Source organism: Mytilus edulis, chromosome 3 (genome assembly GCF_963676685.1).
Source record: "Mytilus edulis chromosome 3, xbMytEdul2.2, whole genome shotgun sequence".
NCBI lineage: Eukaryota > Metazoa > Mollusca > Bivalvia > Mytilida > Mytilidae > Mytilus > Mytilus edulis.
The window spans coordinates 9223744-9288800 of NC_092346.1; the positions used below are offsets into that span (position 1 = coordinate 9223744).

At 31.9% G+C, this 65057-nt stretch overlaps 3 protein-coding genes across 3 annotated transcripts; 2 read left to right on the forward strand and 1 right to left on the reverse strand.

Moving 5' to 3' along the window:
• Positions 1-29987: 29987 nt before the first annotated feature.
• LOC139515738 (AN1-type zinc finger protein 3 homolog) lies at positions 29988-41063 on the forward strand. The gene is made up of 6 exons (XM_071305409.1): positions 29988-30147; positions 32195-32235; positions 36290-36343; positions 38510-38732; positions 39322-39458; positions 39994-41063. Exons 1-6 carry the CDS (start codon positions 30095-30097, stop codon positions 40143-40145), a joined length of 660 nt encoding a protein of 219 aa, XP_071161510.1. The 5' UTR covers positions 29988-30094; the 3' UTR covers positions 40146-41063.
• Positions 41064-48018: 6955 nt separating this feature from the next.
• LOC139515739 (peptidyl-prolyl cis-trans isomerase FKBP2-like) lies at positions 48019-56150 on the reverse strand. The gene is made up of 5 exons (XM_071305411.1): positions 55997-56150; positions 52070-52238; positions 50609-50721; positions 49725-49807; positions 48019-48672 (listed from the first exon to the last, which is right to left on the reverse strand). The coding sequence occupies exons 2-5, from the start codon at positions 52235-52237 to the stop codon at positions 48611-48613; spliced, it is 426 nt and encodes a 141-aa protein (XP_071161512.1). The 5' UTR covers position 52238; positions 55997-56150; the 3' UTR covers positions 48019-48610.
• Positions 56151-56161: 11 nt separating this feature from the next.
• Positions 56162-59650, forward strand: LOC139515740 (small nuclear ribonucleoprotein Sm D2). Its single transcript, XM_071305412.1, has 3 exons — positions 56162-56300; positions 58568-58747; positions 59088-59650. Exons 1-3 carry the CDS (start codon positions 56296-56298, stop codon positions 59260-59262), a joined length of 360 nt encoding a protein of 119 aa, XP_071161513.1. The 5' UTR covers positions 56162-56295; the 3' UTR covers positions 59263-59650.
• The last annotated feature ends 5407 nt before the right edge of the window (positions 59651-65057 follow it).

Genomic DNA, 65057 nt, shown 5'->3' on the forward strand with positions numbered 1-65057 from the left:
TGGGTAAATTATTTTTTTGCCACCTATTTCGCCAAAATAATATATTTTCCCCACTTTGATTTTTTTTTTTGGCCAAATAACATACATATAGTTTTCGTTTAAACTTTTACTTCTTTCGACCCCCAACCCCAAATTAATAATATAAGTATGGCCCATTGTTGTCTATGATTATTCTCTTAATCCTATCTTTTAGTCTACATTGTAATGAATAAACACTTAACATTTGCCTTAAAAATAAAACTTTGCTTTTTTAACTTAGAGGGAGCAAAATTCATTATATTTGGAACAACTTTTCTTAAAGAGGGGTCCACTTACTTTTAATAATAAAGAAGATATAAGTCCAGAAATATAACAAAATTCTTGGACATGCTTTGACCATATAATACCAGATAAATGTATAATGAAAAAAATCTTCAAATAAAATAAATATGTGCCCTTTTGTACTAAGAAGTGGTTTTTACGAAACAAACTAATTTGTTACAATTTGAAATTGATCCATATTAAAGGGATGGTCATTTACATTGAAGGGTTTCCTCTTGTTTTAGTGGTGGTTCCCAACTGGTTGAATGAATTTTTTCATAACGACCGTTTTCTTTTCCGATCCATCGAAAATGAAAAAGTTGACACGTAAAACTATGCTTGAAAGCACGTGCGTCGCCAAAACCACCTTAAATTACCCTCTCAAATCCATTATTTAATTCAAAGTCAAAGGATCAAGTTTTTAAGTTGGAGATTTTTCTTGCTTTTCAATTTTTTCGTCATAATAACTCAAGTCAAATATTTATTGTCATATAAACTCTGAACAATAAGTTTGTGACAAATAATATAAACATACACAAAATACATTTAAAAAACAAAACCATGAAAACAAAAAAAGCAAAAAAGCAAAACAATCTATCTATATGATATATAAATATATTTTATAAATAAATCAAGAGTCCCCTGTCCTCAGTTCTAATGCCTGTTTAAAATAGGACCCTAAGCTTTCTACTTTTTTTGAGGTTGATGGACAAAGAAGATATTTAATTTTTTCATTTTCTTGCCAGGACATAAAATCTGGCATATGTTTAATTACATTTCTTACAAAGTTATCTCTTAGTTTAGCATTTTTTTTGCAGTATAAAATAAAATGGGCTTCATCCTCCATTATATTACAGGATGTGCATAGTCTTTTTTCTCTAGGTATTTTTAAATGTCTTCCTTTTTCTATCATTAAGTTATGATCGCTAATTCTCATTTTTGTTATGTTACTTCTCTTTTCAAAAGATTTACAGTTTAAGTAGTTTTCCATTTCTAAATTTTGCTTTAAACTTTTATATAAATACAATTTACTTTAATAACAATTTTCCTGTCCGGACCATCGTTAATGAGAGGAGAGGAGACCACAGGTCTCAGAAATTTGTTAATATATTACCTTTATTATTAGGGCATATAGGCCGGAATAAGACAAGTGCCTGTGGAGGGGATGTCAAAAGTTTGCTTCAAACAAGTTCGTCGCAAGGAGATTGATAAATCCTTGATATAACATATGACGGAAGCCATTTAACCATATCATTTTGTCTAACAACACATTCAACACCTTTATTAATTAGTCATGTATTGCCTACAACTATAAAATACAATCAGATGATTCTTGATTTTCTGTCTTAACGAGTTCAAGATAAATTCTGAGTATTGTCTGATCAGGTAAAATCCGAAAACCCGAAACAAAATAAACAATTAAATCGTTATATAAATAGATTTTTTTTTAGCAAAATTCTTTCGCAAATGATGAATTTTAATCGCCACAATTATTTTTTTTTAATGAGTAAATGGCGACCACCAACTGAAACCTGGTGCCGACTATTATTGAGATTTTATTAAAATCGAGGTTATACGAGGAGATGGACCGACCGCGGTAAGATAAAAGCTTGGGTATTTGCTATCAGGACCCTTACAGTCAGGTATAGCACATTCGTCTACAACAGCTGGCATCTTTAACTAACTAGTCAAATCAGACTTTAACATGAAGGCGTTGTTTAAACTTGAATCGATAGGCAAAGATTCATCTTTAAATCAAAAAAATAGAAATTTTATTTGAAAGACTATCAGGATTCATCAGTAACCCCATTTCCATTGTTAAGTAACTCTACAGATGTAACCATTCCGTTAATGACGTATATATTTAAAGTAGTATTATTTGGAGCAATTTGCTCATCATTTCTCATGAGCGCTACCCTGATAAAACATTTACAGCAAACAGACAGTTATACCGCAAGAATGCTTGAACAGGATTTATATGTGGATAACATTTTGACTAGCATTGACAGAGAGATGGACGCTTTAAACTTGGAATTCGACAGCGTAAAGGTACGACAACAAGCAGTATCTCAGAATGTTTTAGACACTGACATAGACACGAAGGTATCGGGAATGAGATGGAGTAGCCACACATATTATCTTTTCTATACACACAAGGCAAAAAATATGACACAATTTGTATCTAATCGAGAAATATTAAAACATTCGTCAGAATTTTACGATCTGCTTGGATTACTGAGTCCAGTGACAATTACGGCTAAAATTTTGTTGCAATGAATATGGAAACTTAGATTAAAATGGGACAGTTTTAATAATAAGAGACAAGTGCGACAACAAGCCGGATATTGTCAAACCGAGAACCAGCTAGAAGAGCCAGGGAAAATATAACAAAATGGACTAGATAATGCGTAACCAATGAACTGTTATGATTTATTATGGAATTTTACGAATATGCTTGATTTCAATTGACTAAGTGCAAAAACTGATTATTTGACTATGTGGTGCCCGGAAAATATAGCCACTGTTAATTATCTGTGTACGAAATAGACTCATTGTTATTTAACTAGAAGATAACTAATCAGGAATCAAGTGTCTGTGCTTAAGTTTAAGTTTAAGTTTAGAATTTGAGAGACAGTTATTTTAATTCATTTTTCTTTATTGTTATTTAATTTTAATATGTACTTTTCGCGTTCAGGAGAATGTTGAGAAAACAGCCTGAGTTAAGACGTTGCGTTTTACCGTTTTGTATCTAGAGTTGACATCAGTGTGAGAGGTAGCCGTAGAAGCTCTAATTTATAATATATGAAGTAAACGTTAAACTGTATGGTTGTGTTGTTTCTGAATAACTATAGTGGAACTATCCCCGATGGTCATGTAAGTTTGTAATATGTTTTCAACTTCGCTTTATCTTATGTTATTTGGTAATTGAATTTCGATTTTAATTAGATGAAGAACAAGATGATACACATTTTATTCTGTGTCATTCATTTATATTTTTATTTAACAGTGTTAAGTCTAGAATAATTTGCTAAATGGAATTTTGTATACTTGTTTTCTTACTTTTTGTACTTGTCTATATAGATTTTGTGCATAACTTAGCTGTATTTATGAGTTTACATGCGTTATCAAATATTGACATATCAGTCAATTATATTGCACTTTTCGTACACTATTACAGATATGCCTGCTTCATTTTCATAATCAAAAATAGTCAGTTCCAAAGTTCAGAGTTTACAGAGAAAATAGTGACAAACACAGGTAAAACCAAAAATATAGTCAGTGACTGAAGATGGGAGGTTGCCTCCAAGGTAAATTTGATTATCAAATTTATAATATTTTTAGAGACTTTATAATCTTTTTCAATGTGTCACAATCTAAATCCGCTGGGAAGCAAATCATTTGTTTAAATTCTACAAACCTTTTTATGAATGAAAGTTGATTCAGTTGTTCATCTTTATTCATTCGTACATTATCTCCTTAGACATTTTCGGTTTTGACTATAAATAACAGTGGAATATCTTACAATTATAATTGAAACATTGAGGTAGTAGTAGCTCGCCGACTTATCAAAAGACAATTTAAACGAATACGTTTTATCTATGACACTTTTTTTTAAATGAGATGTAAAACAATACCAGAAAGACAACCATGACCTTGGACAAAATGCCGCTAAACAATATAACGCTCACATAAAAATGAAAATATTTTTGTGTAAGGTATACATGGAGTACGAAATATTTTATACAAAATACATAGTACGAGAACAGAAGTTAAAATGTATCCTCATACCAAACACTTATCAAAGGTGGTATATATCAAATTTAGTGAGACGATATTTAACACTAAATAAGTGAAATTACATAACAGAAATGCATTACAAACTGTTTCAACACGAAAGTACGATTTGAGAGTACTCGCAAAAACTGAAAGCTAGTTTAAAGCCAAAAAAATATAATTTATAAAAAAACATGCATCGGAGACGAAAATCAACTAAACATCCCAGGGATTTAGTGTTTTAAGTTCATGGACAGTCAAGGAAGACATGAATTATACAATGCCAAAATAAAAGTATCGACATAGATAGAGTATTCTCAATATAGAATTTAAACGTCGATGTGTATTAATTCATCCCAAATTTTTTTTAAAGAATACTAATTTAGCGATGTTTTAATTTGCTGATGACAAAATTGATAATTATGTCAATGTGAATTATATTCAAAAATCTAATTTTAACATTGGTAGATAACTTTTACAATTAATTTTGTTGAAAGGTTCGATGAGTTTACACGAATCACATATAGAAAAGAGGATGTGGTATGATTGTGATTAACAACTATACCTCGCCGAACGGTTTTCAGCAATGACCAAAGCCCATACCGCATAGTCAACTATAAAAGGACCCGAAATGACAATGTAAAACAATTCAAACGAGAAAACTAACGGCCTAATTTATGTTCAAATAATGAACGAAAAACAAATATGTTACACATAAAAAAAAACGACAACCACTGAATTACAGGGTCCTGACTTGTGACAGGCACATACACACAGAATGTAGCGGGGTTAAAAATGTTTACGGGATTCTAACCGTCCTCGTACCTGGGACTGTGGTGTAACAGTACAACATAAGAACAAACTATAAAAATCAGTTGAAAAACCTTAACTTATCAGATGTATAAAAATACAAATACTACAAATGCAAGTGGTCGTGGTCGGGTACGTGAACATCCCAACAACAAAAAGACAATAAGTACAGATCTGAGAGTATTCGCAGTTACTGATAGCTAGTTCAAAGCCACTAACAACTAATAAAACAAATCATGCATCTAAGACTAAATTATCAATCGGTACACATCCGACATTCAATAGATTTAGCGTAAAGACGTCTGAAACAGTCAAAGAAAAACATGACCTTGTGCAATGCCAAGAAACATGTATTGACAGATGTAGATCCATGATATCGTGATTTCCCCAAGACATAGTCCGCGCTTTTAGTATAAAAGAGAAGCAAAGGTGAGAGACATTCAAACTAACTCAAAGATACAAATATGACGACGCAATCGCTAAAAACGAAAAAGACACACAGACAAATCATAGTACACAAGACTCTACATAGTAAACTATAGACTAAAGGGTAAGCAACAAGACCCCCACAAAAACAATGTTACCGTAAAATTTAGATTGTGAAATACCGTTTTAAATTAGTTTTTCGGTACAGCCTTATTTACTAATCAAATATTTGTATCTATGAAAGAGTTTAACAATATTTAATAAAAGTTTTAAGTGATTTGTGGTAAAGAAATCGCTTATAATTGATCGATGATGCATTGATAACGTTCGTTAAAATCTATTACATCCCAAAAGAGGGACGAAAGATACCAGAGGGCCAGTCAAACTCATAGATAGAAAATAAACTGACAACGCCATGGCTAAAAATAAAAAAGGACAAACAGACAATTATAGTACAGAAGACACAACATAGAAAACTTAAGACTTAGCAACACGAATCCCACCAGATCTCAGATGCTCCGAAAAGGTAAGCAGATCCTGCTCTACATGTGACACCCGTCGTGTAGCTTATGTTATTACAAATCCGTTGAAGTGACTTATTCCATAGGTCAAATTTGTGAAAAAGGGAAAGGGATCATTGTAGTAACAACATAAGGAACATATCCGATATCATCTGTGAAACGGTTATTCCATAACGGTCAACCAACTCAACTCGTGATGGCGTCCGTAAAATTCACGAACGGATGATTTCATCTTCACCATTTGGAACTCTTGGTTTAATAGCTTCCTTGTGATCAGCAATCCTCGATCAAGGAAATCATGATAAAAAATACACAATCGGGCATAACGAACGAGTTTAGATATATATATAAACGCCGTGTTATGAAGCATACGGAACCTCGTCGTCTAAAAAAAGAAAATTACCAACATTATTATGGACGAATTTGAATTGAATCCAGATTTTGTTTTCACGAGAAATATTTGGCTTTAAATGAAATTGATATTGACAATGTCAGTGCATTAGCTGGGGACATTTGCTTCTCTACAGTGATCTTGTTCATATACAAAACGAAAATATTCTGAAATAGATTGTGTTCCGGATTGAAAAAAAACGTATTTAGCATATCCTTGACCACCTTTATAACATTTGTTATTTGAATAGTTATTAACATATTTGTATTGAATTATATTTCTGAGGACCTTTTGAATTAGAAAAAAACATATATATATATTCACAAATAAATTCACAAATGTTCAGTTTGTAGAAACTTTTGTCGGGAGAAGTTTTTCTTTGTTTGTTTTGCTTTATTTGCATTGGTTTTTGTTTTCATATTATTTTTTTGGGGGGTGTATTTCTCATTCTTGGGTTGAATACATTACAATTACCAAAAGCTAAGAACATCCCATCTACCTACGGCACTGTTGATGCATTTGTATTTATGCAAGTTGTACTTATTTGAGTAACAAACTAAAATTATGAGAACAATATTTCATTTCTAGCATTCTTTAGGCAACATCCTAGGGAGAATGAATTGATTACACGGCATGAACATATCCAACTCAGTTCCTTGTAGTACTGCAACTGACATCGAAAAAGACGCTTTTTCATTTTTAGCCATGGCGTTGTCAGTTTGTTTAAGATTTATGAGTTTGACTATCCCTTTGGTATCTTTCGTCCCTCTTTTAATGGTCCGGAATAACACACGGCTGCAAATTGTTTTAAATGATAGAATAATATCTATATTTTAATTTCCGTCGGGTTGTAAAACGTTTCTATGGTCACATTTTTGTATTTTATCCCTTTAATGGGGGTAACCCTCAATTTACGGTTTTGGGTAGTTACCTTAAAATCCAAAAATATATTTTTTGGTTAAATTTCCCGCTAGTTTCGTAAATATTTTCTATGCACATATCATCAAGGATCATCGGAATGATGAAGACATAAGTATAATACCATTTCCAAGTAAAACTTTCAAACTTAAAGTTGGCTGTTTTTTAGATTTAACGCGTTTTTCTTTGAAAACGAGAAAACATATGATTCAAAAATAGTATTTGACATTTGAGAGGACAAAACATATTATTTCGATACTGCATGCAAAGTTTGTTGGGTTGGGCAAATTCCAAACAATTTGTCAAAACTCAAAAATAAAAACATCATTTGTACCTTTTTTAATTACGGAAATTTCCAATCCGTCAATCAGCTCCACCATTTATTTTTTCCTACACCATCAATTTGATAGTTTCGATGTGATTATGTAGATTTTGTAGGAGAAGTTAATTTATTTTTGAGTGATTTGAATATATATAGTAGTTCTTTCGTGTATTTTCTGTTAATAAGTTATATTTTTGTTATTAAACCGTTGTGGTAACGTCAGTCTATTCATTTACCGTGGATTCTTTTTCTAGAATCAACGCTTCTTAAATCCGTCGCTGAAATGGACTCACCAGATTATATTCCATTGTTTCCTTTGTGTGCCCAATATCATTAAGTTTGAATTGACTAATTAACTGATTTCTGTTCACTAATGGAATTATTTTAAGAACTTAGCTTTAATTTTTGTAATTTCTATATGCCTTCACTGGGAATTGAACCCGTTCATTAATTATGTTACGTGTTACTGACATCAACATATCGACGAAACCTCTGGGCTACCAATCGGTTATGATTGATAAGTCTATTTTATATATATAAATGAATATATGATAAACATCGGTACAACGGACACACAAGGCTTGTACCTTTATATATACATATATGAGGTTGAGGATGAAGTTCATTTTTTATTTAAATGTGACACTCATTTATTAAAAAGAGAGGAAATGATGCAAAATATATTAAAATCATGTCCAAACTTTCAAAATTTAAATATTGATAACAAATTAATTTGGATAATGAATAATGAGGATCCTAATGTATTATTTGCATTTTACAAATATATAGAAGATACTAAGAATTAAAGTACAACTTAATCTGCAATAACTAATTCATTATAACTTTTTAATATGAATTTGGATACCCTGTTAAGCCTGCACAGATCATAAGAAGAATTTCAAATTCTTTGGGACCGTCCCTTGATGATCTTTGCTGGCTGGACACAGAATCTATAATCTTAAAAATATGTTTTTAAAATATATTTTCAATAATTAAGGAGCTTGACTCATCTGCATTAAGTACAAGTAGGGACTCCCCTTTAAGCACCGACTCTTGGTGCTTTCTGCAGATAAGTCATATTAAATATCCTTTATTAAATAAACTTTGTTATTTGCAGTATACCTCATAGTCAAATGTGGGAGTGCTTAATTGCTTTGTTTTTTATTTGTATTTTTTTTTTTTTTTTTTTTTTTTATATATATTGACATTTCTCCGCACAAACTACTAATGCCTCATGTTTGTCTTCTCAAAGTAAAGATACACTTACCGGGTGCACTTGAGTCATTTTCAACATAGTATTCATTGAATAATAATACATTGCTACTATTTTGTTGAGTGTATTTTCTGTGTTATATTATTTTATTTTATCATTTTTATAACACTTGTTACATATCTTTTACTGTGTGTGTATTGCATATGTTATTGTTTATAATAATATTGTCTGTATCATATGCCCTCCTGGGGCCCTAATTTGGTAATAAAAATATTCTATTCTATTCTATACACAATAGGCAAACATATAGTATGAGTTGGTAGCCACGAGGTTTTATGGTTAAGATAAATGAATTAAAGCTAAGGACTTGTCTGTCTAGGTTCGAATCCCTGAATTCTCTTTGTTGTTCCTATAGTCTAGATTTCCAATTTTTGTTCTTGTTTTGTATATTATTGTGGATATTTTGTGTAATAAGAGCGAGTTTGGTCGTTTATTATCGGATTATTGTTGGCCATTCCACATGTTTGAAACAAAACAAAAATGGATTGCATAGTATTGGTCCATTTTTGTTTTATAAATTAATATAATAGGATTTCATCTGATTTACTACATAATTTTACACAAATTTTAATTCGCAAATTCCTATGCTAGAAAATCGTGATGTGTCTAGAATTACGCTTATTGCTAGCAATTTCGGATTCCCATTAAGATCAATTTTAATAGAAATAAGTTCGAATATTTCTTATTTTGTAAAAAAAACAAGATTACATTCAGATGCCTGATGATATGAAGATCTTTAAGGGCAGACGTGTAGTGTTAAAATATTTTTTTTATGTTTTTTTAAAATCATTTAATTGTGATATGTAATTTATTGTAATGAATCATTTGACACAATAACATGGTTATTTAAACTCACTTACAATACCTTCTAATTAAGAATAGGCGTTAATTTTTAAAAGACATTAACACAATAGTTTAAGTGATAGATACAATGGATAAGCGTTGATTCATGAAAAACAAACCATTCGCCCTCCGGGCTCATGATTTCCTTTTCAAGAATCAACGCTTATCCATTGTATCTATATTCCATAAAATTTTGACTTTATATAAAAGTTAACCAAATCCTTCGGATAAGAGGTTTTTCCGGATTATGACTTTAGTTGACATTGTGTGAAAATACATTGTATGTCAATGTTTAACCTCAGAGCAATTAATATGCATGCAAGTGGTCGGGGGAAAAGTACTATTGAAGATTCGCAGAGATTTGGTGTGTGACAAGGTCAAGCTAAAACCAACTTCTCTTAATATTCTGCTTTCCTTGGGCGAATCATCAGTGATGTTATGAGACTTGCACCAGAAGGCAACATTGGTGCGTCTTTAAATTAGATTGATTGATTGTTGGTTGCTTAACGTCCAGTGACTAATATTTCATGCATGTTCAGGACGAGAACAAGTTAAGAATAAAAACAATTGGTAGTTTTTGTCATAATAGAGGCCATTCGGGATGATGATCGGGAAAATATAGACTGCCACTGGAAAATGATGGTATATTGGATTGGGACAGAAATTTTCCATTGCAACATGCCACCTACGGATTCCTCAAAGAGTTGATGCAAGGGTTTTTAACGTGCAAAGAACGTGACACTCCCTTTACACGAGGCATCGGACTTAACGTCCCCATTCTGACCGGACGTGACTGCGAACTTGATACATCCCGCACAGCCAAACGGACGCCCCACTTCGTTTTACTGCCGGTCGGGAGAAGACCAAGTGATCATGTTTCGTTTCCCCAGTCACCCTTGGGGTACTTTAAATTAGAAACAACAGAAATCAATATATGTGATCAAACTGATCGACATGTATCCTCACAACCTGACACTTTTATACGATCTCGCAACAGGGTTTTTGTGTAAAAGACAAACCTTTAAAAAAAACCAGAAAACTACTCAATTCAGACACAGTGAGGCCAAGGGATATGAAATATAGAGTTTAGCTCTGAACTCAATTTAGGGGATGCCATATCTGCTGCAGGAAAATTAAAGTCTATGTTAAGACTTTCAGAATTACACCAAGGTGTGTCTGAAAATATCAAGGATACATTAAAAGAAGAACAATTACGTCACCCTGCCACCAGTGCTCTTATAAGCTATGTCCTCGTTTTGATATTTTTTTGGAAATGATGCCCGCATAGCTTGTAAATAGATATAGGAAGATGTGGTATGAGTGCCAATGATACAACACACCATCCATGTCACAATTTATAAAAGTAAACCATTATAGGTCACGGTCCGGTCTTCAACACGGAGCCTAGGCTCAAAAGTTCATTTGTTAGTTAATTGATGAAAAATAACACAAAGGCGCTTCTGAACCGTATATTGTCCTTAAAAATAACAAAAATTCGTAAATGTATTGCTATTACAAGATCAATCGTTTCTGTAGCTAGCAACATTCGCCCCATTACATTTGGGATTGGCAGTACAGATACATCATGCATATGCATATGGGAATGTGGGTCACGAACATTGATCGAAACTGTGTACTAACAATTCTTATGGGTTTCCTATGCAAAGGTAAGACTATATCTGACGAGTTTGACCGAATCATGACGGTATTTACGCTCCAGATAGCATTTGTACTCAAAAACTGTGTTTGCTTTGAACAAACTCTGTCCTGCGCCGAACGTGTGTCTTGTAATGCTAATACGCGTACTGAATCCGCATATGATGACTAAGAGATTAATTCATGTCCCTATTTTATCAATACTTGAGCTATTGTGTGTCGCTTTTAAAAGTTATATAAGGATCATGACTGATTTTGAATTACAACATTCGAAAATTGGCATTGCATTGTACAGTTTTTCATCCTTCCCTTAAAAAATTAATGAGTTAACTTTTTTACCAGGATTATCCACTAAAAAAATGATCATGCACCAAACTGGCTGTTTTACACTCAATTTTTTTTTAAACTCGCATTCGCCTCGGGTGACTATAGTATATTTTGTGTTATAACTCCTCTGTCCAGACTTTGCAAATACACAATATGTATTTATCTATAACTAAATACTAATTTTCACAAAATACACAACCTTTAAGATGCAAAATTAAAAACACTGTTTCAGCGCTTGAATTTTGCTTTTTTCAAAGATAGAAAAAATATTGAAATAATTTGATAAACTGGTGTTTTATACTTTAGAAAATAATTCTGTAATATACTATAGTGAAATACTATACACAATATGAAAGTTTATGGATGTGAAAAGGTCAAGGCCACTTCTTCTTTTGCTATGTCTTAAATGGAAAAAAATCAGAAGGTTCAAATCAACGCCATTTTGTAATGGCAGCTTTTCATATAAGTAGTCAAATTTGTCGTTTTAACATCGTTTATAGCATATGCTTATGATTGAATCGTTTTTGTAGCATTCTATTGAATGAATATCAGAATATTTCTCCTTTTTGTCCTTTTGTTTGAAATGTTGATATTTTTAGGTCTGACCTTTGACCTCAATTTCACAAAATTGTGACCACTAAGGATTTTTACGACCCAATTTTTCTTATTGTACACGTTTTCCTCTTTCCATCGATATATAATTTAGGTGTGTGTTCTTCCGGACCATTAAAGTTTTAAAAAATGAACTCTGGTTGCAGTACTATTGTCAGAAAACCAAAAAACTGTCACAGAAAAGAAAACTCTTAACGAAAAGCAGCTGTGTGAACCCATCAACAGAAGGGAGATGTAAGCGCAAATATTTTATCCACATGACATCTACCAAAGTAGTTTTCTCGTTCATTCTAATATATGCAATAACATTGAAAAAAGTCAAATCACAAAATTACTGAACTCCGAAAAAAAATCAAAATGGAAAGTCCCTGGTCAAATGGCTAAAATCGAAAGCTCAAACACATCAATCGAATGAAAAACAACTGTCATATTCCAGCTTATAAAACCGCAAATTAGGTTTGTTTTTGTTTAACAAAATGAATATCTTAAACGATATATGTGTACAGTTAAAAGGCAGATAGTCGCATTTTAAACGATGATATTATCAAGTTATTATATTGATTCAATAAACAACAACAGATATGTTTCAGTTTTGGTTTGATATAATCTATAATGACTGTGTGTTCAAATAAGAATGGCTATAAATATACATGTTTGTTGTGGTGTGATCTTTTCAGAATACATGTATGTGCCAAATTAGGCGGCAATCCTTACTATATAGATATGTGATTGTGCGGACAGACAAAATAAATTTAACGGCCTAAACCTTAAATGTGACATAAAAAAAATTGTGTGAATGAGTCACTAATTGTCCTGACGTAAAGTCCTCTTAAGTTTTCGAACATCTTAAGATATTCTACTCAAGGTATATATTACCTTATATGCATTCGGCTTACATTGAATAATTGCAACTTAAAAAATTCGTACAAAGCACAAACAAATCAACTGCCATAAAAGATAGAAAGCATCGATATAGAAGTACACGCATTTCTGAAAGCGAGTACAAAGTCAATTATAACAAAGGAATGTATCATGATTTCTCAAAGTGCAGTTACAATCGGTGCATATCCAACAGATTCAGAGTAGGGATTTCATAAACAGTCTCAGAAACACCTTGTCAAGCCAGAAAAAAAATGTGATAATTTCCATATATGAAGCTGCTGAAGAAATGGACAATAAGGGTCAGTTTAGAACACAACTTGACGACAAATAACATTAAAGTTATATTCTCGGATTCTAAATTTTATATTTTTTTATGTACCAACATTCCAGTATCGGCTCTGTATGTAGAACAAAATTTCCATTTGAAATCATCCCTTCGAAAATAATTCAAATCCAATCAAGAGTTATACTATTAGTTGACCTTAATAGAAAATTTGTTTAACAGATGCGGTTGGATATGTTTCAGTTGTCGTTACCACAATCCCGTCCTCTGTCTCAAAAATTACCTACCAAATTAGTCTTATCAATCGGTTGGTATTTAAATAATCACCACGATGGGTTCCATATATTTAGAACAGGGTTTGCTTACGTTCCAGAGCAAATAAGTTCGATCCTGGTGTGGTTGATATTGCTGATTCTTTGGTTGTCAATGTTGTGTGTTTGTGAATGATGTTTGCCTTCATGTTGTTTTTCGATTTTGTTTTGTTTTTGCCATTCCTCTTTCAGTTTGTTTTTCATTATGACATCATACAACTTAATGTGAAATGTATAAAGATACATAAAGAGTTTTATCATGCACAGTTTTGTACACGCTGGTACTAACAGCTTAAAATCAAACCTGATGAAAACATACACTAAGCAAATTAAAACAAATTCAGAAAAATTGAAGATCCTTTGCACTCAATTTCAAGTATTTTAGGTGAAAATTACGTTGCAAAAATTATTTTGTTTTCAAGTGTCAGACGACAGCTTGTTCTATACTGACACCATAAATGAATATGTTTCTTAATTGAAATATATCGCAACAATTAAAGTTGATAATTGTCGTTTTTTCGCCTAATCAAAACTGCGCCGGGTGTCAAATGGTAGCTCATTCAGCAAATGCTTCATATATATTTAGTTACCCTTTTGTTAGCCTAAAATAAGGGATATTTTTGCTCTTCAAGGTACTTATACATTTGTCACAATCCAGATGCTCCTATTTACAATTAACAGAAATTTAAACCTCATCTGAGAATAATCAGAGATCAAATTACCCTAGTGTTTTACTTTGTATTGTTTATTCGTTATATCAACAAATAATTTATATTAGAGATTTCAAGGAGAGAAAAGTACTATTTCAAGACTTAGGATCCTTTTAACACGAATATTTCGTAACTAACAAGTTTGCCATTATTTATTTTGGTGTCTAACTAAATGCAAAAAGTTAAAAGTAAACATTTCGAACGTGATCTTAGCCTTTAATCTTGACCTTAATCAAAATATCATAGATCCCCACCACTTAAGGTTTACAAGTTCCATTCATCTATCAAATATCAAGAACAGAAGGGAAATAACTGTTATATTGAGTATCTGTGTTGTTTCAGTCAAATTTAACTAAGAATTCTAAGGATATATAGAGCAATTTGGGAAAACATTATTGACTTTCTTTAAAAGTTGAAACGAAGCAGTGATCAAAAGAATAACAGATCAAGAGTTCAAGAAGATTTCTCTTTCAAAGAAAAAGCGTTTGGCAAACCGAATGAAAATATAAAGTTAAAGAATTCAATATTGTTTTCAAAATATCTTATCAACATGTTGCAGATACAAAACTGCACAAAATAGTGGGGGAAGAAAACAAATGACCCTTAATTATAAGTTATTTCTAATGAAAAGAAGAAAGACTTGACAATAATTCCATAAATTGTCACATTATACAATTTTTTGTAAAAATAAAAAATTGGGGTAATGTAATAAATTTGGTAAATATACAATAGTGGTATTTTTTGTTTTCCATTCAGATTTTTAAAGCTAGTATATCAAATGAGCCCCTCAGGCTAATTTTTCTAATCAGCATTTTGTTCTTCATTCAATAAGATGAAATGCGCACCTGGCGCAAATACAAAATTTCAATTCTGTATCTATGATGAGTTTATTCTTAACATTTAATAAATGAAGTAGTTAGTTTAACTTTTGTATGCGTACAAAACGCTGTGAACGTTGTTCGTCTGTATGAATGACGTCACATGTGTTTAATTAATAATTGACCCAGAATGACATGAAAATGTGACGTTGCTGCTTAGAGGGACGCAATTGATTATTATTTTCTAAAATTGCGCCTGGTCTTCATCTTTAAAAGTCTCCAATACTTCTTCAACAACTCATAAAAAAAGAATGCTTGTTTGACTTATGATTAGTTTTTAAAAAATAAGGAAGGAAAAACAAATTTCTGGTAAGAAAGAGCTGTTTAAACAATATATTTCCGTGAGGATTCGGGTGAGATTTTCAAATTGGTCTATGGTATAACCAGTTCTGACAGATGCGTAAGGTCTCGGGAGATTTAAACAAGTGATTGTTTTACAACATTGTTCCCGACATATTTATAAAGTGGCTAAATTTGTTACCAGCTGTATGTGACCACATAGGGTTTTAATGTTTACAATTTTTTTCTCTATACATGATTTTCAAATCCTGTTTCACTTTAGTAACGTGTCGAGTAAATAGATATAGGAAGATGTGGTGTGAGTGCCAATGAGACAACTCTCCATACAAATAACAATTTAAAAAGTAAAACATTATAGGTTAAAGTACGGCCTTCAACACGGAGCCTTAGCTCACACCGAACAACAAGCTATAAAGGGCCCCAAAATTACTAGTGTAAAACCATTCAAACATGTTTCAAATCTTCCTGTTTATCTCCATGAGCCAAATTTTTAAAATAATTTCAAGGGATTCATTTGCCTTCAAAACTTGACTGTGTTCTTTCAGATTGAAGACAATAACAATCAAAACCAAGGAGTAAACAAAGACTCACAAAGCCAAAGGACATTAACATCAACAGTTACGAAACAACACGAATTCCACTAAAAACTGGGAGTTAAAGTCAGTACAACATGTACAAGGTTGTGCAGTAAAATGAGAGAATCATTTATTTTGTGTAGTTATGTTATCTTTTGATTTTGTATTATTTCATACAAATTTTTCTCTCTTTCAGAAAGTTCAATAATGATGTATTGATAAATCATCTAAACATTACCGTTGAAGAAAACAAAACAAGGCAATGGAAAGAACAAAAAAACTGCGACATAGAAATAAGATGTGGAGAATTTAAAACTAAGGCACATAGTGATGTTTTGTCAACGATTTCTGATCACTTTAAGGCTTATCTAAATTTTCATAAGAAAACACGGAAAATTGCTCTAAACGGAAAATTTACTTCCTCCGATACGTTATGCCATATCGTAAACTTTGCATATACTGGAGATCTTGAAATAAGAAGTGACGATTTACAAGATGTTTTAGCAACAGCTTCTTATCTGCAAGTCAAACTTATTTTAGATGTTTGTGAAAAGTTCTCGATAAATAGCGTCGATCACGTAAGTGCCGTTTGCATTCTTCCTTTTGCAATTCGTTTCGACCTGAGAAGTTTGACTGATACTATAGTCCTATGGATATCGGAAGATTTTGATACGTTAGTAGAGAAAAATGAGTTCAGAACTCTGTCCCATGACGATTTTAAGTTCTTGTTGATGAATAGAAATCTTTCTGTGTTTCGTAAAGGTATTCCAGTTGACAATATTGAAATTAACATTCTTGATGCTGTTGCTAAATCTTTAACAGCCAATCAAATTGAAGCAAAATCAACTGTCAAAGATTTCCTTAGTGCGATTCGGTTTTTAGAAATACCAACTGCAAATCTTAGGAATTTATATGATATGTATCCTGCTTTTCAGACCCTTGATAGATCAACATTTACAACTTTAAGGAACAATAACCTCAAGGAAAGGACATTTTCAAATTCTATGAAAATTTTAGAACATTCCATAATTCATGCGAACAATCCTCATAGTTTATATGACTTCAATTTTGTAAAATGTTTCGAAGAAGTACCAGCTGTAAATGATAGACCTATTAGGGTTGAGGTATGGGTTATACGTTGGGAAGGAATTATTGTAATCGGAGGAATTCGAGTGGAATATTATAAGTTATGTGGTTCGCTACTGACCCCATACGGATCCTTAGAGGGTTAGTAAAATCCATAGGGGGTGAGGCCGGAGGCCGAGTCCCCTATGAATTTTATTCACCCTCTATGGATCCGTAGGGGGTCAGTAGTTAACTGTATAACGAATTTATCGGACGCTGGACTTTTTCTGCGGCGTTTTGTTGAAAAATAAACAATGAAACACAACAACATTAATAGATGACGTCGCCATTAACGCGTCATGAACCTCATATGAAACTTACTAACACCATACGGTCTCATAGGGGGTCACCACGTGACGGCATTTAACAAATCACAACGTGATAATTCATCTGTGGTCCGATAAAAGAGTAGAACAAGTGTACTTCATGGCATCCGAACAAAAGCTAGACATTCCATATTATCGGAGCATGAGTTTGAACTGGATGATGATGAAGTTATCACAAGTATAAATCTCCAAAAAGGTGTGCTAATAGACAGTTTATCATTTAATACGAATTATGGTCGTACATATGGTCCTTATGGTGGTAATGGTGGATATCCGTCATCTTCGTCGCCTACAAAAAGACGTGGATATTTTCATTCGTTTAGAGGAATCATTCTAAAAGGACGATACGATCACTTTATTGCTAACATTGAATTTGTATGGGCTGTGTTTGCAACAAACAATACGGTCAATGAAGAATATACACCCTCTATTAAAATTAACCATTTTAAAGGAAGTCGCAGAGACAGGTATCTGCGTAGAACGATGCCTAACATCAACTAGTGTTTGACTGCCCAATGCTGCTGTAAATTCATATTCATATGCAAACGTTCATTAAAAACTTATAAACAAGCACCATCCGTCGGTGTTCTCAACCATTCGTTTGACAGATATTAAAAACAAATAAGGTTTTGGATATGTTGATTAATTCAAAGGATAAATTAATTCTAAGGCCTTATCTTGTCATTAAAAATAAAATCAATGATATGATTACTTATACTAGTCCTGTCGACGTAAACGTCTCGGTCCTTTTGGATTTAAAGCCAGTCTTTGAGTTTTAGTTTTAACTTTGAATTGTCTTCATATTAACATAGGTATGTATATTGGGTTTTTGTTTCATAAAAAACGTTTTCATAATATTTATTGAGCTCTCTGCTGATAAATATAACTATATATTATAAAATAATTACATATTTCATGTTGCTTACACGTGATAAAGTTGTAATTGAAATTTGCCATCGCATAATTGTTTATTGCAATAAATTGTGTTATCTTATCTTATTTTATCTTTTTAATCGTTGACATTTAAACATCTGTTAACTACTTTCGTTTATATTAATCCCAACTTTCAGAAAACATAAATACTTGCAAATCATTGATGTCTCAAATTATTTTTACAGTATAAGAGGGTTATTTAAGATAATTTTGATAAACAAAATCGTATTAAGTAGCAGTACACGTAGCAGCAAACGCTTACCTTGACAACACACCTGGTCTCCCTTCTTATTTGGTTCATGCAATTGCGTTAGTGTCTGTTTCTTAAATTTGTTTGTCTCTTTTTACTCGATTTATGAAATTTGAACAGCGTGAAACTTCTAGCATCTTAAAAGAAGGTAGAAAGATACCAGAGGGACAGTCAAACTCAAAGATAAAAAATAAACTGGCAACGTCATGGCTAAAAAAAAAGACAATCAAACAAATAATAGTACACGAGACACAAACTAGAAAATCTGAAGACTTATTTATCATTTATTTAAGGTTTCTATGGAAAAATATGCTAATGCATCAAAGAAAGTCGATGTTTTACTTCACGATTTATCAACTAAGGACATTTAAAAACAGAATATAGAATTATTTGCAATATCTCCTTTGGTTCCGTTATAAGAGTAGTTTTACTCATATGTCATTCAAGTATATGCTTTAACATAAAAATAGGCTTTTGCCTGTGTACAAAATAACCAGTTCATTTTAACTATTAAATCATAAATAATTAAAATCGAAACTATGGTTTCAAGTTATAATATACTTTATCAAAACAACCGATAACTTAAAGATTTAAATTTAGTCTAAGAAATTATACCATGATGCTGTGTTCAAATCATATTGATACTAAAAACATAGATATGTTATGATATTTTTACATAATACAAAAGTTAGATTGATTTGCAATTTAGCGGTAAATTGAACATGGAAATATGATTATGCAGACAGACTACACGAAATCATTATCAATGTACAATATGCAAATGTTTCATTTTTGTTTTATACTTTTCTTTTGTCCCAGTAGTCAGCATTTCTATGTTGAAATGAATTATCATTGCTATGATCATAATCATACATTAACTGTTCACAAAACTTTGAATTGCTCAAAAAATTAAGACTGTTCTACTCTAAAAACAAACTACCTTAGTTGTAATTGGCAAACCTTTACAAATTTTTGGTCCTGAATTCTTTTCAACGTCGTATTGTATTTGGTCATTTAATTTTCTTTATTCGCGCATCACTGCTGAGTTTTTAGTAGACTGATGCTTTTGGTGTACGGAAAACATTATAAGCCTTGTATTATGGTTTTTTGGTGTGAATTTTCCTTGTGATAAAAACTAAATCAGGGGACAAAATGACTGTCATACAAGTAGTGATATGACTTTGTGAATTCATGTTTTCAATATTACTGTGGATTCATTACTATTCGTTGGATACCAGTTTTCAGATGTTTCGTTGGTACTACGAATTCAAATGTTCAACGAATTAAAAAAAAATTTATTGACTTTGTATGCAGAGATTGGCAAAACCAAGAAATCAAATTTCCACGAAAACGTAAGTTCTCCTCAATTATCAAAAATTGATTCCCACGAAAATAAATGAATCCACAGTATAACGTTACAATAAATCACAAACATGCTACAATGGCATGTGACCTTTGACTATTTTGGAATGTTTTGGTGAATTCTGCTTATAGAATGTTTTGAGGCTTCCATGCTCACTATGCAAATACATGTACAAAGATATGTTATGGTTGCCAATGAAATTATAATTTACGCATACAATTATAAAAACATGAACTAACGTCAACCACTGAATAAAAAGCGCCTGATTTTGACAGACACATACAGAATATGGTGCGGTTACAATTATTACACATGTCAACATACCGATTTCACATTTTACGTTTAGCAAGCAAAAAACAATCAATCAAACATTCAATGCATACATGGTTGTATTGCGTATCAGAAATTAATTAATTGTTTTTCTTTTTTTCTTGCAGAAAGCCAGGTAATAAAAATCCTGTTTTCAGAACACGTCTCTAAATTGCCATTCAAGAAAACAAAATCAGTGAATGGAGAGCACAAAAGAACTGTGATATAGAAATAACGTGCGATGAATTTAAAACCTATGCCAATAGTGAAGTTTTGTTTCTGATTATTTTAAAGCAAACACAAAATTCAACAACCACGAGCGGAATATTTGTCTGAATGAAGAATTCGTCTCCCCCGATGCGTTAAACGATGTCATAAACTTTGCGTATACTGAAATACTCGAAATAAGTTTTGACAGATTACAAGATGTTATTGCAACAGCGTCATATCTCATATCCCAAAGCCAAACATATTTTGTACAAGTGTGAACGCCGTTTGATAAACAACATCGATGACTCTAGTGCTATTTCTCTACTTGCCTTCGCGATTCGTTTTTTACCACATCAATTTGATCGATACTACAATCCTGTGTTTATCGGAAAATTTTGAATCATTTGTTGAGCAAAATGCGTTCTGTCGTCTTTCTAATGAGGACTTCAAGTTCCTAGTAAAAAACAGTAATCTGTCCGTTTTTCATAAAGGGATTCCGGTTGATAATTCTGAACTTCATATCCTCGAAGTTGTTGGTAAAACATTAACAGCCAATCAAGTCGATAATATAGCATATGTGAAAGATGTTCTTAGTGTTATTCAGTTATCAGAAATACCATAATTGTTATGAATAAAATGAGTTATTCATATAATACTTACTCTGCTTTTCAAACCTTGGATAAAGCCACTTTTTTGGATTTGCAGAATATTGTTCATCCAAAAAGACAATTTTCACAGATTCTGAAAGGTTTAGAATTTTCAAAGGCTTGTGTACAAAATTCTCATTCCAAACTTCCGGATCAACTTCAGTTGGTGAGAGATTTCAAGGAAATATCAGATATAAATGATCGACCTAGAAAAGTTGGGTTATGGCTTACACGATGGGAAGGGTTTACTGTAATTGGACGAATACAAATAGAGTATAAGAGTAAAAAGATCGTACTTCATGGCATCCGACCAAAAGCTAAACACTCTATTTTATCGGAGCATAAATTTGAACTTGATGAGGATGAAGTCATAACAAACATCAATCTAAGAGCAGGTATGCTTTTAGATAGCATATCTTTTGATACGAATTATGGTTGTACGTATGGCCCATATGGAAGTAATGGTGGATATCCCTCATCTTCATCTCCCTCGCAAAAAAGAGGTTACTTCCATTCTTTCAGAGGAATTGTAGCGAAAGGAAGATACGATCACTATATTGCTAACATTGAATGTGCATGGATTGTGTTTAAACCACACAGTACAGACTATGGCAGACCTTTGACAGAAAGCTCCAAATCTAAATACTTGAGTCCATGTCAGAAGTGAGTCTGTGATTAAAAGAAGATCATTGAAGGACACTTATTTAGATTATTGTACATATCGTTCAGCTTACAAATTTTAGATTTGGTTTTGTTTTTGTTGTTAAACGGGAAAATATTCTGGATACTTTGTGATTCTTAAAATTGATTAATAGAACTAAATAGGTTTGGTGGTAAATATGTATTGTAAATATATGCCTATAATAGTGAAAAGAGTATGCCTCTATATATTCGACCAAAAGCAGGACATTTCACTGTTAGTACCGAAACACGAATTTGAGCAAGATGCATAAACAACCACGACGGCAGTCATGTCCGTGGTTGAAATCATTTGCAAAATCAATGCACATTCATAGTCGATGTCACTTTTAACAACAAAATATTTTTTCATTGGCAATCATACTGCATCTATTTATGTCATAATGTTTGGCTATTTAAGTAGCATATAGATATGTTTCTGCCAAAACAGTATTACCAGGTTGGATGTTATCCTATTGGTACAAATAGTGCTCCCTTTCAACGATATTCATTTTATATATTTATTTAATTGGTGAATAGACGTCTAAATGCAATTAAATTTTAAAAAATAATAAAGACTTATTACTATGAGGTTGATATTTTTTCTTGAAAAAAACAATACCTTTTCATTGGTTTTCGAATGATAACACAAAAATGTATCCCAAATGACTTATTCAAAGTAAACATATTCAAACAATTTACATCACAGAGCTATTCTATTCTGTATTCGAATATTTCAGTTTCACGCTAAAATCTTTACACAAAAAATATCCACTGAAAAGCAATTATTTTTTCCCTATTGTTAATTTTCGTTTTTTTCGGAGATGGTCATTTGAATCCGTTTATAATAATATTTACGTTACCAATTGTCTGCACCAGATGCACATTTCGACACTATTTGCTCCAGGCCAAAATATTTAAAAATCGAAAACTTATTAAAGACGTTAGAAGGGCAAATGGGTATAACCTAAACTGGACAAGGAATCAGAGTTTTGCATGATCGAGATATAATAATATATAAAGTAGAATGTGTATTTTGCTTAAACTTGTTCGCTGTGTCCAAGACTATCGTGATATTTAAGATTGGAATGATCAATTGACATTGAAATGAGGGAAAGTGTTTTGAAAAAGGTCTTCTAACCTTTGCTTTATTCTTTCTTAGATACAAAATCTTAGTTTGGAAGTTAAGCTTATTATGAAGAAACCCTCTTCAATATGGATTAAAACAAGGATATTATTTACAGACCCCTAAAGTTTAAATTCGATTCATGGTTTCCAATAGTTGTATTCTTAAAGGTGATCCTATGATTTTGATCAAGAGTGAGACAGTGTTATAACAAATATTGCATGGTTAAAGTAATGGCATATATAAGCTAAGATGTTAGGGGTCGTCTTAACCATTTTGCAAAATTATAGGCAGCGCACACATTGAATTCATTTCCAGAGAAGACCACCCTAACCCCTTGTACCCCTTCTTGCTTCGTACATTTGCAAATGCATTTAGCATTGAATATATAGTGTTAGTCCCATGCATGAAGGATGACACAGATAGACTCTGAACATATGTGTTATTTACTGTTCCTCTGTGAATAACAAAAGAAGTACTTCGTGAACTTGTATATAAATATAATATGTGTCATTTATAATTGAATTATATAGAAATTAATGTCGTGGTCAATAACATCAAAAACATATGTTAATATCAAAACAAACTCATCATAGATACCAGGATTAAATTTCGTATTTACGCCAGACGCGCGTTTTGTCTACAAAAGACTCATCAGTGACGCTCGAATCAAAAAAGTTAAAATGCCAAATAAAGTACGAATTTGAAGAGCATTGAGGACCAACATATCTCAAAGATTTGCCAAGTCCAGCTAAGGTAATCTATTCCTGAGGTAGAAAAGCCTTAGTATTTCAAAAATTCAAAAATTTTGTAAACAGTAAATCTATAAATTAATAATAATGGATCTTCTTTGATAAAACATTATATTCACCGCCAAAAAAGATATGAGAGGTTAATATCAAAGAGAGGCGGAAGATACCAAATGGACATTAAAACTTATAAATCGAAAATAAACTGATAAATTAATGCCATGGCTGAAATCTAAAAAGACAAGCAGACAGTACACAAAATATTACATAGAAAACTTGACTTGGCAACACGAAACCCACCCAAACCTGGGGGTGATCTCGTATGCTCCAGAAGGGTAAGCAATTTCTGCTCTACATGTGGCACCTGTTTTAGAATATGTATTTACTAATTCAACTTTATATTAACCTTAACAACTGCAAAGTCGAAAATGTACTAAAGATAGTATAAACTAGAGGCTCTCAAGAGCCTGTGTCGCTCACCTTTGTCTATGTGCATATTAAACAATGGACACAGATAAATTCATGACAAAATTGTGTTTTGGTGATTGTGATGTGTTTGTAGATCTTACTTTACTGAACATTCTTGTTGCTACAATTATCTCTACCAATAATGAATTTGGCCCAGTAATTACAGTGGAAAATATTTTATAAGTTTACAAAAATTGTAAAAAAATTATGAAAATTGTAAAAAATTGACTATAAAGGGCAATAACTCCTTTAGGGATCATTTCACAATTTTGGTCATACAGACTTATTTGTAGATCTTACCTTGCTGAACATTATTGCTGTTTACAGTTTATCGTTATCTATAATAATATTCAAGATAATACTAGTAACCAAAAACTGCAAAATTTCCTTAAAATTACCAATTTGGGGGCAGCACCCCAACAACAGGTTGTCCGATTTGTTTGAAAATTTCAGATCTTGACCTGATAAACACTTTAAACCCATGTCAGATTTGCTCTAATTGCTGTTGTTTCAGATATAAGCCATAATCTACATTTCACCCATATGTACTATTTTTAGCCATGGCAGCCATCTTGTTTGGTTGGCTGCGTCATCGGACACATTTTCAAAAAAAATATACCCTACTGATGATTGTGTTCAAGTTTGGTTAAATTTGGCCCAGTAGTTTCAGAGGAGAAGATTTTTTTTAAAGATTACTAAAATTTTAGAAAAATGGTTAAAAATTGATTATAAGAGCAATAACTCCTTAAGGGGTCAACTGAACAATTTAGTTATGTTGACTTATTTGTAGATTTTACTTTGCAAAACATTATTGCTGTTTACAGGTTATCTCTATCTATAATAATATTCAAGATACTAATTCAGGGGCAGCAACCCAACAACAGGTTGTCCGATTTGTCTGAAAATTTCAGGGCAGATAGATCTTAACATAATAAATAATTTCACCCTGTCAGATTTGCTCTAAATGCTTTGGTTTCAGAGATATAAGCCAAAATCTACATTTTACCCCTATGTTCTATTTTTAGCCATGGCGGCCATCTTGGTTAGTTGGCCGGGTCATCGGACACATTTTTTAAACTTGATACCCCAATGATGATTGTGGCCAAGTTTGTTAAAATTTGGCCCAGTAGTTTCAGAGGAGAAGTTTACGGACGACGGACGTAGGACGACGGATGACGACGGACAACGGACGCCAAGTGATGAGAAAAGCTCTTTTGACCTTTCAGGTCAGGTGAGCTAAAAAAAAAAAGGACGAGTTAGATATATTGCCATGATCTCATACCAGAGAATTAGAGATTGTTATAAAAGTAATGTAACATGAAGTAGAAGACGAGCTCCACTTCATGATTAACTGTAAATTTTAAAGCAATATTCGATAGGAACTTCTTCGAGAGCTACAAACTTTACATCACAATGACCTATCGGACCTTTCATCAATTAATAAACTAAAAGAACTTCTAAATAGTAATAAGAGTAAAACAATGGCAAAATTTATAATTAACTGTTCAATTTTGAAAAATCAATCTACATAGTGTGTATATAAATTATCAAACCTATTTTATAACATCTGTTCAAGCTGTAAATGCGTTAAATTTTTCTTTCATGTTAGAAACAAACTTAATTTTGATTTAAAAAAAAATCGTTTTCATGATTAAGAATAGACTTTTATCATCAAGCTGTAAATGCGTTAAATTTTTCTTTGATGTTAGAAACAAACTTAATTTTGATTTAAAAAAAATCGTTTTCATGATTAAGAATAGACTTTTATCATCAGAAAGTGCACCATAAGCCTATTTGGCTGGCTGATTATTTTGTATTTTAAAACATGTACTTCTTCTTCTTCTTCTTCTTCTTCTTCTTCTTCTTCTTCTTCTTCTTCTTCTTCTTCTTCTTCTTCTTCTTCTTCTTCTTCTTCTTCTTCTTCTTCTTCTTCTTCTTCTTCTTCTTCTTCTTCTTCTTCTTCTTCTTCTTCTTCTTCTTCTTCTTCTTCTTCTTCTTCTTCTTCTTCTTCTTCTTCTTCTTCTTCTTCTTCTTCTTCTTCTTCTTCTTCTTCTTTCTTCTTCTTCTTCTTCTTCTTCTTCTTCTTCTTCTTCTTCTAAATCAGTCTAAAACAAGATCAACCCATCAAAAACATAACATAGGATAACTTCAATGAAACAAAGACGTTTTTTTTCCATTCTTATTCTTTTGCCAAAAAATCAACACTTAGAATAAACTCAATATGTAGCAAATTTCTATCACTAGACTCATAGTCGGTAAATAACATCTCAGTGAACACGACATGAAATCCTTCTTTACACTAACCTTAACTAGTTTTTTTTTTGTTTTGTTTTTATCTTCATGTGAAAAGAAAATTGAAATTGAAAAGTTGTTAAAAACATTTCAAGTCGATAAATAATAAAAGAAAACAATTGTAATTATTATATCTTTAACTTTAATGCAAGTTCATAAAGGCATGTTTACAAAAGTAATCTTCAAAATGTTTTTATGAATTTTCGTTTATATAAATTAAGAAAGTGACAAAAAATCATATCAATATGTAGCAAATTTCTATCACTAGACTCATAGTCGGTAAATAGCATCTCAGTGAACACGACAAAAGTATTTGCCACTAACAAGGAACATCATATTTTATAGTCAGATTAAAACTTTGTTGTCCATCATATTACATCGGTCACCGATTTCCCCAAATAAGTAGCTGGTTGTTGTTGTTTTCGTCATGTTAATATGTCTTCCCAGTTTATTACATAACTTAACATGACCTACAGTCGGATATATACTTGTTAAAAGCTGGGTATATTAGTATATATTATGTCAGTTGACGGCAACTCTAACCGTGTCCTTTCGTTTTCGTTACAGACGATTGCAATGAGTGTGTAGGTAACGGTAATATCTTTAGTTAGCTTGCTTGCTAGCTGAATTGTAAAGTCATTATTAAGTAAGGTATACTACCCTCCTTTCGAAGTAGCCAATTCCTATAGACAAATAGGTTGGACTATCTGTCGGACTTGTCTACTCTTAAAGGAAATAAAAGAATAAAATATCAACAATCAATTCTAATGTGTAAAATTGTAAATGAACTAATACCTGATTACTTAGCAATGCTAAATGTTGATAATGTTCAACACCACAACTTACGATCTGTCTCTAATAATGATATATTTGTTCCAAGACCAAATACATTTTTTTTATAAAAAATCTTTTCATTATTCTGCAACCAAGGTATGGAATAATTTACCACTCACATTTAAAAATTGGAACTATTCCAGAAATATTGTTATAATCATTTTCTTGTAAATTCTATGCAAGTAAATAATTTGTGTTCTTTCTTTTATTGTGTAAGAATATGAAAACTTAATCAAGCTTTATCAATTATCGCCATTTGAATGTTTGTTTGAATGAATTTAAACAAAGAATTTATTATCACTGGGTCGATACCTCTGCTGGTGGACTACCAAGGGTATAAGTAAGTAAGTAAGTAAATTTTATTTATAGTCGGGCATGATATGTACAATTCAACAAGGTAAATATGAGCTCTGTAGAGCTCTTAACTTGGGCCGACTTGATATTTAAAACAAATAAAAAATTACAAATTATCAGCACATTTGACAGACTACACATACAAATAAAACACATGCATAATATAATAGCAAAGCAAACATGCATAAATCAAAGCAAGCAAGCTAAAAGAAATGAAAAGCAAATTTTGCTTTAATTAACTGGCACAATGACACTGATAAGCTAAGCAAATAAATAAAACAAAAGCAAACAATAAAGAGGGGGAGGACAGGGGGGTACCCTTCTCCCTTCCAGGGCCGTAACTACATTAGGCAAATGAGGCAAATGCCTCATCTTTGAAATTTCAAAAAAAAAAAAAAACTGAAACAAAAAGATTGTCAAATTGTTTTGACGGAAAGTGTCTTGTAAGAAGCCAGTTCTCTTCACTCTCTTAGCCCCTTCATGATTTTCGTTATCCATGTTTCTATTTTACTTTAAGTTATCAGAGTTGATGGTCTATTGTTTGTACTTCTATGTCCCGGGTTTGTCTTTTGTTCATTTATTGTCCTATTTAATGACTATAGTCTGAGTTTTGATTTTCATTTGTAAACGTGTCAATGGTTTTGCAATGTTGCATGCCAACCATTGTTCAGACAATGTACGAGAAAATATCTTAAGAATATATGATGCTACAAGACACAGAAATGAATCGTCGTTTCTGCATGGAGAATTGAACTTGATTTCAAAGAGAACAAAACTGGCTTTTTTCGTAGATAAAACTAGAAAGCTGACATGGTTTAAATTGAAATATGGTCACCAATTCCACGGTATCAAAAAAAATGAAATAAACCCAACAACAATGTATTGACATATGACTTTTTAGATTGAAGGGTTACCCTTGCATTCAGTCATGTTTAGACTCTTTTTTAACAGAAAAAAAGGAATATTGAATACACGTGCACGGAACCTAATCGCACACAAAGTCAATGTATAGAAATATACGAATTATCAGTTGTTAAAGTATAATTCCTGTTCTTCATCTTGATAGTTACTGGATGGTCTCCAACAATAAAAGAATCATTAATATCGTAAAACAAGGTCAAGATGATCCCTAGTGTCGACTTGAACAGTACTAGTACTTAAAGTATAATACTGCACTGTCACTATATTTAAATCTAGTCATAAAAAAATCACCAAAGTCTAAGTACAATACAAGACAAGAACAGACAGACAGATTCGGTATTAAGGATTATGAGAATTACGACTTTTGCTTTATCCATCATATACATATAGATCTTTTTTTAATGTTATCCCTAAAACCTAAAAGTCTTAAAATACAATGAATTTTTGTTATGGCTATGAGAATATTGTTGAAAAAATAGCTCAGAATGCACGATTTTGCATTATTTTTCTCAGAGCGTCTGGTGTCTTCAGCGCCCCCCGACCCCTCGCCAAAAATTTTTCGCCTCGCTACGCCGGGCGAATAATTTGCCTCACTTTTAAAAGAGGCTATAGTTACGGCCCTGCCTTCTCCCACCCATCTTCTCCTTTCTCCTACCCCGTTCTTCTTTCTCCCATTAGAATAAAACATCTCCTTTTGAGATATTTTTTCTTGAAATATTAGATCATTTTTTAAAAGGAGAGATATTTTATTTTTTCTCCTTTCTCCATCTTTTTCTCCTTTCTCCCAGCCTTCCTCTCCTTTCTCCTTACCCCTTTCTCCCTGTCTCCCTTAATTACCCCTGTCCTCCCCCTCAATAAACAGAACACAAGGCCCAGAAGATTCCAGCTCTGAGAACAGCAGCAGACGTCATCAGCTCAGTATTGAGTACTTCGTTACTGACATGATTTATAACAAACTTCCTAAAATGTTCGTTTATAAAATTTTTTGAAATTATAAAGAAACTAAGGTTTGTACAACTCCTTCAGGCAAAGTTGACCACAGATGAATTTAACTATTTCTTTTAGGTATTTTTGTCATATAGCTCTTCAACTGTTTCGGTACTTATACATTCTTCTGATTTCAAATATTTGGCTTTGAGCGTTCCTGGTGAAGGAAAATCCAGAAAAGCGCTTCGGACGCATGAAAATATTAAACGTGTTGTTTTCAATTTTTTATAAGGGTTTTGTTCAAAGAAAGATAACTCTATTTGATAAGTTTACTTGTATGTTGCCTTTTGACCCCGGAAGCACTCAAGACGCCCTCTATTGGCAGGTCGAATTATTCGCTGGCGATTGTCAATCAGTCAGTCGCCAGGAACCATCTATTTTGCCCTGGAAACTACAGTTTCATTGCAAAAATGGAGGATTCAAAGAGTAGTGACCAGCTTTTATGTCCGTGTGGGTTTTACGGGTAAGAATAAGGAAGATCGGTGGGAAATAAACCGATTTTTCTTTCATTAATTGTTCAGACCAGTTCATTTGTTGACAAGTGTTGACGCATCATCGCATGTCAACATCTGTAAATCTTTAGCAGATAACAGCATGAGTATTCCCATTTGTTCAAACATAAATGATTCTCACTGTAATGTTAATGGGTAACAATTCTATGGGCCCTTTTAGAGACAATTGAAACTTTAAAGTGATTTTAAATTGCAATTATCTTATGTTTAGATTATAGAAGATTGAGATTAGCTATTTATGAGCATAATATTTATATATGCTTTGTAGCGACATGAAGTGACAAGCAAAATGGTTCAGCTTGATAAATAATGCTGGTTTCAGCATATTAAGGTCAATGAAAAAGAACTTATTGGTTATGGTCGCTTGGACATGTTGGAGGTTGCTAAAATTTGCATTGTTATACTAGTTGTCATGCAATGAAAGTCCCTTCATACATTTAATCTGACTTCAAAAGGGAAGAAATATTCCATAATATTACAGTCTGCCCTGTTGGCCACTAGTCCCATGCCCCAGACTAGTAAAATTTTATCTGGACAAATGAGTGTTTCAAGCCATTTGCAAAACTTTGTTATTAAGACACATAAGAAAAGGTACTTGTTTCTTGAGAGTGACATCAAAACATTTTGATTTGGGCAAAATAAGTTTGTTATTTGGTTAGAACGTGATGAAAATTGCCTTAAGTTAATGTTTCATCCATTTATTAGAATCGTCATATTCCTTATGAAATTGTTGTCAAACATTATTATGAGTCATATAATATCTATTTTCATGAATTTTCTTTGTCTGCCTGACATTAAAATATTTGTGCGAGATTCATGGGATGCAGATCAGCTATGTCCAAAATCAGTATTCTTACTATGATAACTAAAGATACAAGACTGGCATATAGCTGAGGCCAAAAAAAAAATTATGTCTGTTTACGGTTAACCGACCTACCCTAATTTGAGCGCCGACCTTAAGCCACTTTATTTCCATCGTAAAATGAATTATTATTAGAACTTGTGTCAAAAACGATGTAAGGGTTGCCAATAAATTTAATCAATAGACCACTTTCGAGTTCATCAATCACCAGAAAAAACTCATCAATTATACACGCCTTTGTGACGTCATTATCTAGATAAAGGGGCTCGCCTGTATCCCTGCACTATAAACTAGAAATAAAGGTTGTTCAGTAGGTACTTAATCACAATTCCCATAATGACAGCGGTGTAGATTGTCAATTATGAGAATTTAATTTGCCGAATAATTTGTACAATATAGCTTTATAGTTTTTTTTAACCACTCGCTCAACATTGAAACGGAAGTCACAACACACCTAAACACACAAGTGACGTTCACTTAAACCGAAGTTTTTGACGGAAATGCATCGAACTCGAAAGTTGTCTATTGCCTCATTTGCCTGATACATCCCAATGTTCATAATCGCGAATATGACAGCTGTTTTAAGGAAACTTGCAACTCGTGTAATGAAATAAAAACTTGACCGCCATTTTCTTCCAACCAATAACCAAGGGAAAAAGTCCAATCATTAAAAATATGGGTACATGGACAACTCAGTCCACGCCAAGACTGACTTCACAACTCCAAATCATGGTGCAAAAAATAAAATGGAAAAAAAATATAGACCTACCTACCCTATTTATTTTGATGATGTAACCTTAAACAGACATATATTTTTTTTTGGCCTGACAGAACATTTATGAACAAGCACTTCTCTTTCCAGTGGCGGATCCAGAACTTTTCATAATGGGGGCCTGCTGTCTGACCTAAGGTGGGCCGCTCCAGTCATGCTTCAGTGATTCCCTATTTAATCAACCAAATTTTTTATCCATTTTTGAATCTGCCTATATATAGATGCTTTATAATCTCGCCCCTTCTCCTTATCAGTTTCTAAAATTGAAGTCATTTCTCCCTATGATTCTGAGGTAAAGTGTGAATCCTGCATTCTGTTTAAATCATTATTGTAACATATTTAATGTTTTTATTTTCTTTTTTAGATCAGCAAAGACCATGGGACTCTGTTCAAAATGCTACAAAGGTAAGTTGTGCGTCTGCATATAATCCTGATACCTTTGATAACTATTTACATGCAGATTTAATACTTCTACACATTCATATGAAAAATGTATGCATGCTGTTAGTTTACATTTGTCATGATGTGGATTACTAACCTACTATTATGCCAGATAAAAATTTATATGTGTGGTTCCAGTTACCCTACCTACCTACCCGACCTGACTTTTTAGTCTTAACAATAGCCTACCCTTAATTTTTTTGTCATATTTCATTAAGGGCTGTTAAAGTCAGAATGTCAGTCCCATACAGTCAGGAGTCTACTTCGTCAAAATTATCTCCCCATTACGCCAGTTCATTTTCACAATCGTAGAAATGGAAGCCATTGTAGGGATGACGCGCTACCAATATTGCTCTTGGAAACCGATAAATTTATCCACATTGCACCATTACGATCCTTATATGTCAATTGTATTTTAAAAGACAAATGTATCAACTAGCTAATGAGCATCAGTTAATAATCTTGTCTGCATTGATTCACCTTAAAACTATTGTCTGATCGGTTGTCAGGTGGAATTTTCGAAAATTCATAAACATTTAAAAAAATTCTAATTAAATATTCTGTGGAAGGGCAGACTAGATTTTTTTAGTGTATGAATACTATAAACCCTAGTAATCACACACAAAAAATTAGAATTTTTCGAAGATATGCATTTTCATCATCCAACTTGAAAGACTGTCGTCAAGTACTTTCAGTAAAAAAATAGCTATTGGAACACACCACCTCTTTTTTTGTGACTCATTAGATAGGTATTTCACTTGACCCATATATTTCATCTTTTAGTACTGTGATTTTTTTGTGTTATAAAGTCAACTTGTAGCTTTAATATATAAAAATGATAGAATTTGAAGCGAGACGATGTATGAAATATTCTTACTTTGTACGATATCAAGACAAAATACTCAACTCAAACACGCCCTAACATAAAAAGGTGCTCTCGATTTTCTCTTTTCGATACAATTGTTACCCATTTTTTGGAATTTTTTCTTCAGTCACATAATGGAAGGGCAGACACGAAAATTACTGAACTAATAGTTTGATATGTTTTCCGTCCGTGATAATTTTTTCATAAAAATCGGAGGTTATGCATTTTCTTCATCCAACTTGAAAGATACCCATGTCGTCGACTTGATATCTAATTGTTCTGCTTAACTATGTACTAGATAAATTGAAAACTTATGCAAATGGTGTTTTAAAATAAAACACCTCGTAATTGAGGAGAAAATTGCAGTTTTGTTTGTCTCTATTAACTTTAAAAAATTTTGTCACTATATATAGTAAACAATACAGTAAATATTTATCGCCTTCTCTAACAAAGAGCTTCGATTCTTTTGTTCTATTTCAACCTGGTTTCCGACTGCATAGACTCAATGTAAAAACAAAATATAAAAAATCCCTAAAGACATGACCTAAAAATGTACCTACCCTAACTATTTTTTAGATGTAACTGGAACCAAACACTATTTTATTTGGCCTTATGAATATTGTTTTCAGAATTTGTACATTATTAAATTATTGAATCAGTAAACTCCCTTTTAAAATTAAAGTACCAGTAGATGTTTTGGATAATGATTAATTATGGAACGTAAAAACAATTTTAGTTTGTTTTTATTAAAAAGCACATACATGTGCATCATGTATAAAGTTCACAATTGTTCACAAGTGTCTTTGTGTCTTTCTTGCTGAAGACATCTACATATACAAAATGTATAAGATTTAATGAAAAGTGTAAATTGCAAATTTTTCAAAAGTCTTGCATTCTGGATATTTTAAAAATCACATGACCTAACTTTATTTTCAAAAAACAAATTGTACTGAATTCATATACATGTATATTTTGAGAAAGACACTAGTGCAACGTTTACTGTTTGGTCCTTTAGTATGTCAATAGTTTTTCTTAGAAAATGATAGTAAATGAGTGAAAAGTATCTCTACGTTTATTTCAAATGTAGTATTCAGTGTACAAAGTTATAATCAGATTTGTCCCAGGTTTGTTAGAAATATATGAAAATCAAATGAATAACTATCCATTTGCTGGACATACTATCCATTTGCTGGACATCATATCATGCATATTAAACCTTTAAGGATTTCAATTTACCAGTATCTGCCCCTGTCATTATTGACCACTGGCCCAGTTAGTACTAGTTATTTTTCATGGATTTTTGACAATCTTAAGAAGATGTGGTATGGGTGCCAACTCTCAATCCAAGTCATAATTTATAAAAGTAAACCATTATAGGTCAAAGTATGGTCATCAACACAGAGCCTTGGGTCACACAGCACAGCAAGCTATAAATGGCCCCAAAAATTACTAATGTAAAACCATTCAAATGTGAAAACAAAGCTTGTTTCAGGAAAAATTAAAAGTTGCTTACTACTATTTGAACTTTGATATTAATATCTTAAATTTAATTTTCATGTGCCATGATGTGGTAGATTTTTCCCACGTAATAATTAATAGATGGTATTTATTAAAATAATTCTGTTATTTTCACACAAAGACAAGCTGTGACCAACAGAGGTGATACATGTATGTCTCACATAAAACAACATGTACATATATATGTATACTCGTATTGTGTTGATATAGCTATAGGTGCAGTACAAAATGGGGAAGTAGATACTATTTAAAGAGGAAGGTTTTTTTCCCAAAAAATCAGTGTGATCAAATTTGTTGCCTATCCTTTCAGGATACTGCTGATTTTGATGAGTATCCAGTGATATTGTTTGCCTTAAATTAATGGAGAATAAAATATAAAGGCTTTTTCCCCTGGAGTAGAATCCCAATTAAAAAAATATGGCTTAAAATTATTCCCAAAAAGACAACTTTTTTTACCAAACATAGCAGTGTCAGTAGTAACTTTGCATGAATACAAACTGAAAAACACTAGTTTATACATTTTTTATGCCTAAATTACTATATATGTGCAGATTTGAGGGTCTATTTATGTATCATCACTGACAAAAAGGAGTCTTATTTTAAAGCAGGGTTTGACTCTTGAAAGGGAGTCTGTAAATTGAAGTTTCAATCAAATTTATGATTTAATCTAAATTTCATAATGTGATGAAAATTACGCATATTTTCCCAATAAAAAAGGTTAGAGGTACACATACACCGTGTATCATCAGTACAGGGAATATAGGTACTAACCAAGCAGGCATGATTGATTTTGACCTTACACGGTAAAGAAACTCTTTGTTTTGTTCACATACATGTATAATATTAATGTGTACTTCCGATCTAAACATAATTGTTGTTTTAAGAAATGATTTGGTCGTAGGTTAATGATGAGATGTCTCATTATTTTGCCAAAATAAGAACGATTACTAAAAATATGTGCAAATACTTGTCAAAGAAGTTGGCACTCGTTTCATCCGATATAATTCTATTTTCAATGCAACTCTTTTTCTGATAGAAGGCCACTGTGTGTGTGTAATAAGTATAGCTGTTTCAATAATTGGCATTGAAATCTTTCATGCTTTTTTTATTTTATGTTTTTTTAGATATTTTATTCCGAAATGAAGCGTTGTGTACAGTGTTTAGCTGACCACATGAATCCTTCTGTATGGTGCATAGTTAAGTTGCTGTACACCGTACACAAAAACTAAATTTTCATACTCGTTTATTACCCAAAAAATTTCAAGGAATGAGTATTAGCTTTCTTTCAGATAAAACATGTAAATGTCTAGACATTTGTATCGAAATACATAGTTGGTGTTGACATTCACAACTATTTGCGCATTTACAAGTTAATTGTTCTTCTTAGAATATGAAAGTTGTCTTATAAAAAGGAAAAAATCGATGCGTACATTATTTTGGAGCAGGAACTTCAGATGTTGAGAAATGTGCACTGTATGTTGAGAACACAAAACAAAGATTTTGGTTAGTATCTATATCTGCTGTATGATGATACAGGGTAAGGTAGTTTTGAAAAAAGCCAACAATATCACTGGTACATGTACATGTATCTTAAATTATGATTAAATGGTCTTACTTTGAGTAATTCTTTTTCAGAAAAGTCAAAAGATGTAATGAAAAGTGCACCAGATCACATGATGCCGACAAGTGGTTTGTATTTTCCTAAACATCCAGCCATTTGCTATTGTCCATTTTCTCACATTCAATGCACTGAAAATTGAAATGTAGCTCCTGCATAATCTGCAATATATGTTTATTCAACTTCCTGAATAATCAACAGATAAAATCCCAAAAAACCGCAGAGGGATTGAATACATAGGAACAATTAATAAAAACTGTGGGGAAGTAAAATCTGAATCCGATTCCCACTGAGCATCATCCCTCTGTGTAAATCAGATCTGTGGGTAAGTAAAATCTGAATCCGATTCCCACTGAGCATTATCCCTCTGTATAAATCAGATCTGTGGGTAAGTAAAATCTGAATCTGATTCCCGCTGAGCATTATCCCTCTGTGTGAATCAGATCTGTGGGTAAGTAAAATCTGAATCCGATTCCCACTGAGCATTATCCCACTGTGAATCAGATCTGTGGGTAAGTAAAATCTGAATCCAATTCCCACTGAGCATTATCCCACTGTGTGAATCAGATCTGTGGGTAAATAAAATCTGAATCCGATTCCCACTGAGCATTATCCCACTGTGTGAATCAGATCTGTGGGTAAGTAAAATCTTAATCCGATTCCCACTGAGCATTATCCCACTGTGTGAATCAGATCTTTGGGTAAGTAAAATCTGAATCCGATTCCCACTGAGCATTATCCCACTGTGAATCAGATCTGTGGGTAAGTAAAATCTGAATCCGATTCCCACTGAGCATTATCCCACTGTGTGAATCAGATCTGTGGGTAAATAAAATCTGAATCCGATTCCCACTGAGCATTATCCCTCTGTGTAAATCAGATCTTTGGGTAAGTAAAATCTGAATCCGATTCCCACTGAGCATTATCCCACTGTGTGAATCAGATCTTTGGGTAAGTAAAATCTGAATCCGATTCCCACTGAGCATTATCCCTCTGTGTAAATCAGATCCAGATTTTACTTTCCCATTGTTACAAATTTCATTAATTGTTTCTTGCTATTCAGATTCTCCACGGTTTCACATCAGGATAATGGGTGTGAATTACTACAAAGAAATATGTTTTACTTTTAATAGTTTTATGCAGAGGCTACCATGGATATTATGTTTTAAGTTCTTCAGTTAAAACTATTTGTTCAGACCAAAGAGCCAATTGTCAATGATTGTTATATAAAACATGTAAAAATATGAAATTGTTTCATTTTATGATAGAAGAATGGTCAGGGGTTAAAAATGAACATGAGGTCTTGTTAGCAAACAACCATACAAGACAGTATATGGTCTAAATAACAAAGACCTATGCAATGGGAAATTAATAGGGTAAGCAATGGTATTTAGAGACCACGCTCAAAATGTATACATCAGGAAGGGTGACTAGATATTTTGAGTTCCTAGATTCATGACAAAAAATCTTAGTAAGAACCCTGCTATTACACTCTTTTTCAGTGGTTTTTTTTAAACTCCAATCTTCGTTGTAGAAAAACCTAGTTTATTATTACATATATGCAGGAAATAATTGACACTGGATGTAAAAAAATATCATCTCACGATTAGTTATTGTTGATAAGGAAATCCATGAAAACTGCTATTCAAGTTATAAAAAATGAATCTAAAGTATTACATTGTGTACAGAGGGAATCTCTAACAATCACTAACAATCACTATGATAATAACCATGGAGATGGAATTTTAACAAAATCACCTTGTAGATTTTTGTGAAAATATGCTGGCATAAAACTGAATAGACCACTTTCGAGTTCATCCGTCACCAGAAAAAAATCGTCAATTATACACGCCTTTATGACGTCATTTACCAGATAGAGGGGGTCGCCTGTATCCCTGCACTATTTACGTTCATCAAGCGTCTTAGTGATCGTCATTGTGCAGGATAAACTAGAAATAATGGTTGTTCTGTAGGTACTTAATGACAATTCCCTAATGACAGCATTGCTGGTTGTCAATTTAGAGAATTCAATTTGCAGAATAATTCGTACAATATATAATTATAGTTTTCCAACCACTCGCTCAACATTGGAATGGAAGTGACGATGCCCGTAAACGCACAAATGACGTTCACTAAAACCAGAGTTTTTGACGGAAATGCATCGAACTCGAAAGTTGTCTATAGTTTTATTATAGGTCATGATTAGATGCCTAAGATGAATATGCTTCAATTTTCAGAGCCAGCTTGTGTGTCAGTCAGTTCCACATTTCCAGAAGCAAGCAGCTCAAAGGAAGATATAAGTGATAAAGTACAATTGAATAATATATGTGGTACTAGTAATAGTACAAATGGAACTGTGATTAACACAAATGATAAAAATACAAATGGGAATGATTCACCTTCACCAAGTACCTCAACTGAAAATGCAGGACTGTCACCAGAAAAGAAAGGGAGTAAAAGGTAATATATACAGTCATGTGACATAGACCTTTATAAAGAGGTCCAAAAGGGTTATTTCAATTCATACATTAAAGGAATATACAATATTGTAAATTCTTAGTTTATAAGGTAAATCTTTAGGCTACAGCTGCAATTTTGACGAAACAAAATGGCTGCAAAGAAAAAATGTATATATTTATGTTGGCCTGAAGAGATGATTTTTACAGGCCCGAAAGCAATTTTACAAGATTGTGCTGCTGGGCCTGAGCTTAAACATAAAATTCTTAGTATGTGTTAACATGGTTAAGTACAATACTAATAGCTTTCATGTCATATTATAATATAAAATGCTAGATGTAACCTTCATACAATCTACCATTAATTATACATTGCAACAAGAGTTGAGCACATTTGTTGAACTTACGAACTAGGAAATACACTTTTTTTACTCTTTCTGGTAACATGAAACATCTATGACATACTTGACGCACAAAAAAAGGGATCTATATATCTAGTATCTGGTCAATGATACAGCAACCTTAAGCCCTAAATAACCAAAAGAGTGACTCTGTAATTGTATATTTCAGTGATCAATAATTATTTATTTTAGGGATATATCAAATGTTGAAGCAGATTCCACGCCTGAATCAACCCCAGAAAAACAAAGTCAGAAAGTCAAGAAAAGGTGTTTTCAATGTAAATGTAAACTAGAATTGGCACAACGCCAGATTGGAAGATGTAAATGTGGTAAGTATGGAATGAGGGAGAAAGAAACTCAGTACAATTCAATGAATTGTATCAATAGATATAAGATGTAGTAGTAGTGCCAATGAGACAACTCTACATCCAAGTCAGAATTTGTCAAAGTATGGCCTTCAGCACAGAGCCTTGGCTCACACCAAACAACAAGCTATAAAGGGTCCCAAAATATGACTAGTATAAAACCATTCAAACAGGAAAAACAACAGTCAAATCTATATATAAAAACAGAAACACATACCTTATGAACCACAACAACAAACAACAACCACCGAACATCAGGTTCCTGTTTACTCTTATATTCTAAGATTCCTAGTGACACAGACTATTTTAATTATCTTTCAAATGTAGGAGAAAGGGGAAAATTCCATGTAAAATTTGCATTTTTTGTTTCTTTAAAAAAAAAACTAGATGGAAGGGGAACGCTCCTTACCTGCTTTTTAGTATATATGCTCATTAGAGAATTGAGAAGAAGAAAAAAATAGAATATTATACGATTAGCTCGATTATTTCGATTTTTCAGACAATGTATTCTGTGCATTACATAGACTTCCAGAGTTACATAATTGTGATTTTGACCACAAAGAAGATGGCCGACGAGAGGCAAGAGAAAAAATGGTTAAACCAGTCAGACATCTAGGAACATCATTCAAACGTCTTGATACTGATACCTGAAGGACTGCAAAAACCTGTAACAGATGCAACAAGATATGCAAACTGCTTCCAACAAAAAATTGATAAAGACAATAATTTAATATTTCACGGAAGTGTGAAACATACTTCTACTGTTATGCATGAAAATTTGAATTTGAAGTTTTTTTGTCTGTTGCACAGCTATTTAACCCATTTTATGTAGACTGTTGATGCTGTGTAATAAAATATGCTAGAGGTGTGATTTCTTTGATGGTGAATATTTGAAAGAGTAGTAATACACTGAACTATTTATACTATTTTCTTTGTCTGTCATAGGAAGGACACATTGACCAATGATGCTAAAATACTGTAAACTGGGAAATATTCGTGACTTCTATATTTTCATTATATACCAGCATTATCTCATATGTGTGAAAATGAATGCATTTACACAACAAATACGAGACAGAACTGAAGAAAAAAAATGGAGATCAAAGCATCAAATTATAAAATACAATTCACGAAAATATCCTTTCTCAGTATGTACATTTTTAGCATTGAGTAGAATCATTGGTGTATTTGTTTATTTATTTATATGAACTGATGTATTGTGTAATTACATCTTTAGCTACCATTTGCAGTTGAGGGCTATTCCATTAAAATGTATGTGGGAGGGTATCAATGGACTTTCAAAATATCCCTACAACCAAGAACCAATTTTTAGATAATTTTGCATAGTGGTAAATGACACACTCTGAAAAAAGACCCATGACCTACATTCAATAGTTAAACTTTCCTTCCTACCCTGTCTCATACATTTTAATGGAATAGCCCTAATTTCATATCAATCACCATACACAGATCATCAGACAAATTTATCTATTTCTGGTGCTATGAATTCTTGTTTGTCTATAAACAATAAATACTTGATATGCTTTTTTATGTATATGATCTTAATCTCCTAACAAGTTCTTGTCTAAATCGAACACCTTAAGTATATGATCTTTAGCTAACAGCTCTGGTTTCTATTTGATATTTGTTTCATTTGCAATCATACCACATCTCTTTATTTTAATTTACATGTTTTTGCTAAAACAAACTCCTTTCAAGATAATACAGTCTGCTAATATAGGATGCCTGTGACATTGGAGGGATGGGGAAAGGGAACTAAATTTAATATGTAGCATACCTCTGATTTTTTTGTTTGACTGTTTGATTGCTTATAGTCACTAAGTGACATTTTCCCTCTGAAAGTTACAAGTCAGTAAAGTGAAGTTCACTCCTTAATGTGTCCCAGAAATCAATGTCAAATTCCCTAATGCTAAATTCAAAAGACAATCATACATTGGAATACCTTATTTAAACCTCATTGTGAAGACCGTTTCGCTTTTAGTGCTTTTCTTTGTGTTGATTATACACATCTTGTGATGGCTGTTCCAGAGATAAATGTGAAAGGTTCAGGAGGAAGTTTATATAATACATGGTTAATATTAAGTTTGTTTTTTTTTAATTTGGTAATTCATATAAAAATAATCAGAAAAAAAACTTTTGGAATATTTTTTTTTTATATAAAAGTATCTTGCATTTATTAATAAATTTACTTTCTGATTCATATACACTGACTGCACAGTACCCTAGCAGTTATCAAGCGGTGCTCCTTTCATGGAGGGATCTTCGTATAAACGAAAGCAACATGTAGATTGAATTGCATTATTTATTAAAAAGACATTAATAGTTGTGCATCTCAATTCTTTTAAGATTATCCTCCCTTATCTGCTCTTATTTGGAAAAGATTCAAAGAAACTTGGAATTAATTCTATACATTTAGATATATGCATAGGTAATCACATTTCATACCTATTCAATAAAGACATTTGTGTGTGTAAGTTATGCATATACTTCATAAGATAGTATCATTTGTCAGAGCAATATAAACATGTTTTTAATATTTTATTGTTCATGTAAAAATATCGTAAAATATATGTCAGAATGAAAATGCATACATTTTTACATGTGAATGAATAGTGACTGTGAATGCAATGCTTAGTGCTTAAATATGAATAATCATTTACATAGTATTTTCCAACCACAAAGAAAGTATGCTGTGTTACAATGTGTTAAAAAATAGCATTGAAATGATTGACAGATGTTCAATCCATCTCTATGTCACATGACTCTATTGAACATATATTTATCAACTGCATACAAAAACTCATCTTCGCTAGCCAAGGGTTATGATCCACTCCCTCTCTCCAGAGAGAGCGGGAGTGGATCGTAACCCTTGGCTAGCGAAGATGACAAAAACTCAAAATATCTTACATAAAGAACAATGTAGTACATTTAATTTTACAAAAAAATCTACTTTCAAGGTATTTTTTGAACTTGGTGTAGATTATAACAGCAGCTGGAATCCTGTGTGTCATGGTGTGTACTTTTGTAAATGTACATGATTTTGTGTTGAATTATTTTATGCTTAATTTAAGAAGTATTTTCTTTATATTGGAAAATAGATTAATTAATATAAGGTATAAGTTATGTTCCAAATATTTTGAGAGAGCACTATTTACCTGTATTAAGCTGTTACAAATGCAAGCTTGGTTTGTCCAAGTTTTAGCAAACCCTTTTTATAAGTTTTTCTTTGAATTCTCTGTAGTTAGAAAAAACAATATCATTTTGTCATTTCATTAGTATGTTGAAAATCGGGTATAGTAGATTAGATATTTTTATTTTGTATGTGTGTTACTCATTTATTTAAATAGAATGTAGTTAATAAAATACAAGGAGCAGGGAAAAAATTGCTATTGAAGAAATGTGCAGGGTTCTATTTGTAAAGTTACAGTTTCAATATAGTGCTAGGTAAAAAGTTGTACATATCAAATTAGACACTGTAAACTTGTTTGGTAATATTCTTCAGAAGATAAAATCTATTCAAAGTTAAATATACATTTATGACCTTGTTTACCAATATTTAAAAGCATAATTGGACAATTTAAATGGTAGGTGTATTCTTGATTTGAAAAAAAAATTATGCATAGACAAAAATTGCTTCCTGATCCTATGTACATTTATTCTTGAACAGCCTGTGTCTTTTTCATAATTTTTCTTTTGGAGTAAAAAAGCTGTAGAAGAATATAACAGCACCTATTTGTTGAGTTTGTGATATTTTATACAAAAGAGTACTAACATATCTATATATATTTATTTGTCATTTTCCGCATGTATGTTTGAGTTTTATTTTAGTTTTTGCATGTTTATGTTTCCATTTGTATTGTTCCGAGTACCAGTATCATAGAATTATAACATGTAATACCATATACCTCTGATGTAAACATTGCACATGATCTGTCACATGGTTTTCATAAAATGTCAGCCGATTAATTTTTCAAAAACTAAGATTGCAGGTTAATCCATGATTTTTCTATTGCAAACTTGGTTTTTACACGTTAGCAGAGCCAGAATCCAAGATATTTGAAAATGTAAACTCTAAGATTGAAGGTGGCCAGAACTGAAATAGATAACAGTTAATCATTAAAACGCAATTGCTTAATCATTCCTTTTTGGCTTTGATGGGCAATGCTCCCAAATATTTTTTGTTTTTTCATTCCTTTTTGGCTTTGATGCTCCCAAACATTTTTTTTGTTTTTGGCTTTCAAACATATTCAGCTCTTTAAAAAAATCTGACATTAAAAGTGAGAGTAAATGACTATGGAGTACTTTTATGTTGGATTTTTGTGAAGATACTTAAGTCTTCAGTGTACCTAAAAAAAAAGTTGGTTAAGAAACACATATTGTGTACTCTGTAAAACAGGAATAACTTGTTCATTTAACTTTTCATGTGGCTTTTTTTTTTTTTTTTTTTTCATTTTATATATTGTAGAAAAGGTTATTAAAAATAGAGCAATAAACAGTAAAACGATTTTGAAAATATACTGGTTATGAAATACTGTAAAAAGTCCACAGTGTTTGGTTTCAAGTAGATAATATTGATGATAGTACAGACTTTTCAATTATTTTATATTTATGAATAAAAAGTTTTCTATTATTCTATGATATATGATAATGTTTATATATGATATACATATGTATTTATGATTGAGAAAAAGAGACCAACAAATAGCCGATATTTTCTGGTCATCCAATTTGACACGTTTCATGATGTCTGGCAAATGATTTGTTAATTTATATAAGAATTATAAATGTCTGTTGTCAAATGTTTTATAATCATTATCACTAAATTAACCTTGCGTATTTCATATTTTCTCATCAGATGTATAAGCATGCCTTTTAATCATATTTTTTTCATATCATATGTATCATTCTTGTAATTGTGAAATTGTTACAACATAAAACATGCCTGAGTTAACCAATTTTTGTGCAAATGTTAGAATTTTTTAAAAATCAAGATGTTTTTGAAAATTTCAGGGCTTGAAAGCAAAATTGATCTCAATATATATTTGGTATGTTAAAAATACACGATTTGCTGCAGGAAGTTCCATTGAAACATAAATGGAACCAATTGGTGGTGGCACTTTGAAAAAAGGGTAGTCATCTATACAGACAAATTTATAATTTCTCTGACACTTTCACTGAACAAAATCACCCATCCCAGGGGCGGATCCAGTCATTTTTAAAAGGGGAGGTGTTCCAACTTTATGGCCCCATTCAAATGCATTGATCATCCAAAAAAAGTGGGATTCCAACCCCTCGAACACCAACACCAACCCCCACCCCATTTTGGATCCGCCACTGCATCCATAGCTTAGTTTTCAAAGTGCTTTCCTTGGGTTTACAAAACATATCTTGATCAATTGAAAACTAAATTGAGTCTTGATTTGCATGAAAGTTTGTTATTATGTTTATGCTGTAAAATTGACCACATCTACTTACTCTTCAATGAGCTGGTTTCAGTCTTATGTTTTTAGTATAGAACATAGGAGTTCGTTTGAAATAATTTAAGTACAAAATGTGTATGAAGGAGGTACTTTTGAGCAATATAAAAAGATGGTTTTATTTTTTTTATATTATTATCAGCAGTATTTTCAACTTTTTAGAACTTTCATTTCATTGAATCATAAACGTAAACTATTTTTTTAGAGGCATACACCTGGTTCATAGAATTTATTTCATATGCTGAAAAATAAACAGCAAAAAGTCCACACCATAACCAGTTCATAAATTTAGCTACGATTTGATAGGGCATGCATTATTTTAAGTCCAAACCTGCTGATATAGATACCAACAAATTTGCTTAAATAGAAAATAAAAAATAGAATCAGTATTATAATTTCAGGAAATATTTTCTCTGAATATATAGGGTGCAAAGATAATTCAGATCTGTGAATTTATGATTAAGAAGAAATATGTCTTTTAAAACATTTATGTAACAATTATAAGACAAGATAGTCGTAACATTCCTCCTTCATAGACACAGTACAACACCTTTGATAGAATTTGTCAACTTTTACTTTGTACATGTTTCTGATTGCACTTTTCATTCATATAACAATAAAACCATTTTATACAATAAATTCTATAATTGTTTATACACTTAAGTTAGTCCAGGCTTTATGGAAATTACTAAATGACCAAATTTCAAAATATAGCTTTTGAATTTTGAAGGTTAAAGTTTTTTTATATTTAGAAACCCTTGAACCAGAAGGTATTAAATTTAGAGTCATTTTTTAGTTTCAATGTTTGGATCAATTTAGATGACTAACTAAGCCATAGTCATGTTAACTTCTAAGGTCTGGCTATAACTACTGGTAGTTTGGCATAATCTACATTTTTACATTATAGCAACTGGTTAAAGTATAAGTCCATTTCTTTGTAACTTGTGGTAGTATGATAATGACAATATCATTCTATTATAACACCAATCTGTAAATTTCCATCCATCATTTAGAAGCTTTTGGAACTAGCTATTTAAAGTGAAAGTACATGATATTAAATTCTTAGTCATTATTTAAACAAGGCAAGATTAATTGAAAAAAAGTACTGTAGTAATACCTTTGCTGCTGTTTTAACATGATATGTTCAGATGATTAATTAACATAGCAACATGTTTATACGTATAAATCTGAGACATGGTATGAGTGCCAATGAGATATCTTTCCACCTTAGTCTAAAAAAGACTAAAAATGACAGAATAGTGGGACACTAACATTTCACTATCTAGTCAGACTAAGTCTTCAACAATGAGAATTCCCTACACTATCGAATCAGGTATAAAAAGCTGAAGGATCACCAAATGTTATTGAATATGCTTACAAGTACAAAATCACATATTACTTAATACCCCTTGTGATTGTGGAGATTGATTGGTTAATTATTTAGTGTTAAATGCATCCTTCGACACTATTGTGCTATTTTGTGGTGGTCAGTTTTTTTGGTGGAGGAAGCCAGAGCGTCATTAGAGAACCACAATCTCAACCTTCATTAGGAAAACTAACAATCCTAGTCAACTAAGATTTGAGTCAAGCGCACCTGCCACTTTAATACAGGATTGTAAAGGGGTATAACTACAGAATGGTAAAACTGATGCCACTTTAATTCAAACTATGAGTTTTGTGGTAATAAGCATCGCATACATATTGGCAAGTTTCATAACATTTGGTTGAGGCAAAATTAAATCAAAGGACGTAAACCAGTTTCAAGATGTAAGGGAGCACAGACGGACAATGGCAATACTGAATGCAACCTCCACCATCGCGGGGGCAAAAAAAATCTGTATAATTGTTATTGAAATCCAAATTTTAGCATTGCACAGTACCATACCTTTCTTCACTGTTGCTGATATCGGTGAAAGACAGTTAACTTGGAAGTCCAATAGAATATATAAGTGTATCTGATCTTGATTTCTACATAAGCAGAATAAGAACTTTGAGCTCAATTTTAGTAACTGCAAGATTTATTCGCTATATCATAGTACATCTACAGTGAAAACTAGTCTGTCAACTTGAAGTCAAGTTCTAACCCCCTTATAAAGGAAAGTGTGTTCAACTTTGATCTTCATTGGCAAGTATTGCCAGCTTTTCTGCTGCAGGTTGATGTATGGAAAGTTGAGCTTTTCCAAAGTATTGAACCAGTTATTCGGGCCTGGTCAGAAAGAACAAACAAGAAAGCAGAACATATTTTAAACAAGAAAGTTCCAACAGCTTATTGTAACTTGGTCAATAAGTAAATATGTGACCTTGCGATAACTGTAGAAACCTTGTTAGTTTATTTTGAATAATTCACAATTGTGTGAAATAATGGCACACTATATGCCGTCAAATTTGTCCTGTAGCTAAAATCAGGTTAATATATTTTTTTACTTCCAAACTTTCAGGAATCAGTGAGCATCAATATCCAATTAAAAATATGTTGAATTTTTTAGCACAAGTGAGGATAAAGTGTAGTTTTGACATTAAAGGACGGACTTTATTTGTACGTTGACAAACAAGCTATGAAGAATTGATATTGCAGCATTCAACATAAAGAGTATTATGGCTAGTTATAAGTGTTTTTATTCCTCAAAACTCTGTAAACAAATACACAATCTAGTTTCCCCATCACACACAAATACATGCGATTTTGCCTTTTCTAGATGAGGCTTGTGACAATTGAAGGTAGATAAAATGGTTGTGAACTGGTGTATTATTAATGAAGAAGATATGTAGATATCTAGGTGCCAGTGAAGCATGCTTCTGTGTGCAGGATTTTCTGGCTGTGTTAAAAAACCCAGAGGTGGCCTTCCACTTTTTATGCTTTTTGGTCAGGTTGTCGTCTCTTTGACACATTCCTCATTTCCATTCTCAATTTTATCTTGATGTATTTTTATGTTGAATAAGTTGATTATTTTGTATTATGCTTTTTTTCTTGAAATAACTTAATGGGATTATGCAAACATGTTAAAAAAGAAATGGAGATCAAAACACCAGATTTATGTCTCTCTTTAATTGTATAAAAATTATTTATAAATGAAGGCAAATTTGTAAGTTAAATAACATGATGTATGAACACAAGTATACTCTTGGAACAAAACAGATTATTCCTCATATGGATTTCTGCATCCACTCTTGAACACTAAAAGAGACCATTCCACACTGATTCCTATTTTTTTTTAAATAAACTAACTATAACTTTTGACATATCATTTCCATACTAAAAATATGACCATATAAAAATCACAATCGTAAACAAATTTTTATCAAATGATTTACAAATAAAGCATTAATAGAAAATACATAAATATTTGGTATATCGACCAATGAGATGATTCCACTCATCATAAACACTAATGACTATGAAACAAAACCATTTCGTCAATAAAAAATTTAAGTTGAAATTGCCTTGATTATTCTTACAAGTTGAGATACATTAATTGCTGTTTTTAAGATATACTGCATAATAAAGCTTAAACATCAAGAAAACCAAGAGAATTGATAATTAATTGTTTAGCACTATACATTAATTTTCCCTCACATAATTGAAATAAAACAGGAAACAACATTTGACTAGAAATATCTCTACAGCTCATCTTGTCTCTTTATATCCAATAATTCTACCTCAAATATAAGTGTTGCACCACCTAAAATGACACAAAAAAACATCCAGTATACATTTTTGTATATATAACTGATCTTAGAATATCTACAATCTAAATGTACTTATAAATTAAGTTTGTAAGAAAATGCTAGTTTCGTTGATAAAATCAAAAACATGTATATATAAAGATCGAAAAGACAACCCAAAATTTTGGTATGTAAAGATTTGTTTTATGAATATAGTGAGTTAAGCAGACAGCTGTAACTCCTGAAAAAGACTAAGAGAATATAAGGCCACCATTTTCTATCATTGTTTTTATTCTTTTTTAAAATAAAATTGTATACTTTGATTACAATTCCTTTGTAAAAATATGTAATATTTTCTATTTTATGACAGCAAATGGTGTTAAGGTAGATCCATCTTAGATATTGAAATACCAGAAAACAAGGTCTACATCTTTAATAGAATGTGCAAATTTTGAGAGTAGTAGGTAATTTGTGTGTAAGAACTTTCATTTCAGTATAGAAAATGACATGTTTAATCATCATATTTATCGTTGTATTTTACAAAAAACAGAAAACTTTTGTTTCCAACTTAAGGGGAGGCAACTCAAATGCAAGGGAAGATAATTCAGATTGAAGTACTTTTTACAATAGAATGTGTTAGGAATTTACCTATTTTATAATGTAGCAAGAAAACAGGTCAGGTGACCCCATTTTTTCATTTTCTAAAATTGAAAGAATTCTGTTAAAGCTATCTCCTCACAAGTTATCTCAAAATTCTATGGTGAAGTTCACGCTTCATTGCAGAAAATCAGGTTTTCCATGCATAATCTTTACAAAATCTGTCAATTTTGAACACCGTGTAGTGTTAAAATAAGCCCTGTACCCATTTTTTTTTTTTTTTTAAAGCATGATATAAACTGCATTTTGGCAAACTATTAAAAAATTCTATGGATTATAATTTGGACACCCCATCTACCTTAATATGAAAAAGAATTATCATTATAAACATGACAAACTTCTTCACCTCACTTGTTCGTACTTGGACAAACACATCACTTTATGTGTTGTTTTTTTCATCAACTAAAATTACCTGGAATTTTTGGTGGAGCTCCTCTATCACCATATCCCATATCTGAAGGAATGACTAATTTCCTTTTTTCTCCAACACACATTCTAAAAAGAAGATGATAGTGAAAAACTATATCTCTATCTTATTCATAATATTACCAGATACATGTACATTCAACATTTGTTCAAGGGACAATAATTTAATTTTGGATGTAACACGTCTTCTGATTGGCTGACGTTATTTTGTTATGAGCCCATAGACATAATTTAATCATGTGACCATGACGTCATCAATGTTTTTTCAAGGTTTTCTACGGTTTAAAATAGAATTTAGAATTAAATGATAAGAAATGACTGTATTATTTTTTCTGTCTATTCGAAATAACATAAAAAATGTGGTGCACATGTACACTGTTAAATAACCCGCTACGCGCGTTATTCAGTGTGCACCAATTTTTTTATGTTATTTCTTCATAGACAGAAAAAATATTACAGTCATTCCTTAAATAATCTTCATTCATCTTTCACATCTTTTGTAAAGTATGTCAAGATGTAATTTGATTGTATGAATTAAATTGATTGACAATTGTAAAAAAATATATATAAGAAAAATCAAACAAAAAGTAATTCATTACTGATATAAGTACCAGTAGCAAATTTTAAAAGCTGAATATTTATGACAGTCTTTTCACTAGATTTTTCCTTATTTAATCCACTGACTTATCAAATTATCTTTTAATTCTAACATTGATTAAAAAATATACCAAGCTTTACAGTAAATCTTTATATAACTTTTTAAAACTTATCCCAATGAATAGGCATCAACCCCATACTGTACAACTAATTCCTGTAAAACTTTAATGATAGCCTTTCTTGTCAAGATATTTAAATCCTTTAACAACTTACCCCAGTAAACCTTGATCCCATCCTTTAATAACTTGTCCAGCTCCTAATGTAAAAACAAATGGTTCTTTCCTTGGTATACTGCTGTCAAATTCTGTACCATCTTCTAATTTACCCTGAAATTTATCAAAACATTTCTACTTCTATGCATGCTTTGATGAAGACAAAAAAAAAGTAGAACCACCATTTTGACCACAAAAAGAGAAATAGAAAGAGCAAATTGAAACTAATAAAACTCCTTGGAAAAAGATGATATTTTAATGTATCAAGTTCTTTTAATTACTGGAATGATATTACTATACACTGTACTGCCAACATACATATTTTCATTAGTAATTTTTTTTAAACTATTTTTGGAAATTAGTTTTCTTTATTGTTATTTTACTTTAGTTTGTAGTCAAATCTTAATTGATTTTTATACATTCAACACTGAGTGATAAATAGGGTGTTTAAAAAGTGTATAAAGTCAGATATAGTATATGATACATTGCATAAACAGGAAAAAATGGGTAGCTGTTTATCATGTTTATTTTGTTTTAAAATGCCTTCAATTACACAATGTGAGCAAACCCTGTATATGTGTAGAGTATCTACTTACATGTATGATAATAAAGAAATTGTTTATTTTTTCGAAAAACAGGATTTTCTTATCCCATGCAAAGATTACCTTAGCCGTATTTGGCACCATTATTTGTAAGTTTGGGTCCTCATTGCTCTTTAATTTTTTGCTTATTTTGATCTGAGCGTCACTGTCAGATGAGTCTTATGTAGACCAAAGGCCCGTCTGGCGTATTAAATTATAAGCATGGTAACTTTGATAACTATTTATATATCATGTAACATGATATATAAATGTAAATATACATTGTAGTTATCAAAGTTACCATGATGTATATAAAACATGTTCAGGACGTATGCATTGGTAATAATTTTTGTTCTTTTAGATGTGTATTATATGGGGACGAAGTCCCCTATTACAGTAATAATTCAATAAAAAAAAAAAAAAAAAAAAAAATCGGGAAAATTTCCCGAATTTTTCATTGTACTAATGAACTCAAAATCGTTCAATTTTTTTTTGTCATGTTTTTTAATTTCCGGATCTGCGCAGAACACATAACTCTACTTCCTTCTTCCGGTCTTGTTGTCGTGAGACTTTGATTAGTCTAGTAAAATATAGGAACTCAAGGAACACAATACCAATATTTCATTTTTAATCATTCTTTGTCTTTGGTATGAATAAACGTTAGGCCTACCTGATGCATTGCGTTTCTTTGTTTACATTGAACATGACGTCATAACTTAAATAACGTCACAAGTAAAATCCCTAACAACAGAACCAAAATCGGAAACGTTACGGTATTTCCGTATCTTTTTTTTTTAACAAATATTTAAATTACAAAAAAAATAAATTTAAACAAACTTCATCCCCATTCACAGGTAATGCCTGCCTCATATTACACTTACAGTATAATGCATGTGAAGTGTATCTCCTTTTCTAGATTTGACTGTACAGTTGTCTACCCTCTTCTTCACACCAATCTGTAATTTCTTCTTCTTTTCTTCTTCTCCAGCCCAAGCTTGTACAACCATTAACAGCACCAACAGACCATTTACAACCCAGCTTATCTTCATTCTGAATTTGAAATCACATACATTTAAAATTTATAATTTATAATTCTAAATGACAACCTCTCTTTCATGACGGAACATTTATAAGTTTGATTGATTATATGTAATTGAGTGATAATAGGTGGTTATATGATTTGTTTTATACAACCACTTCAGCACTATTGGTAATTTCAATCATGATGGCCAGTTTATATAACATGTATAAGTGGGAGTATCTAGAGTGCCCTGAGAAAACAATAGAAAATTGATAGGATAACTGGTCAATAGACAACTTTCGAGTTCGATACATTTAGGTCAAAAACTCTGGTTTTATTGAACATTGTTTGTGCATTTAGGAGCATCGTCACTTCTGTAATCTGTTCCAATGTTAAGCAAGTGGTTGGAAAACTATAATGCATTTTTGCACAAATTATTCTGCAAATTAAATTGTCATAATTGACAATCAGCACTGCTGTCATGGCATGATGCAGGAGTTGTGATAAAGTACTTACAAAACAAACATTATTTCTAGTTTATCTTGCACAATGACCATCACCAAGACCTTGATGAACATAAATAGTGCAGGGATACAGGTGATCCCCTCTATCTGGTAAATGATGTCATAAAGGCGGGCATGGTTGACAAGTTTTTTCTGGTGACGGATGAACTCGAAGGTGGTCTATTGAAATTGATGTACAAAGAACCTGTCTTGTGCTGGGTTCAAAATCTCACAAAAATTACTGCTGACAGACTGGTGATGCAGTAGATTGAGACCCCAATTGAAGTTTGAAGATGGTTGATTGTGTTCAATTTTTTCTCATCCTACCTTTACTAGCCATGCTAGCTGTAGGGTTTATCATCTTTAGTTTGAGCTCAACAAACATTGTACAGTACTAAACATGTATGTCATGTATGTACATTTGTACAAACATTTGTCTATGGAATACGCAATTACCATCAAAAACAGTTTGTTGTACTCTAGATGTCTTTTGGTGTTCATCATATTTCATCACAGTGGTGGATCCAGATTTTTTCATATTAAGGGAGGTTCCGCTGACTGACTTACAATGTATTTTTGCTGGTATCCCATCTGCTCCAGTTGCTTTTTTGACATTAACTTTATTTATGATTTTTTTCAGAAAAAGTGGAAAAAATCATAAATAAAGTTAATGTCAAAAAAGCAACTGGAGCAGATGGGATACCAGCAAAAATAGTTAAAGCTAGCAAATCTGTCGTTGCACCTCAGCTAACCAGTCTTATAAATTTGACTGTGGACACGGGCATATTTCCAGACAAACTTAAAGAAGCCCAAGTTACACCCTTGCATAAAAAGAGTGACCCACTACTTAAATCAAATTACAGACCAGTCAGTGTGTTACCTATTTTTTCAAAATTTTACGAAAAAATATTTGAAATACAGTTATACGATTTCTTTGATTCCATTTTTAACCCTTATTTATGTGCTTTCCGTAGAGGACATGGATGTCAGACTACGTTGCTCAGATTACTGGAAGACTGGCGTAAAGCTTTAGACAAAAACTTATATATAGCTGCAGTTCTTATGGATTTATCAAAAGCTTTTGACTGCTTACCTCATGAAATTTTACTAGATAAATTACTAGCATATGGTGTTTCTCCACATTCAGTATCTTTATTAAAATCATATCTTTCTGATAGAAAACAGCAAATTAAAGTAAACGGTGTTCTGAGTAGCTGGGCTGACATCCAAAAAGGGGTACCCCAAGGTTCTATATTGGGGCCCCTTTTATTTAATATCTTCATAAATGATATTTTTTATTTTGTTAAACATGGTACATTATATAATTATGCGGACGACAATACTCTGTCTTTTAGTAGTCCGGATTATGACCATCTCATATCAACATTAGAATCTGAGTCTCAAGTGCTTATTGATTGGTTTAAAGAAAATAAGATGCAGGCAAACCCTGATAAATTCCAAGTTATTGCTGTAGGGAAAAGAACCTTTGCAAAAAATCCATCTATACAAATTCAGCAAAATATTTTATCATGTGAAGAAACAGTAAAGTTACTTGGAATTGATATTGATTACCAACTAAAATTTGATGCACATATAAGTAACTTGTGTAGAAAGGCATCACAACAGCTGAATGTTCTCAAGAGAATTGGATCATTTTTAAACAGATTAAATAAACTTACAATTTTTCATACTTTTATTTTGAGTAATTTTAATTTTTGCCCTTTGGCTTGGCATTTTTGTACAGAGAAAAATTCTAAAAAACTTGAAAAAATACAAGAGAGAGCATTACGATTTGTATACGACGACTATTTATCATCCTCTGAAACTCTTCTTGAGAATGCAAAGGTTCCAACCCTACAAGTAAGACGCATCAGGACAATGGCACTTGAGACTTATAAAATTTTAAATAATTTGGCTCCTGTATGTTTACAAAATTTAATAAAAATTAAACACACTAAATATTCTTTTAGATACAGCAATATTTTGGATGTACCACAGGTAAGAACTACCTCATATGGAAAAAAATCTTTTAGTTTTGCTGCTGCTACTTTATGGAATAGCTTACCTGACCACTTCAGGACTGTTAACAGCTTCTCACATTTTAAGAGTCTTGTACAGTCCTGGAGTGGAACAGAATGTTTTTGCTCTGCCTGTAGATAACTTTGTGTTACAATATTTATGCTTTTTATGCTGCATTAACAGCCTGCGTTGCAACTGAAATTTTGTTTTTTACCTTTTAAAATTTGAAAGATTTGAAATTTTTTACTTTATAATTCATAAATTATTTAAAAATTAATTTTTAAACAGAAAATTTTTAAAAATTTTAGTGCTTCATATATATGTTTTGGTATTTTGCAAGATACATGTATTATCTATTTGCTTAGAGTTAATTTTTGGTGCTGCTTCTTATTATTTATTGCATGCTGCATGCCTTGTTTTATTTGTTATTGCATATGTTTTTATATTCGGTGAAAAGCTCATTAGAGCTTATGTTTGTATTGTTTGTCAATATGCCGAATCCAAATAAAGTTTTACTTACTTACTTACTTACTTTGCTCCAGTTATGCTTTAGTGATTCCCTATATAATCAACCCACAAAAATTGTACAACAATGCTTTTCATGTCAATGAAGATGTTAATTTGTATGTTACATTGAAGAAGCAGTTCCCAGGTTTTTATTAAGTTGATAATGGGCTTATAAATTTTCAATGAAACGAGAAACAGGTGGGGGGATTGGTGCATTATGGAAAAATAACATTCTGTCACAGGTTTTTTTATGAATCTACAAACTGTTTCCTTTGTCTACTCTAAATACATGTACATATGGGTCATCAAACAGAATCATTTGCACTTTTCCATTATGATGTCAGATATTTTGTATTTGTTGAAATTTTACGTGAACCTTTTAAATGTCCAGTTATGGCAAACAAATAGCGATAAAGTGTATTGATGCAGCATTTGGTTGGTCTGCATAACTACAATTTACAACTGTAGTTCATCAAAAAACACTAAAAATTAGACTATTCATATAACTTCAATGTCCTGCAGCGTAGCCAGGTAAAAAAAAAATAGCAAATAAACGCCTTCGGTGCTTGAAGTTGTAATAAAGCTAAAACAGTAAAAAAAAAAAAAAAGTTAAATGTTTTTCGTGGACTGTAAACAACACTCAAAACTCAAACAGACAACAGTGCCACTTGAGACTTTGAGCGTTCTAACTCTTGCCATCATTTCAATCAATTTAGAATTTCCCAAATGTACAAACGTTTGAAGACAATTTTGCTTACATGTCTTGTTTGTGCTGTGTAATTACTGACGTGTCGTATCTTACTTCGTTCGCCGGTCAGTTGATCAGTGTTGTATTAGATCTTTCTTATCAATGAAGATTCTGTGATCAGGAAAACACCAAGATGATTTCAAGAAATATCCAAAATTATATCTGGTTTCCTTATGTGTTTTCAACCAGCACATGCAATTACATATAGGGGACCAGTACAAACGTTTTACTATCAACTTCCGGTTAAAGCGGCGGCACAAGCCAAATATTTTGTAACTGCAAATAATCTATTTGCATCAATTCATCATCATGTCGTAAGAACAGTTTAATATCCTTTATCACTTATTCATGCATATTTCCTATTGTTTTTATCTCAATTTTCGTTATTCTCATCCTTATTTACACGGATTTTGGTGTTGTATTGACCACCACAAGTGTTTGTTTACATATTTTTTTGCACGGTTCACTGTACTAAAGGTCTCCATCCTCATCATACTTCCTAACACAAACATGGTGTAGCATACAATAAGATAATATTGTCGAGAATTTAATATAGTTGTTTTAGAAATACAAAAAATACTACCGGATCTGGCGTAAACAAACCAATGAACAGAACTCAAGAAGGGCCTTCCTTGTTTCACTTTTAGTTTATAAATGAGATGTGTTAATAATTCCCAGTGAAACAACTTATTTTCAAAGAACAAGTAACCAAATATGTAAACAATTTCTATTCACAGTTGACACTAGTCCTATAACATATGACTTCGTATTTTTATTCAATTTTTAACGTTTTTATACTGATATTTTCATTTTTATTTTTTTTTAAATGCGAAGTCATATAGAGATATGTTAAATTCTTTTAGCACTTTCCGACATCATTTCAGGTTCGGAACAAAATTGCTTAAATCTTCTTTCTATGTCAAATATTTAACGGGCCAAATATCATTTTAAATAACTTAAGCACGAAAACTATTAAAAAAAATACTTACTTGTGTTAAAGAAATAGTTAATCCATCACTTTAAGAAAATTTTATTCATGAGTCGGAGCTCAATAACACCAGTTTAAACATGGCGCAGAATAATTTTCGTAATATAAAATCCAAATGAAAAAAAACAAACTTATGGCATCGTTAAACGACGATTGGTTTCAATCTTTTTTAAATGTAATTTCTAGCTTTAAGATACAGAATAGAATTTAGTATGTTTCAAAAAGACAAAAAGGAAATTCTTATTAGCATTTTTATGAAACAATATCCTTGAAAGAAGGGAGTTAATTTTCCACACCACATAATCAATCATTGAATAGTTTGTTTTTTTTAAATCTCAATTGCAAAAACTCCCACATTTCCTAAGAGAACCATTATGTTTTATGGGTCCTGGGTCGTTCCTATGTGTACAGTGTTTTTAAAAAGCTCTAGATCTCCAATATTATAACATGACTGAATAACATCACATCACAGATATTACTAAAAAAAACTAGGGTCCATTCCAGTGACGTCAATCATTTTTAAAAACAAAAACATGTATAAGTAAAAAAATTTCTGAACTGTTAATGGTAATTTAAAAGTTTCAAACTGTAAGCAAATACATGTAATTAGACTCTTTATCTTGCACTTTTATATCAGTTTATAGTAAAACGGTTGACTTCTTATGTAAGGCCACATTGAAAAGAATGTCTGTTTCCCCTCCCCCGGGTCTACCCTTTGTAAACAGACCAGGAAGGCAGGTTCTTTTTTTTTTTTTTTTTTAACTGGATGTGATTGTCATAGCATGGTCACATGAATGGTTTGACTTGTATAGTCCAGGCCACTTATCAGTTGTTTGTGCTCAATTTGAGTGTATTTATTAAGATTATCAAACCTTCTGCTTTCAAGTACTTTCCAAAAATGGAAACAAATTATTTTCAGGAAAAAAAATAATTTCGATTTTTTTGTGGAAAATAATTTTTTGACCCGGGTGGGGGGAGGGGAAACAAACATATTTTTAATTTTGGCCTAACAGATATTTTTGGACGTTTTCCTCCCAAATCAGCATTTAACCATTCACTCATAAAAACATACATGTACAAAATGTATCAGTAATGACCAGTGGTATAAAATGTGTTTCTAATAATTTTGACTAATGATGAAATTTACTGGGTGAAACTGCTTATTTTATTTAGTTAATCTTGTTATCAATATCTTTTAATTGATCTATAATAAAATGACTTTTGGTAGTGTCTTTCTTTTTTAAATGATGTGACAATTAACCAGAAGGGTTATATGAAGAGTTAAGTATTAAAAGTAAACCTGTTAATTACCCAGACCATATGAGTATATACCCATATGGTCATGACCATACGCTTATGGTCCAAATACTCATATGGTCCAGAACATACACAATGCATATTACCACAAAATACAGATCAAATATGAATTTTGTAGACATCACTTTAACTGTTCTAGAGTTGTATAAAATGGTACCACTAATTCCATTCCTGATAAATGATATCACAAAGATTTAAGTTAAACTGCATTAACATTATATATTGTATGAACATGATTTAATTCATAGTTAATTGATATTTTATTTTATTTTTCAGTGCATTATTACAAAAACCCAAAAGTGAGATGACTCCAGAAGAGTTGTCCAGTAGGGAACAAGAAGAGTTTAATACCGGTCCCCTGTCTGTACTGACCCAGTCAGTAAAGAACAACACTCAAGTCCTTATCAACTGCAGAAACAACAAGAAATTATTGGCCAGAGTGAAAGCTTTTGATAGGTAGGTATATCAGCAAGACTGAACCATTGCATTTACATGTATGTCCCATTGCATGCATTTGTAAACTAATTCGAACTGTCACAGACAAATCATTGAGGGTTGTGATAGTAATCTATATTATTGTTTGTATTCCTTTCTTCAATTATGACAGTGATGCAACCTCTTTTTGATTTTTTTTTTCAACTTTGAAGGAGCATCCAATTTCATGCAAATTTGTATATTTTTATTGATGAAAATAAATAACAAACTGCGAAATCCAAATACCAATAACCTTAAGAATCTCATCATGTAGCATCTGCCTCACATCACCATCTGATTTCGTTTATTATGATTATTTCAGACATTGTAATATGGTATTGGAAAATGTGAAGGAAATGTGGACAGAGACCCCTAAAACAGGAAAAGGAAAGAAGAAATCCAAGCCAGTGAACAAAGACAGATATATCTCAAAAATGTTCTTACGAGGAGATTCCGTTATCTTGGTTCTCAGGAATCCAATGGCTACCAGCAAATAAATGTACAATGGTGTTCCATGGAAAATCAGAATATTTTGTATTGTAAAAACAGGACTGCAAAGATGCAGAATTGTGTATTTACTATGTTATCTGTCAGACTTGTTCTCTCTCGATAGGCTGGTAATTTCAAATTCAAACCGTGGAGTCTTAAAAAGACTTAAATATCTTTTAACAAAACAAGATCTTTGTTCAAAATAGTTTTGGTTTGTTGCATCAGATTTGAATAGAAATGACTTGTTCAATCATGATTTAGATATTCTGACACAAACTAAACGTCTAAAACAAAGTAATTTTTACATTCAGTCATTTTCATTCATTCAAAGTCATTATTTTATATGTACATTAGCAAATGTTCATTTTATACTAATAAACATGTTGTCATGAGAAAGTTATTTATTTACATTTATAGTACACATATAAATTGAGAATTGAAGTGCAGAATATATCACAAAGAGACAACCTGACCAAAGAGTAGATTGGTATTCAACACAGCAAGAAAAACCCACACCCAGTGTCTGTCTTCAGCTGGCTCCTAAACAAAAATGTGTACTTGTCCAGTGCTAATGGAAGTCATACTAAATTAAAAGACTAACGAAGACCAGAGGCTCCTGACTTTAGGCAGGGTTAAACATATTTTGTGAGATCTCCCCCTCCCCCTATATCACTAGCCAATGTATAATAAACAAACAGCAATATGCACAGTAAAACCACAATACAAAAAAAGACCTAGTCTGATGTCAGAATAGTTAACAAAAGAAACTAAGCAAAATGACAATAAGACATCATGTACATGAATTAACAAAGGACTGCTATACATTTTTGTAGTAGAATAAACATCATTGACTTAAATAACCCATCGTACAAGCATACTGGTAATAAGTAATGACATCATGAAAATGAAGCATAATGAATTGAATTGGGCAGTGTGTCTTGCTTCTTTGTTTTTGAAAACTTAAAAAAATGTACAAGCCAACTAGCATGACTAGGGATTTCAAAAAGTTGACATTATGATTTGAAAACTAAGTTATGGATTATATTCCAGGTTGCCCTTGCCATTCTGAAATTATGCCTTCTAAAAAAATAGTAATTTAGACATTTTCTTTTCTTAGTTACCAATTTTACTTTTCATTATCCTGCTCAAGGAGTTTGCAAGAGTTTGGGATATATTGGAATCCTCATGTTGGTCATAATTTGTTTCCAGATGATAGACTGGATTTTTGGAGTTCCATTGAAAGCTTTGATCCGCCTTAGACAATGAAAGACAGGTTATTTTTAATATTGTCTTTTTTATGGCACCTCAACAAAGTTGTTGGAGCCATATCCGTTATTTGCAACAAGCAATTTTTATGCATTTTTTATACGACCGCAAAAAAATTTGGTAGAATATTGGTTTCTGGTGGTCGTCTTCGTCTGAAGATGGATTGTTTCCGGATAATAACTTTTGAATAAGTAAAAAGAAATAAATAAAATTTTAACACAATGTTTATAACCACAAAAGGAAGCTTGGGATTGATTTTGGGGTTTATGCTCCCAAAGGTTTAGGAATTAGGGGTTCAAAGGGGCCAAAAACAGCATTTATCTAGTTACAGGACAAAAAGATGTGTATTAGTATTTCAATTGTTCTGAAATTTTACCACAATGTTTAAATACCATAAGTAGAAGGTTGGGATTTATTGTAAGGGGTTCTTTGGGCAAACAGTGTAGGAATTTAGGACCAAAAAGGGGCCATAAACAAGCATTTTTCTAGTTTACAGACAATAACTTGTGTTTAAGTGTATGGATCTCTATAAATTTTTACAAGAAGGTTCCAATAGTTTAGGAATTGGGAGCCAAAAAGGGGGCCCAAAATAATCATCTTTGTAGTTTTCAAACAATAACTTATGTTTTAGTGTATGAATCTCTCTGAAATTAAACCACAAGTTTACATACCATGGAGGGATGGTTAGTATTGACTTTGGGGGGTTATGGCTCAAAATATTTTGAAATTCGAGGCAAAAAAGGGGAAAAACTAGGTATTTCTGGTCAATGGACAATTATGACAATTTAAAAGCAGTGTAAGGGAGGTAATTCTAATACTTTTAACATACATTGTTTGATATGTTCAGATTTACCTCCCTTACACTACTTGTACAAGAAATGTCAGGTTTTGGACTAATTGCAAAAAAAGGGGGGTTGGTAGTTGTTTTCAATTTCTATTTATCAAATTTCTCAAATGAAAAGTTAAAAGAAGAAATCTTTAATTGCACACTATTGCGCATTAAATTTGTAAGATCTTGACATTTGTTTTGTGTTAGAAACTCATATTATGTCAAAAATTTGATCACATCCAAATTCAGAGCTGTATCAAGCTTGAATGTTGTCTCCATACTTGCCCCAACTGTTCAGGGTTTGACTTCTGCGGTTGTATAAAGCTGGGCTCTGCGGAGCACCTGGTTTTGTAAATGCTTTCAGATATTGGGCTGATTTTTGGTATGTGACTTGAGTTGACCATGATGTGTTGCATATCTAGTTCAAGTTTCTTTCTGGTCTGCTGGTTATTGAAGAAATTACTGGTTTCGATATTTAATAATTGTTGAAAAACACCGTAAAAAGACTTTCTATAAGCTCCAGGTTTACCCTGATTTTTGATATTCGAGTCTTCCATGATGATAGATTGCAGGTCAAGTTTATGTTTCTTTCAACTATGCTGATGTTCATGTGGTTTCAACATATCTTGTTAGATATACAGTACATCCACTTCTTGTTTGCTGTTAGTTTAAAATTTTTAAGGGAAATTTGTCATCAAATAGTATTGGTCTTGAGAGTTGGATACTATCCATGCATTTTTGAGTTCACATGTTTTTGAAATTGCAGATTTACAACTTTTTGAGACAGCTATTTATGTGATTCTGACACATCTAGTCACTTGAACAGAGTCTTCGGTATTTGAGAAATGAGATGTACTAGATTACCTGAAAGAATGTTTAAAGGTATGCAGAAAAGCTAAATACAAAATACTGCCTTTGAACTAGAGGAACTATATTGCATATTATATTTTTATACGACTACAAATATTTTGCGGTCGTATATTGGTATCACGTTGTCGCAGTCCTAAGACATTTGGTTTCTAAGCAATAACTTTAGTATAAGTAAATACAATGAAATAATAATTTATGAAATTTAAACACAAGATTTATATCAACAAAAGGAAGGTTGAGATTGATTTAGGGGGTTGTGGTCATATGAATTATATATTATATTGTATATATACATTACCCATCTACTTTTGAAGCTAACTTCTTAAACTTTTATTTTAGAAGGTGGAAAACCTGGATGCTTCATATTTTGTATATAGATCCCTTACGTCTATCGTCCTTGACCTCATTTTCATGGTTCAGTGACTACTTGAAAAAAGTAAAGATTTTTTGTAATGTTAATTTTTCTCTTATTTTGAGAATTAGGATAACTATATTTGGTATGTGCATGCCTTGCAAGGTCCTCACGCCCGTCAGACAGTTTCCACTTGACCTCGGCCTTGTTTCATGAATCACTGAACAAGGTTTAGGTTTGGATGGTAAAGACCATATCTCAAATACTATAAGCAATATAGGTCTAGTATATTCGGTGTATCAAATGGAAGGACTAAGATGTACATGTCCAACTGGCAGGTGTCATCTGACCTTGTCCTCATTTTCATGGTTCAGTTGTTATTGTAAAGTTTTTGTGTTTTTGGTCGTATGTAATAGGTCTACTATATTTGGTGTATATACATATATTTTTAATGGGTTATGCATACTTGATATGTCCCTATTTTTTCCTGTTTTTTATATCAGACAGCATCCTATATCTTGCTCTATGAATGTTAAAAACATATCTGCGACACTGAAATTCCAATGCAGATAACATTTTGATGTTTATATTTTTGTTGCTACGTCCAACTTTTTCCGTAAGGAGATAAGAGCAGTCCAGTATAATTTTGATTTTATCAGTTTCAGTAAGGTATTCCATTTCTCTATCTGTAAGATTATGATATTCCTTCTGAAGATCTTCTAAGGTCGCTTTTCTGGTTGTTTCTAATAATGTACATCTCAATAAAAAGTGTGGTAAATCTTCAGTTTCTTGTCCACACAGAAGGCAGGTGGCTTCAACATTATTCTGATTAAATCTAGATCTGTTTTCTTGAAGAATGTATGTACCAGAAACAAGTTTTAACTTAACAGGCAGACGGTTTATGTCTCTTGAAGATGATGTTTTGATATAGATGAGCGGGTGTTGTTTTCCGGGGTGGTATTCATCAACATTTAAATAGCTTATATTTCTGTATAGCTTGGAGATATCTGTATAGTACTCTTTCCAATATTTATTTATATAACTGTACATTAAATTTTTCCATTGAATTTTTGTATACGGAGTGTCTAAAAGAAGGTAAATTTCTGGAAGAGCATATTTCCAAATAATTATTTTTACTTCAATGAACCAACTGTGACTATCTTGGTCTTTGACTGCTAATTGTCTTCTAGCAATTTGTTTTTCAGTTGATTCCTCTGATAGTAAACATATACTGTAAAAGTAGCTCAGTATTTTTATATGTATTTGTCCTTCAATAGGAATCATTCCAGATATAATGTATGGTACTACATCAGGAGCATTTTGAGGTAGAGACAAAATCTGTTTGAGCATTTTTTTGAAAAACATTTCCAATTTATCAATATTTAATTTAGTTGGTATCAGTATCTCCAGACCATAAAGTAATGTTGGTAAGACACAAGTTTTCATTATATGAATACAGGTGCTTGGATCTAAACCATTGTTTCCATGAAAACCTGCAGCCATGAGACTATATGCTGTTCTCCTTGCTTTTTTAATGTTCTCGTTGATGGTGTTATTTAACGTTTCCTTTCTAGATTTTGATCTTTGTATTCCCAAATGTGTTGCTTTTTCTACTACTGGTAGCTTCTTGTCTTTCAATCTCAGATCTATACAGCTATGTCTTTTTTTCCTTTTGTTCTCCATCTCAATAACAACACTTTTTTGTGGTTGTAATTTGTAGTGTTCATTACAACTGTATTCATAAGCCATGTTTAGTAATATTTGTGCTTCGTTTGGATCTGTAGTATTTAAAGTAATGTCATCCGCACAAGCTGTTGCACAACATGGTATATGGCCAATTTTACTTCCTAACTTAGATTGTTGTAAATGGTGCAGTAGTGGGTCTATATATATCTTGTAAAGATCCGCACTGAGAATACCACCCTGACGAACTCCTTGTGAAATGATAAATTCATTTGACGTTTTTCCATTAAGTTTTATTACAGATGAGGCATGTTTATGGAGATTGTTGATGAGATTCCAGTGTCTATCTTGTATTCCAAGATGATATAAATTACGCATTAGATTTTGATGAACCACAACGTCAAAGGCTGACTTAGCGTCTAATAATACTATTATCAGTAGTTTTCCCAAATCTAATGATTCTCTATTTACCTCTTCTAAAATGAATGACGCATTTAATGGAGCTGAGTTCTGTGTGAAACCTCTTTGCAAAGTGCATTGTCTTGGTAAACTTGTTGGCCGGATTCTTAATTTCAGAATAGATTCAATGATTTTACAGAAAACTGGGAGAACTGTTATTCCACGATAATTCTTTATTTCTAAAATTGATCCCTTGTTTTTAAATACTGGAGAAAGGAGTCCTTTTTTAAGAAGATCTGGAATTAATCCTTTTTTGAAAATATCAACTAGAATTTGATGTATAGAATCTATAAGATTATCTCCTGCGTATATAAAATTTTCAACAGTTAAGTCAAATGAATCAG

Coding starts and splice junctions, on each gene's coding strand:
- LOC139515739 (XM_071305411.1), bottom strand. CDS start 52,237: ATGAAGATAAGCTGGGTTGTAAATGGTCTGTTGGTGCTGTTAATGGTT. Junction 50,722..52,069: donor CACTTCACATGCATTATACT/GTAAGTGTAATA, acceptor GATAAATTTCAG/GGTAAATTAGAAGATGGTAC. Junction 49,808..50,608: donor TGGGATCAAGGTTTACTGGG/GTAAGTTGTTAA, acceptor TCTTCTTTTTAG/AATGTGTGTTGGAGAAAAAA.
- LOC139515740 (XM_071305412.1), top strand. Junction 58,748..59,087: donor AGAGTGAAAGCTTTTGATAG/GTAGGTATATCA, acceptor TGATTATTTCAG/ACATTGTAATATGGTATTGG.
- LOC139515738 (XM_071305409.1), top strand. CDS start 30,095: ATGGAGGATTCAAAGAGTAGTGACCAGCTTTTATGTCCGTGTGGGTTT. Junction 36,344..38,509: donor TCACATGATGCCGACAAGTG/GTTTGTATTTTC, acceptor TTCAATTTTCAG/AGCCAGCTTGTGTGTCAGTC. Junction 38,733..39,321: donor GAAAAGAAAGGGAGTAAAAG/GTAATATATACA, acceptor TATTTATTTTAG/GGATATATCAAATGTTGAAG.